The sequence below is a fragment of the Vipera berus genome, assembly GCF_964194415.1.
Source record: "Vipera berus genome assembly, chromosome: 2".
NCBI classification, from domain to species: Eukaryota; Metazoa; Chordata; class Lepidosauria; order Squamata; family Viperidae; genus Vipera; species Vipera berus.
Window position 1 is genome coordinate 250517891 of NC_138203.1, and position 72089 is coordinate 250589979.

The following is a 72089-nucleotide window of genomic DNA, read 5'->3' on the forward strand; positions in this document are numbered from 1 at the left end:
TTTTCCATTTTTCTTTTGCCAACCATGCTGTTATTCATCTTTTTTATCCTTTTAGGCAATATAATATCAAGAAAAAAACTTCTAACAGAAAACAATTTAAACGTTTATCTTGCCCGGACAACTAGCATTATCAAAAAAAAGTCTCAGTGGCCATACAATCACAGCTGGATGTGGAAACCAAGCCCCACCCCCACCCCAGCTTTCCTCTTCCCAATAAAGCAAGTGGAAAAGATAGGGATCCAGGGCACTAACTTCTGTGATTAGTGATCAGTGACCATGTGAGAACAGTAACAGGCTATTATGTAATTCAGGGGTTTGGAACCTTGGCCCTTTTATGACTTGGGCTCATGAATTCTGGGAGTTGAAGTCCACAAGTCATAAAAAGGCCAAGGTAACCAAGATGTAAATGGTTCTGAGATTTCAGGAATGATAACCACTATGTGGAAATCTTGTATCTTACAGCAAAGGTGCCCAAAAGGTTGGGGAACCGGTTATGCAGAGAGAGGTTTTTCCGTGGACCGGAGGGGGCTTTCCTTGTTTGTGCAGACCAGTTGCTGGCATGCCAGGCCCAATACTGGTCGATGGACTAAGGGCTAGGGACCCGTCTTGCAGTGAAGTCCTTGGTATAGCAAGATTGACACAAATGATCAAGAAAGCAAGATTCACATAAACTTTCTTTAATAAGTTTCAGTGTCAAGGATTAGGAATTTCAGAATCTTGAAAACTGAGACAGAAACCTGTCATCCTTCTGTTGTTAGCGAGTCCATTTTCACTGAAGGTCTTAAATCTTTTTCCTTAAATGCTTCCATGAAGGAATAAGATTCCATTTAGTAGATAGGCCTTTAATGGGATCCTTCCATCGCCCAATTGTTTGTTTTTAAGGACTCTTTCCTTTTTAGCTTCAGCACAATCTCCAGGCCTAGACACTTTTGGAATTGAAGCTGTGAAGGTGATGATTCAATCAGAAATAGTAAAACTGAATTCACAGAAGTGGGCAGAAGTATTGATTGCCTTCTTCTGAAGTCTAAGAGGTACAAAGATATTGATCTATGGTACAATCTATTCAGAAATGCATCCCATTGAACTGAAAAGGCTTATTCCAGCATGTAACATTTGTTGGCTCTGCTTCAAGTTAGAGGTCCACAGTTGAGTCATTTTAGATGGCAAATAAAACCTTATGCATACACACAGTAAGCAGCATGCATAAACCAATAAGCCTCCACAGGAAAGGATACAGTCAATAAATAAAACATAAAATTGATTTACCGACTTGCTGACTCTCCAAGAGCCTGTTTGGTTTAGTGGTTAAGGCACCAGATGAGAAAGTGGGAGACTGCGAGTTCACGTTCAGTTTTAGCCATGATTGCACTGGGTGAGTTTGGGCCAGTCATTCTCTCTCAGCCCAGGTTTATTGATGTGGGGAAAATAGGAGGAAGATATGTTGGGTATGTTCAGCACCTTGTGTTGTAAAAATAATAAAGGTGGGATACAAACACAAACAAATAGGCATAATACCCATCTGTTATAAGTTATGTGTGCGTAGATCGAAGCCTTTCTCACTGAATTTTGGATGGGGGAGGGGGCAAAACTACAGAGTGAAACAGTGTGTGTGAGGGGGTCTCAAATCTTCACTTGCAGAATCCCCTGGACTAACACACTCTTGTGTAGCTGCTTAGTAATGCCGCTGTGATTGCTTATTTTCCAGAAATAAGCATCGTCCTGGGAAATAAGCAATTGAAGTTGTGCCTTTGTTTGGGATTCTCCTGCTTAACCATGGCATGTGAGGTAGACAAGAATCCCACAGCCCGTGCCTTACAGAAAATAACAGAAAAATGCAACGGATCAAAATGAAGTACTGTATATTCTCTGTTGCCACTTCCTGGCTGTGTATCATGAGATTTGTGCCTAGGGAATTTAGCCCCCTCTCCTTTGGCGAGAGAACCTCAGAGGCATAAATAACATTATTCTAAAAAAGGAAAAAGAGAAAGTAAAACAATCTTATATTGCTTCAAGTAGTCACGTGTAAAAACAAGACCTTGACCAGTGCATAGAAATTAAAGAATAACCTTGGCTCATTGGATATTAACCTACATTTACCCAAGTAACAGTTCCTTTGTATCAAACATTCATTTCTGATTTTGGTTTTACCTATACTTGTTTGTTTTCGGAAAATCCTCAGCTTAAATAAGAGATTGTTAAGAGGACGGTCTCAGTTTTCCACTTCTCTTCACTCTTATTTTCCTTCATTCCCTCAGTCTTTTCAATGGCACAGGAAGGGGGTTTGAGATGAGCACTTGTGAACAACCTGGGCATCTGGAAAAGAGGCTGAGAGGCTGTTTTCTCCCACCAACGTCCTAAGTCAGCTCTATTGCAATGGTAATGGCTGAGAAAAGGAAAGACGGAGGGGCTAAAGCAGACATGTCAAACACAAGGCCCGGGGGTCAGATCCGGCCCGCGAAGTGGTTTCATGCGGCCCGCAAAGCCATCCTGGAAACAGTGAGGGGACAGCCCCCACTGCCTTGGCCCTGGCCCAGAGACCCTCCTCCTGCCAGAGACCCTCAGATCTGTCCCACTCCTGCCCAGGCCCCCACAGGCACCCTTGATGCGAACGATGTAGAGCTGGCCATGCCCACCCAGTAGGCCATGCGCACTCTAGCCACACCCACCCAGTAGGCCACGCCCACCCATGCCACACCCACCCGCCCCCCTGAGGGCAACCGCAATGCTGATGCGGCCCTCAATGAAATTGAGTTTGACACCCCTGGGCTAAAGCATAATCTCCTGACCCTGGGCAATCCCCATCTCTACCCCTTTTTCATGGTTTTCACATCCTCCTAAGGTAAGATTCTCATTAAAAATAAACAAAACAGAGTTTGAGTAAGTTTCATGCACTAGCCTTGGTGGAGCAGTGGGCTAATGCCTCCTTAAGTAACACCAGCTGCCTGCAATTAGTGCAGGTTCGCATCCCACCAGGCTCAAGGTTGACTCAGCCTTCCATCCTTCCGAGATAGGTAAAATGAGGACCCAGATTGTTGGGGGCAATTAAGCTGACTTTGTAATAATGCCGCTTGGGTGTGTGTGTGTTGAAAGCCCTAACAAGCAGGCATATACATAGAATGAAGGCTACTGCTAAGCTTGTAAGCTGCCCTGAGTCTTTAGAGAAGGGCGGGATATAAATGGAATTAAAATAAAAATAAAAATAAATCTGTGTTGTTTTTTAATTCTAAAATCCAAAAGCTGAGAAGCAGAGCTGAATGTTCTTTTTCAGCCATGTGCTCTCTCTTCTTCTTTCCTGCCAAATGCAGTCCCAGGCCACAAAACAAAAAGAGACAAATCCATTTTTGCCTTAACAACTAGGCTGAAGTTGCTCATCTATTCCTCCAATAATCCTGTATTTCTCAAAAAATGTACAGAGTCCCCAGTGACTGATTCTAAAGCCTCTCTGAAGATAGCAAAACACTAGAAATGAATCTAGCAGTCACTTACCAGAGAAGCTCAAAAAAGAAAACAGGCTGAAGATTGGATCAAGAAATTGTAGCAGAATTTTAATTTTTAGAATACTTTCTGGTTTGAAAAGCACTAGTAGTCAGGAAAAAAAAATCCCCAAATCCTCCTTCCCTAATCTTTGAATTGCTTCACGTTTGTTGTAAACATTACACACACACACACACACACACACACACACAGTCCTTTTGTTATGATGGTAATGGAGCCTCCGCATCACAGTTGTGATTTGCAATGCTTGTAAATTAGGTCACGGTATGATCAACCTGATTTTACAACCTTTTTTGCCGACAGTCATTAAGCAAATAGTCATAAAGCAGCCACTGCAGCCATTAAGCAAATCTGTGGTTTGCCATGGACAGGTATTGCCAAAACCTGGAAATAAATGACAGTTTTCAACAAAAATCCAATCATGTTACTGCAGGATGCTGCACACAGCCATAAAAGTGGCTGAGTTGCCAAGTGCTCAAACCACAGTTGTGTGACAGTTGGAAATGCTGTTGGAACTACAAATCCAGTCATAAATACTGCCAGGGAGGTCACTATAACTTCAAAAGGTCATAAACTGAAGACAACCTGTATTTAATTTTTAAGCTTAATTCAAAAAAATTTATGTTTCAAAAACAAAGATTAAAAACTAATAAAAATGAATATAGAATAAGAAAAAGAAATCAAAGAAAAAGCTAACAGTGCAAGAAAGAAAAAAGAACAAAAAGATACAAAGAGGCTTTCGATCTTATAAGTACAAGTATAAATTTGCCTCTTATAAAATTAGATCAAGGCTCTTTTCTTTTTCTCATCGATCCTATCTAATCATCAAAATCATAAATCATAACTTTATTTTTTCCGTTTTATACAAAAAATCAATAAGGAGTTACCAGGCAGTTATAAATGTAGATATTGACTTTGTCTAATCAAACAAGTCAATTTGGCCATCTCAGCAAGTTCAATCATTTTCATCAATCATTTCTCTGTTACAGATATTGTCAAATCTTTCCATCCTTGTGCATACTGTCATCTTGCTGTGGTTATCATACATAAAACCATGACACTTTTCCAACTGCTTGTCTCATTAGTCCCAAGATGAAGATTCTTTAAAATCCTTTGAATCAGTGTATGTATTTGAATCCAAAATTATTCTAGCTTTTTTGCACATCTGCCAAGCACGATAAAATGATCCTTCTTCTTGCTCACATTTCCAATAAGTTTGAAGCGCCTTTATATATTTCAGACAATTTCTCTGGTATCATATACCAGTAATGATGCTCATTTTCCTATACCTGAACAGTAAGAGTCTATCTGTAAACAGAAAGAACTGCCAAAAACAATCAACCAAACACTCCAGCAGATGATGTCCAAACTGTAGCTCTCTAAAGACAATTCGTAAATATTAAACTGCTTGAGCTTTGCCTGACCTCATAAATTTTGATACTAAAGATTGTGGCAGATAACAGCATCTTTCATTGTTACAGAACACAGGAATACTAATAAAGGTAAAGGTAAAGGTTCCCCCGCACATGTGTGCTAGTCGTTTCCGACTCATCTCCGTTTCAAAGCTAAAGAGCCAGCGCTTGTCCGAGGACGTCTCCATGGTCATGTGGCCGGCATGACTAGACGCCAAAGGCGCACGGAACGCTGTTACCTTCCCACCGTAGTGGTCCCTATTTTTCTACTTGCATTTTTACGTGCTTCCGAACTGCTAGGTTGGCAGAAGCTGGGACGAGTAACAGGCGCTCACTCTAATACTATGGTGGGAAAAGACTATGGTGGTTCGGCGAAGGGGGGCCTTCCATCAACCACAGCGCAGGCCAGGCCTACGACCGTTCAAGAAGGTGAGGAACGGGGTCCAGTCGCCGACAAAGCCCAGTGGCGAGCTGACGGACAACCAATTCCCAAGATGGTGGGGAACGGCAGAAGGTGCACAAGCAGAGGGCCGTATCGACACCGGGAGGGTCATCTCCGCTCTCTACAAGCGGTGAGACGCTCCGACCCTCTGTACTTCCCCCGAGGACCCGGGAGCGAAGATGTGCAGCCTCCTGAGCTCAGGCTGGTCTACCTAAATGCCAGGTCCGTTGCTAACAAGGCTCCCCTTGTTCGAGACCTAGTGGAGAGGGAGCGCGCGGACCTGGCTTGCATCACGGAAACCTGGCTGGGCCCAGAGGGTGGTGTCCCTCTGGTTGACTTCTGCCCGCCTGGTTTCCAGGTGCTGCACCAGCCTCGGGCCCATGGTAGGGGCGGAGGAGTGGCAGTAATCATCAGGGAGACCCTTAGCCCGCGGGAGACCACCGTCCCTCAGATAGTCGGGTGTGAGTCTCTCTTTCTGAGATACGGTCCGGGGGCGCAGTTGAGCCTGCTGCTGGCGTACCTTCCACCTAATCGTGCAGCGGCAGCCCTGCCTAAGCTACTCGATGTCCTCTCGGGGTTGGTGGTTGAATTCCCCAAACTCATGGTTTTGGGCGACTTCAACTTACCGTCCCTAGGAGGATCGTCCGAACTAGCTCGGGAGTTCATGGCTTCCATGACGGCCATGGACCTGTCGCAAATAATTTCAGGACCAACTCATGAGGGAGGCCACACCCCCAACTTGGTTTTCTTATCTGGACGGTGGCGTGATGATCTCGGTGGGGGCTCCCCAACCATTATGCCCCTGTCATGGACCGACCATCACCTCCTACGGCTAGACTTCCGCTTTGCCACCCCCCGCCGTGGGTGCGCGGAACCAACCAGATGGTACCGCCCCAGACGCCTAATGGACCCGGATAGGTTCCAGGCAGCGCTTGAGAACCCACCTGCACTCTCTGCTCACAGCTCGGCGGACGCCTTAGTGGAAGCCTGGGAAAGGGCAGCCACGGAGGCACTTGACCGAGTTGTACCCCTGCGGCCCCTGACCCGGCGCAGATCCCAGCGAGCCCCATGGTTCACCGCGGAGCTCCGGGAGATGAAGCGTCGGAGACGGGGCCTAGAGAGCCGTTGGAGATCCAGTCGATCCGAATCCGACCGGTTGCGACTAAGAATCCTCACCAGGTCTTATCTCGCAGCGATAAGGGTGGCGAGATCCAATTATTTTTCCACCCTCATCGCGTCCGCAGATAATCGCCCGGCTGCCCTGTTCAGAGTGACTCGCTCCCTTCTGAACCAAGAGGTGAGGGAGGAACCCTTACAGGGTCGAGCCGAGGAATTCGGTCAATATCTGTTGGACAAAATCGCTCGGATTCGAACCGGCCTGGACTCCAACTGGGCAGAGTCTGAGGAACAGGACATGGACAGTCTTGTTGACGTCATCTGGGAGGAATTTGATCCTGTGACTCCAAAGGAAGTGGACAGGATTATGAGGAGGTTGAGCTCCTCCACATGCTTACTGGACCCGTGCCCTTCCTGGCTGGCTTATGCAGCTCGAGAGGGGACACGAGGCTGGTTTCAGGCGGTCATCTCTGCTTCTCTGAGTGAGGGTCACTTCCCCGCCTCCTTGAAGGAGGCGGTGGTGACACCTCTCCTCAAGAAGCCCACCTTAGACCCAGCTTCATTGAATAACTTTCGTCCAGTCTCCAACCTTCGCTTCCTTGCGAAGGTTGTTGAGAGTGTGGTGGCGCATCAGCTTCCTCAGGTCCTGGAGGAAGCGGATTATCTAGACCCGTGCCAATCGGGCTTCAGGCCGGGCTACAGCACGGAGACGGCATTGGTCGCTCTGATGAATGATCTCTGGAGGGTCCGGGACAGGGGCCATTCCTCTGTCCTAGTCTTATTAGACCTTTCGGCGGCTTTCGATACCATCGACCATGGTATCTTGCTGCGGCGCCTCAGGGGATTGGGAGTGGGAGGCACGGTTCTGCGGTGGTTCTCCTCCTTTCTCCTGGGACGCTCGCAGTCAGTGTTGGCAGGAGGACAGAGGTCGACTCCGAGGCCTCTCGTTTGTGGAGTCCCTCAGGGGTCGGTTCTCTCGCCTCTCCTGTTCAACATCTAGGTGAGATCATTTGTGGTTTTGGAGTAGGGTACCATCAGTATGCTGATGACACCCAGCTTTTCATCTCAACTCCAAACAGCATCAGTGATGCCCTCGACGTGATGTCCCGTTGCCTGGAAGCGGTCCGGTAATGGATGGGGAGGAACAGGCTTCAACTCAACCCGGACAAGACTGAATGGCTGTACATACCGGCATGCCAGGATACTCAGAACATTCCATCCCTTAACATCGGGGATGAGTTATTACCCCCTGTTGATAGGGCCCGCAACCTGGGTGTCCTCCTAGACTCACAGCTATCCTTGGAAGATCACATAGGAGCTGTGACCAAGGGGGCCTTCACTCGGGTTCGACTGGTGCGCCAACTACGACCTTATCTGGACCTGGATGCCTTACGTACAGTCACCCATGCACTTGTGACCTCCCGCCTTGACTACTGTAACGCTCTCTACATGGGGCTGCCCTTGAGAGCCACTCGGAAGTTTCAACTGGTGCAGAGTGCAGCTGCACGAACACTTTTGGGGGCCTCCCGATACTCCCATATCACACCTCTCCTCCGTGAGCTGCACTGGCTTCCGGTTGCCTTCCGAGTGAAATTCAAGGTGCTAACAATGACATACAAAGCCCTACATAGCATGGGTCCGGATTACCTACGAGAGCACCTTCTGCCAACGTCAACACCCCTCCGTCCTGTACGCTCCCACAGAGAGGGCCTCCTCAGGGTGCCACCGCTCAAAGAATGCCGGCTGGTGGCCCCCAGGGGGAGGGCATTCTCAGTGGGTGCGCCAACCCTCTGGAACTGCTTGCCTACCGAAATCCGGATGGCCCCCGACCTTCGCACCTTCCGGCGCGACTTAAAAACTTACCTGTTCCAGCAGTCCGGCCTGGCCTGATAGCTCTTGGGGTTTCATTTGTTTTTTACTATTGTTTTTTACTATTGTTTAACTGTATACCTACCTTACTCTGTACACCGCCCCGAGTCCCTCGGGAGAAGGGCGGTATATAAAAACAAACAAATAAATAAATAAAATAAATAAATTGGTGAATTCAGTAAGATGTGCTGCATAATTGGGAGCATTCAATGATAAGCTTTTGGGCTGAATGACCATGGTTTATTTTTCTGGTGTCTATATGTTTTGCTGGCAGTTGTGGATGACATTTTCAAAGACAGACTCAATCAAGCAGTGTTATTTCTGCCATAATACTGCCTACACCAGGATACTTGGGAGTACCTTAAAATTCCAGTATGAATAGTTAAAGCATTGTGTACGTTTGCTGAATACTTGTATCATATTGATGATTCAATAAAAACTAAAGAGAGGATGAAGAGAGGCTGAACCAAAAGGCTAAGTATACATAGGTTTGAATTTATCCTTGTATCATCCATCCAGTATTTGAGTTTCTTTAAATACAATAAAACTTTTCACAGAAAACCCTACATAAGTGCATAAGTAATTGCATGTTTTGATACATTCTCACTGAACTTAAACGAATACTAAGCTACCTTTTTTAATTAGAGGTAAATTTTTATTTAATCCCATTTATATCCCGCCCTTCTCCGAAGACTCAGGGCGGCTTACAATCTAAGCACAAATTAAATGTAAATCCAATTTTGCCTTCCCAATCTAGTGACCTCCAGTTGTATTCCAACGGCAACTCCAAAAATTCTCCAAAAACACCGGCATCCATTTGGAAAATTTATTTATTTATTTATTTGTTTTTATAAACCGCCCTTCTCCCGAGGGACTCGGGGCGGTGTACAGAATAAGGTAGGCATACAGAATGAACAATAGTGAAAACAAACAATAGTAAAATACAAGCTGGGACCCCAGATTAGAGCTATCAGGCCAGGCCAGACTGCTGGAACAGATAAGTTTTTAATTCGCGCCGGAAGGTGCGGAGGTCGGGGGCCATCCGGATTTCGGTTGGTAAGCTGTTCCAGAGGGCTGGCGCACCCACTGAGAATGCCCTCCCCCTGGGGGCCACCAGCCGACATTCCTTGAGCGGTGGCACCCTGAGGAGGCCCTCTCTGTGGGAGCGCACAGGACGGTGGGGTGCTGACATTGGCAGAAGGTGCTCCCGTAGGTAGTCCGGACCCATGCCATGTAGGGCTTTGTAAGTCATTGTTAGCACCTTGAACTTCACACGGAAGGCAACTGGAAGCCAGTGCAGTGCACGGAGGAGAGGTGTGGTATGGGAGTATCGGGAGGCTCCCAAGAGTGTCCGTGCCGCTGCACTTTGCACCAGTTGAAGCTTCCGAGTGGATCTCAAGGGCAGCCCCAAGTAGAGAGCGTTACAGTAGTCTAGGCGAGAGGTCACAAGAGCATGGGTGACTGTACGTAAGGCATCCAGGTCCAGATAAGGCCGTAATTGGCGAACTAGTCGAACCCGGGAGAAGGCCCCCTTGGTCACAGCTCCTATGTGATCTTCCAGGGAGAGCTGCGAGTCAAGGAGGACACCCAGGTTGCGGGCCCTATCAACAGGGGGTAGTAACTTGTCCCCGATGTTAAGGGATGGGATGTTCTGAGTATCCTGGCTTGCCGGTACGTACAGCCATTCAGTCTTGTCCGGGTTCAGTTGAAGCCTGTTCCTCCCCATCCATTCCCGGACCGCTTTCAGGCAGCGAGACATCACGTCGAGGGCATCACTGATGTTGTTTGGAGTTGAGATGAAAAGCTGGGTGTCATCAGCATACTGATGGTACCCTACTCCAAAGCTGCGAATGATCTCGCCCAGCGGTTTCATGTAGATGTTGAACAGGAGAGGCGAGAGGACCGACCCCTGAGGGACTCCGCAAGCGAGAGGCCTCGGGGTCGACCTCTGTCCCCCTGCCAACACCGACTGCGAGCGACCCTGGAGAAAGGAGGAGAACCAACGCAGAACCGTGCCTCCCACTCCCAGTCCCCTGAGGCGTCGCAGCAAGATACCATGGTCGATGGTATCGAAAGCCGCCGAGAGGTCTAATAAGACTAGGACAGAGGAATGGCCCCTGTCCCGGGCTCTCCAGAGATCATTTATCAGAGCGACCAATTGCCACCTCCCGGGGCCTTAAGTCGAATTCCGGGCCACCAGGCATAGAAAACGCTTGAAAGCTGCTGCCATCTAGCGACCGTTCAGATTTATGCTCCCTTGATTGTCAGCCCTGCATTATTTTATTTTTTTATTTTAATTCCATTTATATCCCGCCCTTCTCCGAAGACTCAGGGCGGCTTACAAGCTTAGCCGTAGCCTTCATTCTATGTATATGCTTGCTTATTAGGGCTTTCACACACACCCCCAAGCGGCATTTTTTTTACAAAGTCAGCTTATTGCCCCCAACAATCTGGGTCCTCACGGAAATAAAACACGCAAACAGAATTGCACCCGTCTCAAATTCACGCGCCACCCTTGCCTACCCGCCGTCATTCCCCCTCCTCCCCCGCCCCCGATTCTTGCTTGGCTGCCATTTCAGAGCGCCCGCTTTGCAGGACGCCAGCTTCTCTCCCAAGCGCCCCCTCCACACACACACACAGCGTCGACTCTCCGTCGAAGAGGGACTCTCCTCACGCACGGGTTGTTCCACACACCAGTCTTTGCGTAAGCCAGAGAGGGCCCCCTGCTGCCCGCCGGCCGGCGATGCAGCAAGGCGGGCTTTCGCCGAGCGAGGCGGCGCTGACTCAGCCAGGGCCGAAGGAAGCGCAGGGCAATGGCGCTCAGCCCCCCCGAGCGGCAGCCGGGCCAGCCTGAGCCCCCGTGCCCGGCGCCCCAGCAGCAGCAGCAGCAGGAAGACGAGGCGGACACCGAGGCCGCCCTCGACCCTCAGCAGCTGCGCGGCTTGGAAGCCGAGGCCGGCGGGATCCCGCTTCATTCGCCCTGGACCTTCTGGCTCGACAAGTGAGTGCGGGCGGGAAGACCGGATGGGGAAGCGGGCGAAAAAAAGAGGGAGAGCGCTGCTTGCGCCCGGCTCGGCTCTCGGCGGTGGGGCGCGCGGGCGGGGTTCCCGGGCTCCCCGCGCTTCCTTCCTCCTTCCCTCCCCCCCCCCCGTCGTCCCGCCGGAGACGCCGAGCGGGTGGGGGAAGAGTTGGCCTTTGTTGGCTTTCTCCTCGGCCCTTCCCCCCCCTCCCCTGCGCCGGCAGTTCTCGCCTTTTCAAGGGCGAGGGGCGCGAATTGTCCAAGCCCGGCAAAAAGCGGAGGCTCTTGCTCCCGCCCCCTTGGCTGAGCATCTCGGGCGCCACACGCGTGGCTCCATCTCTCCACCTCAGCCGGGCTCGCCTGGGCGCCAAGTCTGTCTACCTGCAGATGCCCTCGGGCTACATACAGTCTGGGGTCTTCAAACTTGGCCCTTTTATGACTTGTGGACTTCAACTCCCAGAATTCCTCAGCCAGCTTTGCTGGCTGAGGAATTCTGGGAGTTGAAGTCCACAAGTCATAAAAGGGCCAAGTTTGAAGACCCCTGACTATGTTTTTTCTTGCTGCATTTCTGGCAACGCCGGAGCCGCTGTCGTGATGTGGGGAATAAGTGGGGGCTCTTGTCGTAAGCAAAATGCTGGGGGGGGGGCGTGTGGGGGGGAGGGGAGAAGAGGGGTGTGTGGAGTGACACTCCGCTGGCCACTTTTTTTTTCCCTCCCCCCCCCACAGACTTTAAAGTGGGCAGAAATTCAACAAGTGCACCTCCCTCGGACGCCCGCCAAGAGTTTTGGAAGCAAGGCAGAAATGGCAGCAAGGGCTGGCTGAGTTAGTGCCTCGCTCTAAACATAACTGTGCGGCTTGTTTTGTGTGGTTTAGAGAAAGCGTGAAGCTACCCATGAATTCCAATTTTATGGCTTAGCTTTAGATATGAATTGGGTTACCGTTACTCGCCCCCCCCCCAAGAAACTGTGATTCAAAGAAGTCCTGGCTAAGAGAACTCGATTCCACGGTGGTTAACAAAATCAGAGAAAAGGGTTCATTTGACTTGCGGTTCTTAGGCAATTTCACTGAAGTTTTGAGTGCCTGCTTCTGAATTCTGAATATTAAGCCTCACCTTAATACAATCTTGGAAATTTAATTCATTTTTTCTAGAGTGTTTTTTTTTAAATTAGTTGCACTTTTCAGACAGATCCATGACCTACCAACCTTCTCCTAAATAGCTGATGTTCTGGACTGCAAATTCTATCATCCTTACCCAGGGTATTTGTGATGGAAGAGTTTAGGGTTTTTTATTACTATAATTGTAGATAGATGTTGTTTTAATTTTTGGTTCTGGGCCACCCAGAGTTTTGCTTAAGATGGGTGGCTATTTGCATATTTAAATACATAAAATAAATAAAAGTTTACTGATGGCAGTTGTAACCCAGTGTATTTTGAAGGGTTTCATAGTAGTGAAAGCTGCCTTAAGATAGGGATTCCTTGGCTGGGGAAAAAGTGTTTAAAGTGCTTTTACTGTGAAAGTTTTGTCTGTATCTCACTTACCCAAATAATTAAGGTAATTTAAGATGAATGTTAAACGGTTTGATTTGGTTTAGTTAACATATGAGAGACCTTCAGGACATTTGTAATAGTTGCTTTTTCTAAAATATAAAAGTTGAATCATAATTATATTTAAGAAGAAGCCTATACCCTAAGGACCTTATGCTGCTTAGGCTCTGCTACTCCTGATTCATTATAGTATTTTTTAAAATAAAATAAAATAAAAGGCTTTCAGATAAAATTTGTTGCTTGAACAGGCAGAAGCCTTTTTGAAGGAATTTAAATTTTGAATCTTATTCCTTCCTGTTTAAGCATTATATTGCTATGCTTTATCCTATAAACCTGATCACTTTAGTTCAAGCTGAACTTTTTATAAATTGTTTACTGTCCCATACTTTGTAACTTGATCTCTTTCTGATTCAATATTTTAAAATTGGGCTGCCTGAGAATCTGTACTCCCTACATCTATGTTATTAAACACAGAAAAACCACACACCTTGTATCCCCTCCATTTTGCTGCAAACATAATCATTTCTAAAAATAACAAAGTATTTTTGTGGCACATTTATAAACCATGTTGACCTTTTCCCAGATCAAAACTCTCTCCCATCAAAAATAATGACAGTTATTCCAAAATCAGGCAGATATGCTTGTTTGTATTGAATCAAATGATTGTGGTTTCTTTCCTTTTTAATTCTTTGATATTCTAACACTTGTTTCACTCCCTGTCCAGTCAGATCATGTAAAAAGTAGTTGAGTTTCTTTACAGAACTGGACTTGTAACCTGAGAAAGAAAGGAGTTTATTAAGGAATAAACAACTTCCTCTGAGGCACTCTGGCCTAAATGTTCTTAGGACCAATTGTATTTTATTAGCATTCTTTTGCAAGCTGGAGAGCTTGTGAAAATAAAAGTGCCAAGGACAAAACCAGATGATTTGTTTCCTATTTGAAATGCAAAAAGGAGTTTAATCTGACTTCAGCATGGGGTCATATAAATCTGGAGTGCTGATTTATGACACTTATTTTCCCATAGATATTGATTTTTGCTCAGTGAAAGTCTGCGTATTTTGAAGTATCACAAACAGTTAAAAGTACTAGGAATGTAAGTGTACAGCGAAATGTGATATGAGGGGGATAGCATTCTGTAGTTTGTTTTCCTTCCTTTTTTTAGTTAGATTCTGGCTTCTTCATTATGTAGTTAAGCACAAACTATTATAATCTCATCCTGGAGAACTTTTCTTCATGTCACCAAGAGGCAACACTGATTTGATAAAAAATAAAGGAGTACAATAAATACCCTGCTTAGAATGCCGTTTTGGAATCAAAACCAGTGAGATGGGGGATAACAGATGCTAACATCAAAAACAATACAGGTAGTCCTCGTTTAATAACCACAACTGGGACCAGCAACTCTGTCCCTAAGCAGAATGCTCTTTAAATGAAACACGTGACCACACCCAACTTATGAGGCCAATTTTGCAATTGTCATTAAGTGAATCACTTATGGTTGTTAAGCATAATGTTACTACAGGTTGTCCTTGACATACTGTAGATAGGCCTGTACTTATGACCACACTGGAGCCCAAAGTTTCCACTGCTAAGGAAAGCAATTGTTAAGACAGTCATGCTCGGTTTTTACAGCCTTTTTGCCATGGTGGTTAAGTGTACCATTAAGTGGCTTCCCCATTGACTGCTTGTCAGAAGCTCCTAGGAAGATTGCAAGTGACAATCTCAGGGCCCGGGACTCTGCAGCCATTGTAAATGTGCACTGTTTGCCGTGTGCCTGAATCATGATTGATTGATTGACCATAGGGATGCTGAAGCTGTTGTAACCTTAGCAACTGGCCATAAACCTTCTTTTTCAGCACTGTTCTAAGTTTGAACAGTTGTTAAACAGGGAAATGGTTAAACAAGAACTACCTGTAAAATGTCAAAGAAGTAAAAAAAAAGTGTGAATAGTTAAAACATTTTAACATTCTTGTTAAAACGAAGAGTAGGGTTCTTCTACATGAGAGGCGGAATGAAAGCAAATAAGCCACTGCAGAAAACACTACTGTACATCAATTTTCAAGGTTTTTAATTAAGTAGAAGAACATGCAAATAGACATCAGTTTCCAAAATTAAAGTATAACCCCCATTTTGGACTATAATTCTGTAATAGATAGTTGAGTAAATACTTTCTAAAATTAGGGTATATGTACATTTCCTGAGAATAACCGTATTTGGTAGAAGACTCTTAACAATACTGCTTGTAGTAAATAACCGCTTATATATTGTTTTACATTAATTAGATTCTTAGCAAATATATACAAAATTGATGGAATATACTCTTACAAATAATATCAGAGAAGATAGTCGTCGTAATATTGAAATTAAGAGGATACTCTAAAATAATCTCCATATTCAGATAGTCCTTAGTGGCAATTAGAACTGGAATTTCCCTCACTAAAGTGATGCAGTTGCAAAATGACCGCGTTGCTTAGTGATGCTAATCCTGACAGTCCTTGTTGCTGTTGTGATCCCAGGACCGTGCATGTTGTTAGGTGGGAAGAAACTGTGGGTCAGTATGTAGGCGTCATGGAGTGGGAGTGCTATAAATAGGCACTGCTGAGCATGGGCGTGCCATGGGAGATGGAGGGTGCTGCAGGGAGGCGCTAGAGCAGACATGTCAAACTCGCGACATCACGTGATGTTGCATAACTTATCGGAGCGTTTCCCCCATTGGGGTGGGCACGGTTTTGTCATGAGGCGTCCGGCCCATGGGCCGGCAGTTTGACACCCCTGCGCTAGAGAATGTGGGTGGGTGGGGGTTGTATAGAGTGGGAGTAGGCATGATGCTGTGGGTGTGTACATAATAATCAAGTGAAGTACTAATACCACTTTACAATGCTTTGGTAAGGCCACACCTGGAATACTGCATCCAGTTTTGGTCACCACGATGTAAAAAAGATGTCGAGACTCTAGAAAGGGTACAGAGAATAGCAACAAAGATGATTAGGGGGCTGGAGGCTAAAACATATAGGGAACAGTTGCTGGAATTGGGTATGTGTAGTTTAATGAAGAGAAGGGTGAGGGGTGACATGATAGCAGTGTTCCAATATCTCAGGGGCTACCACAAAGAAGAGGGAGTCAAGCTATTCTCCAAAGCACCTGAAAGCAGGACAAGAAGCAACGGATGGAAACTAGTCAAGGAGAGAAGCAACCTAGAACTAAGGAGAAACTTCCTGACAGTTAGAACAATTAACCAGTGGAACAACCTGCCTCCAGAGGTGGTGAATGCTCCAACACTGGAGGCTTTTAAGAAGAGACTGGACAGCCATTTGCCTGAAATGGTATAGGGTTTCCTGCCTGAGCAGGGGGTTGGACTAGATGACCTCCAAGGTCCCTTCCAACTTTATAATATTATTATTATTATTATTATTATTATTATTATTATTATTATTATTATTATTATTATTATTATTATTATTATTATTATTATTATTATTATTATTATAATGGAGTATTGGCAGGGGCGAATTCTACAGAAAGTCGCAGAGTTCCTTGGGAGAAACAGTGACGGAAGTGACCTTCCCTGCTGACTTCCCCATATTTTTTTTTTGCATGTGAGAAGCCAGCAAGGAAGATTGTGACATCATAATTTCTGGGGTGTTATAATCGCTGCAGTGTCATAATTGTGACTGGGCTCCTGAGCTGCCAGATCATGATCGTGAAGTTGTGATGGCCACAGCTTCGTGAAACAAAAGGTGCTGTCGTAATTTGAATGGTCACTGAATAAGTGTCTCTACCTGTGTATAATTTTTTGATTACTGTCCTACAATCTTAAAAGCTGCAAGCAGTAGATTAAAATATTGTGCTGATTACTTTGGATTCATTACTAATTAATGCTGTCTACTGAAGCTGGTGCATTCAGAGTGTGCCAAGGTCTTCCAAGCAGATGTTAGGCATATTGCAACATTTTCCCTGGCCCATTTCTTGAACCTGACATATCAGCATTCTTGGATCTCCCGTCCTTAACAGTTTGCTTCTGTACCAACCTGTACAGTTCTATAAATCAGACATGAGCTTATAAGGTTCTGCTGCTATGTATGCTTACTACTTCTTGTGCTTTGCCCACAACTATGGTTTGCCCAAGTGTTACAGCAATTAGCATCCCAAAAAGGAGATATCTTGGATCTGGAATACTGTATTGGATTACAGACCTTGTACATACGTACTATACATACAGTAACCTTGGTTTTACAAGGTTATTCTGCCATTCTTGTCTGTATATAAGTTTCTGTTCATATTTTGCAGTATACAGTATTGTTCTCCTAACATGCCTATTTAAACTGAGTGGGAAACACAATCCATAGTTGGCAGTACTGTTACTAGGACGCCCCCCCCCCAATAATGCCAAAAATGATGTGCAAACATTTGAATTTCCTAGCATCCTGGTTGAGTTAAATGTCACAGAAAGCAGTATATGGAAAAGAGATGAAAGATTCAAGCGTTGTGGAATTTTCCTTGGTCACAATCAAGGAAAAACTATAAATTGGAGCTACTTTAATAATACACATTGTGCTCTTTTCCTGTGGAACCTTTCGTCTTTTTTGTGTTATGGGGAAGATACTAGTAGTAGCATCTATAATCTTCCTGCATTCTCTACATTCAAATAGATATTTATTTTAAAATGTTTTTTTAAAATCGAACAAAATTACTAATTTTACTAATAGATAATTGTCCTTGTTATCCTCTGCACCCCATTTTATAAACTTTTTGCCATAGTTGTTAAGCATATCCCTGCAGTTGTTAAGTAGATCATGCGGTTGTTAAGCAAGTATTTCTTCCCCATTGACTTTGCCTGTCAGAAGTTGACTGGGAAGGTTACAAATAGTGACCACATAACCTGGGACAGTGCAGCTGTCATAAATACATGCCAATTGCAAAGCACCGAAATTTTGCTGATGTGACTATGGGAATGCGGCAAAGGTGGTAACTGTGAAAAACAGTCGATTTTTTTCCCCAGTGCCATTGTAGATTTGAATGGTCACTGAATGAATGGCTGTAAGTAGAGGATATCCTATATTTACTTTGTCAAAGTGGAAATCAGGACACCAAAAACAACTTGCGGTAACAAATTTTAATCTTGACAGACAAGAACAAACCAGGAGGTTCTGATGGCAATTCTGCAGAATTCCTTAAAAATAAATAAATATGAAAATGCAGATCTCAGCAAAAGTAGGTCATTTGTTTTTCAAATCAACCTGAGGCCTCAGGAAGATCTGGGAAATTTAGGTCAGTGTAACATTGGTTCTGGACCAGTTAATGAAAAAAGTAATAAAGAGAAAAGGGATTTCAATGAGTAACCTTATGGAAGGAAAGGTTCAAATTAGCAAAGCAAATAGGTACCTTATTCATCTTCCTGAGTTTTTGAAAATGCCAAAAGGCATGTGATGGAAGTAAGCCTGTAAACTAATATTTAATAGTACGATAGTATATTATATCGTACTATAGGGACGCGGTGGCTCAGTGGGTTAGGACGCTGAGCTTGTCGATCAGCAGGTTGGCAGTTTAGCAGGTCGAATCCCGAGTGCCGCGTAACAGAGTGAACACCTGTTACTCGTCCCAGCTTCTGCCAACCTAGCAGTTCGAAAGCACGTAAAAATGCAAGTAGAAAAATAGGGACCACTACGGTGGGAAGGTAACAGCGCTCCGTGCGCCTTTGACGTCTAGTCATGCCGGCCACATGACCACAGATACGTCTTAGGACAAGCGCTGGCTCTTCGGCTTTGAAACGGAGATGAGCACTGGCCCTTAGAGTCAGAAACGACTAGCACGCATGTGCGGGGGAACCTTTACCTTTTACCTTATATACTGCGGCATATCTATATAGTGTATATATCCTCTTGGCTTTGCATAGAACATTAAAGACATATCTCTTCCTCTGGGTATTGGATCAGGACGTTGGGTAAGACCATCTTGTGCCTGTGTTAAACTGTTATTAGGCACAATAATTCTGGCCTTTTAAAATCTGATTTATTTTTGTTTTGTTTTTGTTTATTATTGTCGGCCACCCAATGTCATATATTAAATTCGCAGCCAAATGAAAGAATGAACGAATGAATATTTTAAAAGCCTTTGGCAAAGTTCAAAACTTTGGAACAAATTAGCAGCTATAGAGTAAAATGCCTGCCCATATATATATATAACTAGTTAAAAAGCTTTTGCCTTTTAGAATTGTCTATCAACAGCAAGGGAATTAGCAGTTGGAATATTTTATTTATTATTTTATTTATTATTGGGACTTATATGCCGCCCTATCTCCCGAAGGACTCAGGGCAGCTAACAACAATAACATACAATAAATACAGAAGTTAAGATAAAATTAAAATTAAAGGCCTCTGTACAATAAATTAAAATTAAAATTAAAATAAATTAAAAATTAGAGTTAAAAAATTAAAAACATAATTAAAATCCCTGTCAGTCCAGGTCAGCCAGGTGGAAAAGGAGTGTTTTGAGGCCGTGGCGAAAGGACTGGAGATCTTGGGCCATCCGAAGCTCATGGGGGAGCTGGTTCCACAGGGCTGGCGCTCCCACAGAGAAGGCCCTCCCCCTGGGGGTCGCCAGCCGACATTGTCTAGCCGACAGTACCCTGAGGAGGTCTTCTCTGTGTGAGCATACTGGGCGATGGGAATTCGTTCCTGGCAGCAGATGGTCCTGCAAGTATCCCGGGCCTAAGCCATGTAGGGTTTTAAAGGTAAGTACTAGCACCTTAAATCTCACCCAGAGGGCAACCGGTAACCAATGCAGCTCACGCAGGAGGGGTGTAATATGGGAGTATCGGGGTGCTGAATATACTGCTGAATAGCACTGAATAGTAAAACAGCAATGAAGACCTTGGAAAAAATATTGAGATGTGGGAATACAGGTAGTCCTCAGCTTAAAACAGTTCGTTTAGTGACCTTTCAAAGTTACAACAGCAATGAAAAATGTGACTTAATGACCATTTTCATAGTTACGGCCTTTGTGGCATCCCCATAATCATGGGATCAAAATCCAGATGTTTGCCAACTGGTTCACATTTATGACAGTTTCTGTGTCCTGCGGTCATGCAACCTTCTGACAAGCAAAGTCAGTGGGGAAGCCAGATTCACTTAATAACCAGGTTACTAACTTATCAACTGTAGTGACTAACAACTGTGGCAAGAAAAGTAGTAAAATGGGGCAAAACTCACTTAATAAATGTCTCACTTAACAACAGAAATTTGGGGCTCAATTTGTGATTGTAAGTTGAAGACTACCTTTACATCTATATCTACAAAGATCATAATTATGCAAGCCATTGTATTCTTTGTGACTATAGAAGCAAAGGTTTTTTTTTGAAGAAACAATTGAATTTTGGTGTTGGAAATTCTGAGACTGCCATAGGTACCCAAGAAAATAAATAAATAGATGATAGAACAAATCAATCCAGACTTCTCATTTGAGACAACGTCCAGTCTTAAATTATGATGTTTTAGACACATTTGTCAAAGACCTAGTTCTTTGGAAAACCATTGTTATTATTATTATTATTATTATTATTATTATTATTATTATTATTATTATTATTATTATTATTATTATTATTATTATTATTATTATTATTATTATTATTATTTAGCAATGGATACCATTGGAAGATCTGAAGGACCAGAGTGGAGACAGATTATCCTGAAGAAAATTTAGGCGGTTGCTAAGATTTGATTCTGATTTAATGGCACATAAATTGGTTAAAAACAGAAAGAAAAGGAATAAATGGGCAGTTTAAAGGAAATCAGAAGTGGAGAAGGATCCTTTTGTTGCCAGTGTAACTTGTTTATCAATTATCTTGATTGAAAGGTAAAGTAAGCACTGAGGTGGCCATGTTTGTGGATAGTACAAAAAATGTTCAAAATAGTAAAACACAAAAGAGATTGAAAAGTTCCAGAAGAATCTCTCTAAATTGAAAAAAATAGCCAATCAAATAGCAAAAAGCTATTTCTGTTTAAGTAAGTATACTAAAGTGATATACGTTGGGAGAAAACAATCGTAAATTCATTAAACCTGTATTGATGGATCTGAAGCTTTGAAAATAATAATTAAAAGAAACCATTTGGTGCTATTATTCGCTATTATGTCTGTATTAATATTGTGCATGTTTTAAGTATTTGAGATCTTGTGCTAGTGTAGCATTTGTTATTCATTATTGTAAGCTGTTTTGGGGCTATGGTGTAAGTTTGGGAAAAAAATTGTTGCTGCTTTAAGGAATGCAACTCACACTGACAGCATGACAGTGAGTTTGATATTGCCTATTCTCTGTATGGCAAAGTAAACACAAATCTTTCAACATTAAGGTTTGCTTTTTTGAAAAATGTAACTGTAATGATTAAACCTGGTAACAGCAAACAATGAAGGGGTGCATGGAATCGTGCTTGTTCAATATGCTTAGCCATTATTTCTTTATCTGTTTTGTAAGGTTTATACAACTGTTATCAGTCAATAGTTCTAAACATACATGCAGCTTGTTTTTCTGCTTTAGACTGGATTTCCTTTAGTTTAACAATATGTATACTTTCAAAGTTGCAAGGATGACATGTTGTCATTCCTCATTAATATAGAATATTTAGAATAAGGTGCGTGGTAACATTGATTTGTAGTTCCTTTATTCCCAGAACAAAATGCATGAATAAAACAAGATTACCATTGATAGAACAAGTAGTAAAGGCATGAGTGCAGATAATTCTCAAATCCAATCCAACATTCTGTCATTTTATTGCCCTGGCTGTTACAGTCTTCGTGCTTGGCATGATTCTCCATTTTTCTATAATATTTGTCACTTACATTTTCACCAAAACAAATTGCTAGTGTATATTGGGTACATACTATGGCATTAGCATTAATGGCTGCTGGTAGATTAATTGTAGAATAGAACATAATGTATAATACTTACATTTATGGTTAAACATTCATGCTGTGTTATACTGTGCCAGGTTCTGATGCTTTTCAGTACTTGAATGTACTGAAGTAGTTCCAGTGAAATTAGGTTATTGAAGTAAGATTTAAGTCGTCATTATTTAACTTGAAACAGTAAATTCATAGTGGATTGCCATCTAGTGGTAAAAATAGGAGTTGAATAAAAGAATTCGTCAAATCCCTGTGAAAATGCAGGATATAAAAAATATACCACTGTGTTAAAATAAAAGCTGAGACTAAATATTAGAATTAAAATTAAATTATGGAGAAGGTATATAATTACTGTAATACTCAAATATTTTCCCCAATTTGTCTTTATTCAGTATCTGAACGGGGTTGTATATAGTTTTTACCTATAAATGCAATTTATTTTGGGAATTTAGTCCGAGTTAGGTGGGTGTATAATTGCAGCCTAAACTGCTTAAGTATGTTTGAATAGTTTGTGATTTAAATAGGCTAAAAGAAAGATTGTGACTTCGCACATTTTTATTACGTAAAGTATGTGAATTTCCCTGTTTTTTCCACTGTGATTTTTTTCATCACTATGGTTGTATATATCTGTAAATTTATTTATAGAAGCTATACATTGTTTTTCATTATGAAAACAATGAAATCATTGTCTCTGAAAAGCTATGACTATCCTATACAACAGAATACAAACATAAAATGATAAAGCAATACCACCATTATCAAGTAATAATTAACAGAAAAGTAAAAAGCTAGATAGAGAAAGAGATAAACTTTTGGGGTCATTAATAAAAATTTCAATTTAAAGTTTGCAATACAGGCCCGTCTAATATTCATAAGGAATTTGTTTCATGTGGTAGATTATAAGTAAGCCAATCTCCACATCATAGCTAATGAAATACCAGCTAGTCGTGGTTTTGCCACAAGACATTTCTAGAATGCAAAGTGCGGATAGGTATATATGGAAGTAGGTATATACTGAACATGATCTGAAGCCTCTTCATCATAGAAATAATTGTGTTTGATAAAGATCCCTTGAGTAATTTAGCAATGGCATTTTGCAGTGGCTCCTTAAGAGATGATTCCCCATGTAAAATGTGTCAAAATAAGTCAGTCCTGAAGTTATTAATGCATTTGTGCAGTGTTTCTCAACCATGGCAACTTTAAGATGTTTGGACTTCAATCCCCAGAATTCCGCAGCCAGCGGTGCTGGCTGGGGAATTCTGGGAGTTGAAGTCCACACATCTTAAAGTTGCTGAGGTTGAGAAACACTGCATTAGTGTAATAACCATTAATTCATGATCAACCCAATCCAGGAAGGACTGTGTGTATCACTTCAACTAAAACCGGTAACATGCTTTTAGCCACTGATAATTTTGCAGGTCCCACCCAACTACAAACTTTACTCTTGCAGGAGAGTATACTATCCACTGTGCATAAAACTAAACTGGATATGGGAAACATTCACAGAACCTAAATCATAGTAGGAACTAGCTTTACCTAATTACCTTTTTATGGTCTCTTATTGCACCCAAACATTGCCCATTAACTTTCATGTTCTGTATGCAGTAGAAAAGATAATGCATGTTATTTTGAATGCCACACTGATGCCACTACTTTGCTACAAATCTCCCAATGGCTGCATCAGTTATAATATTAAATACCATTGAAGATTTTTAAAAGATTACATTTTATAATATTAGCATTTAGGGTAAGCTGCTGTTATGTGTGTAACATCGATTTTATGATCACTGTTGGTTTTTTCCCCTCTGATATGCATTGAGTACATTTTGTTATACAGTTGTTTTGTTTTACTCTTTAAGGTCCCTTCCCGGTACCACAGCAGCTGAATGTGCATCAAATTTGAAGAAGATCTACACGGTAGAAACTGTACAGGTAAAAACTTGTGCTAAGCATGAGAATTATATAATGGAATATAAAATTATGATGGTCTCAGATTTTATGAAGGAAGGTTTCTTAAAACAAAAGAGGCTGTAACCATTTTACTTGGTGTCACTGCATTAACTATTTTAGCTGAAAATGCTACTCAGTGCAGCTGAATTTTTGTGTATGTAAAGCAGGTGCTTTATAAATGAGCTGTGATCCTTTTTTCTTAAACAAAAATAATTTCATATCGTTTGCTAGTATGTGTAAATTAATAAAATCATTATCCATCTAGATCTTCTGGAGTGTTTATAATAATATTCCTCCTGTGACAAGCCTGCCGCTGAGATGTAGTTATCATTTAATGCGTGGAGAAAGACGACCACTGTGGTATGTACATTCAAATGATTGATATGTTTTGGGAATCTGTTGTATGTCTTAATTAGAAAAAAAAGCAATATAAAAGACATTGGGAAAGAACAGAAGAATATTAGAGACCTTTACAATGTCTAATAAATATAGGCGTTACATTAAGATGATTCATGTTTGTCTTTCGAAGCTTCAGGATTGTGCTGGTTAAAAGTTCATGTTATGCAATATGTTTGTCTATTGCATATATTTGAACTAAAACAAACTTTGCAAAATTTTGGTAGAACATACTAATGAATGCTGCTGAAAAGCCAAAATCTACTGAACTGAAGAACTAATTTACTTACTCAGAGAGAGTTTTGAGTTTGCAATGATAGACTAGTGGACCCACTTTTTCACGTAATGGTTTACTGTTCTTCCCTGAAGTCCACACTGTATCAGCAATTGCAATTGTAGTTATGTCATTTTCATCCTATCATAAATCAGAGGTGAGTTGCCTGTAGGCCCCATTTGCTATAGTGGCCCCTCATCTCAAACACCCCACCCCCCCAATCATTTTAAATTTTGGTAGCAAACTGGCAAAGAGTAATAGTGACATTTACTGAGTTTTAGTAAAACAAGTAAACTAGTAAAATGTTATCCTGTTGTAAGCTGTTTTACTTTAAACGCAACCTTCCCCAAATGAAAAAGGGTCAAGAATTTCATCATCTAAATAATACCATCATCATATAATTTCATTTCCCTCTGTGGTTGTCCTTTACTATGTAAAGTGAAGCCTTCATTTTGAAACTTGCTTATATTGTCTAAAATGTTCCCCTGGTTGTAAATAGAAGTGTTGGTAATTATTTCAGAATGTTTAGTTAGTTAGTTAGTTAAAATATGCCAGATTGGGGGATGTTGGATTTTGACACATTCAGTGCTGGTCATCTATTCAAATTCTTCCGCTGATAAATCCTGCCTTGAATAGTTTATAAATATATTATATTTATAGTTTATAAATCTCTTGGGCAGCACACAAAGATAGTAAACATGATAAATACATTAATCAACTGCATTTATTGATGTCCTGTTCCAGTATGTGATAGAGAAAGTTGTATAATCCTAAATGTACAAGGGCTGAAAGGGATCTTAACTATCATCTGGTTGAAATCTGTAAATCATCATATTTCAAATCTTGACATTATGAAGCACAGTTTTAACATTTTTGGCACTTATTGTATCAGTTGGCACCATAGGTTTGCCATCCATACATTCAGCCTTTTTCCTAACATTTTAAATCTAGAGTAGGCTTTCATATTTTATCACATTGAGGATTATTTTATATGGGATAGTATTTAATCACCACTGAGAAGATTCTGCATGCAAGTGGTCAGATTAGCAGGTGATATAAGACAATTTATGTATATGATTATTTTGCTAATTCGTTTTGTTGGTCTTGGGACAAAATAAAGAATTCAACATTAGTTTTAAACCTAAAGCTTATTGATAATCATTAATTCTACTTGGTTTCCTTCTCTTTTTTCTGAAAAGGAAAAAGTTTATTCTTAATCAGTGCCACATAACTTAGGAGAAGCAGAAAATTTAAATGAAATTACATTCTAGGCTTCTGACTTGTGTGTGCTACTAAATTCTCTTTTTTCATGATATTTCTGTGGAATAAACGTACCTCCACATTCACACTATTATAAGACTGTACAGTAAATCTTACGTTTTTTTCACAAATCAGGGAAGAGGAAAGCAATGCCAAAGGAGGTGTATGGAAAATGAAGGTTCCCAAAGACAGTACGGTACGTTGTTTCAGTGTACGTATAATTTTATGTTGAAGTATATTAAGGTAGGGAGGCTCGTATCATATTTCCAATTGTATGAGTTATATAACTTGGAACATTTAGTGTCACATAAGTAAAAAAAAAACAAAAACCTGTTCATAAAGCAGGAATTCCCTTCCTTTTCTCTCTTTTTGCACGTCTTCTCTGTGCCCATATGTTTTGTTGAGGGGAAAGATTTTTCAGCGGGCCAACACTCTTCAAAAGAACACTTATTTGCTTGCCTTATCTTAAGAGTCGTAACTCTTAACTTTGCTTATCACAGTCAGATTCTTCTAGTTTTAGCTTAGTTCAGGGCATGAAACTGCAAGTATAATTAAATTAAAAGTTTTGTTTTTCAATGATAAAACCCATGCCACCACTCTGTTTTTTTTTTGTGTGTCCGGCCATTAATTGCCAAGATATCTAGATTTAGACTTGGGTTTCTAGGAAAGGGAATTCCAAACCCTGTGAGCATTTACCAGAACAGAAGGTGATGTATTAATGATAAATGTAAATGTAGTCATAATTTACCATTCATGGGATTTATAAGTAGACGAATAGAATTCCGTGCAAAATGGGCAGAAAAACTTGTCACAGGAACAATAATCTAACCAAATCAGTTTCTAGAAAGAAGAATCCTCTTTCTCTGTGCCCTCAATTAGGAATGTGCAGTGTTTTCATGAAACACGATTGAAAGGATATTGTTACTTTTACCTGTTTAATTCAGCAGCTTCCAATCCATAAATATTTTTTTCTGCAAAGAATTATGAATGCAAAGTTATAATAATATGCATAGCTAAAATAACATGGTTATTGCAAAAAGTATCTTGCAGCTCAAACATGTAATTATTACTGTGGCAGAATCAGCATCTTAATTTCCTTTTTTTTTTTGCTAGTCTGCAGTTTGGAAAGAGTTACTGTTAGCTACTATTGGAGAACAGTTTACAGACCATTGTGCGGCAAGTAAGAATATGTTTTTATTATTTGATGTTTGCTTTAACTTGTGAGCATCTCTTGGTTAAGGTTACTGACCGTTTTAATTTAGCTGGCCAACATTTGCTAGGACTTTCACATTTGTACTGGGTTGGTTTTTGGCCTGAGTCAGCTGGTGGTAAAAGGTACGTATGCTGATTTTTCTCAAACTTTATCTAAGGGTGAAGCCAAGACAAACTGTGTGTGTGTGTGTGTGTGTGTGTGTACACATACACACACACAGATATAGATATACATATATTACATACACACACACACACACATAGACACACACAGTTTGTAAGGATTAGCTTACAAACCCTGCCTGGTTTTTATGGGTGCAAAATGGAAACACCTACACAAAAGGAAGAGAAAAAATAAAGATTTTAGAAAAGACAATGCTACACTTTATCTGCTAGCGCTGTTGCTATACAGAAAGGAAAGCTTGACTTTCATCCTGGTGTGTACTTTATTGACTAGAAAGAGAGCATTTCCTCTTGACGAGGTCAGAACAAAGAAAGAGAAATTTAGGTCATAGAGTCAAATACATAATCAGTGAAGGAATCTAAATTAAACTATCCCCAACAGATGGGGCTGTCTCATCTCTGCTTGAACATAGCCTGTGAATGGAACTCACCTTGATTCCATTGTCAAACTTCTCTTACCATTGAGACCACCTTCACTTGGGTGACATCCTTACAAGTATTTATCTATCCTTTTACTCTATTTTTATGCCATCGTATATTATTCCCTCAGGGTTCTCTTGACCAAACATACCATGTTATTTCAGTTTAAATGTATAGGGCTTTGTTTTCACCCACAATCATTCTCATTGAAATTGTCTTTCTTGAACCTATCCCAGTTTCTCTGAATCCTTTTTAAAGTGCAATGCCGAAAGCGGACAGAATGTTTGAGACGGGGTCTGTCCAACAAAGAATATCATAGAACAAGTACTTTGCATGATTTAGAAATGATACATTATAAAATTACATTTGCCCTTTTGCAGCCATAGTACACCACCAATTCATATTCTGTTTGCAATCGGCTCATATTTAGAACCCTTTTTGCAACGTACCTTCAAGTCTGTATCTTATTAATATTGTTTCCAACATTTGATTTTTGTTTCCTAAAGTGAAAAGATTTGCATGTATCTTTATTAAAATCCATCCTATTATTTTTTCTAAGCTATCAAGATTATTTCTGATTTTTTTTCTTCTAATATATTCCTTACCCCATCTAAATATATTCATCTGCAAATTTGATAAATGCACTCTTCATAAAAATCAATAAAAATACAGAGTACAGAGCCCATATTTTGGGTACCCACTCAGTCACAGTATCTCCCTTCAATGTAATAAGGAGATTTTTAGTAGCAGTTTGTACATTTTTGAGACAGTTACACATCTATTTTATTGTGCCTTACCAGCCATCCCATACTTAATTAATTTAAAAGGCAAATCGGGGAAAACCTCATCAGATTGCTTTACTAAAATCAATATATGTTCCATCTCCATCATTCCATGTTCTGTGGAATAAGGATAATACTTGTTCTTGACAAATCTGTGTTGATGTCTTGTAATCATCATACTTTTTTGCAAGACATTTACAGATAATGTCTTTATGATTTGTAGTAGAATCTTCCCCGGAACTGATTTATATTCATTGGTTTGTAGTTCACTGAATATTATTCTTTTCCCTTTTTGAAAATGCGGACAAGATCCTGTAGTCACCTAGCACTATGTTAGTTCACATGATTTCTTCAAAAAGGTTTGGCCAGATAGTTCCTTTAATACCACAGGATGTAATTAATTCTGAGTTTTAGCTTTGCTGATACTATTTCTACACTTGAAAGCTATATGTATGTACTTTTCCTTCATGACCTGCCTCTCTTTCCACATAGTATATATTTGTGTAGCCACATTAGCTTCTGTTGCCATCCATTTTCTTCTTGTCATTAGCATTTTGCTTTTAGTATCTTTTTAGGAACTCCCATTTGTCTTCAGCTTTTTTTCCTATTAACTTCTACTGCTATGGATTCTTTCTTGCTTGGAATCCAAAATACACAGCTGACTATTCTGAGCCTTACTTTTTCTTAAAATCAAGACCTGCAGGGCTACAGTTACTTTTCTCCTAATGTTCATGGCTGCTTTCTTTTCCTTGACTAAGGCTTCCCTGTTAGTATTACATCTAATATAACTGTTTCTCTTATACAATACTGCACCCTCTGAAGCTCAGTATAGAAATATTGAGGTAGACTTTTTAGCATTGTATGTCAAAGAATATAAACGTCTTTTCATTGTGATTTGTTACACTTTATTTAATAAGCTCATTTCATGTCTCTGTTTGTAGGGTAAGAGTTCTGTATTAAGTTGAAAATATTTCTGTCGCCTGACTCCCAACAACTCTGGTCAAAAGTATTGAAAACAGTACCAAAGTAAACAAAAATAAAGATGGCAAAGATGGCAAAACCAGATAGGAATGCAAAAGAACAAATCTGCACAGCCCAAAGGAGGTTTCAGTCATCCTTGCCAAAGGCCTGGGCAAAGTTTTTAAAAAGCCAAATATATTGTTTTTTTTCCAACAGATGATGAGGTAATTGGTGTTAGTGTCAGTGTTCGTGACCGGGAAGATGTTGTTCAAGTCTGGAATGTAAATGCATCATTAGCAAATGAAGCTTCAGTTTTGGAAAAGATCCATGGGCTTCTGCCGCTGACATCTTTTAAGGCAGTTTTTTATAAACGTAAGTGGTCTCTGCAGGCAATGTAAGTAGAGCACAGTGTTTGCAAACCCTATCAACAAAATCTTTTTAAGACTCACGAGCTATCTTGCCTTTCAGCCCATAAAGAACATCATGCTTTTGAAGGTAGACGTGGGAGACATTAACAGGAGAGAACTTGGAAGATTTTTCTAAGAACACCATAACAGAAAGATGGACAAAACATTTACAGAAGCACCACAACCCTTAGTGTGTTTTTTAGATCTTTGTATTCCTCTTGAGCCGCTGGTACCGAAAAGCAAGAACTGCTGCTTCAGTAGCTGATACTATTTTGATTTTTCAACTCAATAAATCAGTTTCTTTTAGTATTCCTTTCTTTTTAAGGTAGAAGACTGCAATTAAGCAATTCTCAGTATCTGCTTGAACTGCAAATGTGCACAAGCATGATATGCTGCTTTTTTTTCTAGATTTGTATCTAGATAATGTTTTCTGAATTTGTTTTTAGACATTCCTATCATGTTCACATCTAGCTGTAGATTTCTACCCCAAAAATGTGCACTGTTCTAAACCACAATGACAAATTGAATCATGCCACTTCTGCCCAATCTCATTAAACAAATGGAGCTTTCATTGCACCTCTCCTATCTGGCTTGCTTCTTGGCACCCTCAACTTTTGCACTTGGTAATGCTCATGCTGTAAAGATGTTTTAATAATCACTGAATAGAGCCTATAAACTGAGAATACAATTCTATTTTGACAAAGTCCGGGGGAAAAAAGCCCCTAAGATTGACCTAGTTCACACCCATTAATCACCCCCATTCTTGAAATTCTAAGCTCTACAATGCTTAGATAGAAGCACTGTTTGTGATTATGTATCTACTGTGATTTCTATGATAGTAGCAACAATTGAGTTGCTACAGTTGTGCTGTTAGTGCAAAGACTACAGTCAAGCGTGAAGCAGTCAATTGTTAGTTGATGTCTTTTTTAGGGCTATTTCAAAAATCTTACGTAGAAGAATGAATAAGTTTTCAACGGGAAACCCTACAGCTTTTATTTCTTATGTTGTTTGATTTTTTTTCTTATGTCACTATATTTTATGTATCTTTAAAAAAGATGCTTCCTACTAGTTTTTTTTAAAAAATTCCATTTATATCCCGCCCTTCTCCGAAGACTCTGGGCGGCTTACAAGCTTAAGCAGTTCTCACTTAAAATACAAAACTTCACATGTCTATTCTTCATACTTATAATAATATACTTCCACCTCACCATCATCCTCATGATAACAAAAGATCCTTTTTTATCTTTTAAGGTCAATATCAAATGAATAGTACCTTTGTGGTTAACATAATCAATACAATTTTGTGTAGTTACAAGTTATAATGCCTTAAGTACACTTTTCAGCATAGAGAGAAGTCAATTATATTTTAAAGCATGAATGTGAAGTTTTCAAATTAGTTTGTGTGATTTCCTCCCCATACTAATTTATTGGAGGTTGCAATACATTTTTATTTTTTATTACAAAACCAAAGATTTATTTAGTTCCTCAGCAGAGGATGCCGATGTGCTAGAGGGAATATTCATTCCCATCTAAGCAGAATTACTGGATTAGTATTAGTATTTTGAAAATTGTTCTGACTGCACTGATATCAACTCACATTTAATCGTATAAGAAGGTGGCTGTTGGAATTCAGTACATTTATGAATCGAGTTTCTCTTTTTAATTTTGTACTAGTTCATCTGTATTTATGAATTAAACTTGTGCATTTACCAAACCTTATTAAAAGTTTTATAAATTCATGTGTGTAGTCAATAATTACATTTCATTAAATGTTCACTCTTTAAAAATGTAAGGCTTCTCAGATCTCAACATACATACAAACATACATATTCATGATTCTTTCAAAATTTAGTACTGTATATTATCTATATCTATTAATAAAATTTGGAGCCGAAGAAGGTATAATTAAAATGGCAAAAAAATCAGTGATATTTGTCAACATTGTGAAAAACGTATTGATAGGTGAATTGAAGTATGATTCATTTAGGACATTCACAAGTTGTTTACCACTCTCAACTTTCCCTTCATGTTATTTACTGTATGGTAATACAGGAAAATATAGAATGGTTACTTTCTCAACATGTAGAGTGATTTAGTAGTTATTTTGCTGCCCATCAAGGTAAAGGAAGTTTCAGAAACCTCTTGATCACATTCAGGATGTACAGGGTCCCTGGAAGTACCCACATATTTGATGATGTCTGTCTTGCTTTCCTGTTGAAGCATGGAATTAGGAAAGAATGATTCAAGCATGTGTTTAAAGATCATTCCAAACTTTGGCTAATTCCAAACTTTCTCTGCATGAAGTGTTTCGGCAGTGATTGCACCTTCACACTAGTTATGCAAACAATTTTTATGCAGAATTGGCCCATCTTCCTAACATTGAAACAATCATGGTTGCCCTAATAATGATAAATGATAAATTATTGTATCATGTAGGCTTGAAGAAGGCTTTTTTTAGTGACTTCTAATACCATCAGGCAAAGTATTTTCTTGGGCTACTTAACTGGATAAAAAGTGGAATTCCTTCTAGAGAATGGAATCTGCAATAGCTTTAAGTCACAGGACTATTTTGCCCTTTGGCATCTCGTAGACTTGGCCCCAATATACAGGTAATCCTAGACTTAGAACAGTTCATTTAGTGACCATGCAAAATTACAATGGAATCGGAAAAAAGTGAATTATGACCATTTTTCACACAACCATTACGGCATCCTCATGGTCACAAAATTCAGATGCTTGGCAATTGGCTCATATGTCAAGCAATAACATTCTAGAATCTTTAAGGGAAAATTGCAGTACCTAGTACAATGGAAGGGATACCCATTGTCTAAAGCCATTTGGGTGAAATCTACTGATGTGAAAGCTGACAGACTTATCAAAAGGTTTTATGAGAAACACCCCAACAAACCAAAAGCCAGGTCCTAACTTGTGTTTTGTTTACATTACAGGATCTGTCCTTTTTGTAAGGGGGGGCCGGATGCCAATGCTGCTAACATTGAATGTTATGAAGAACTAGCCATTTCATATGTTAAACTGGTTCCAGGCAGTAATATCTGCCTCTTTGAGTCTTCCCCGCCGCTTTGAAGGAGGCAGTGGTGAGGCCCCTTCTCAAGAAGCCTGCCCTGGACCCAACGATTTTAAATAATTATCGTCCGGTCTCCAACCTTTGCTTTGGCAAAGATTGTTGAGAGTGTGGTAGCACATCAGCTTCCTCTGTTCCTGGAGGAAACTGATTACCTTGACCCGTACCAATCGGGCTTCAGGCCCGGGTACAGCACGGAGACGGCATTGGTCACGCTGGTGAATGATCTCTGGCGGGCTCAGGACGGGTTGTTCCTCTGTCCTAGTCCTATTAGATCTCTCAGCGGCTTTTGATACCATCGACCATGGTATCCTACTGCGGCGTCTCAGGGGGTTGGGAGTGGGAGGCACTGTTTTGCAGTGGTTCTCCTATCTCCTGGGCCGCTCACAGTCGGTGTTGACGGGAGGGCAGAGATCCGCCCCGAGGCCTCTCATTTCTGGAGTTCCTCAGGGGTCGGTTCTCTCTCCCCTCCTGTTCAACATCTATATGAAGCCGCTGGGCGAGATCATTCGTGGTTTCGGGATGGGATATCATCAGTATGCTGATGATACCCAACTTTTTTTTCTCCACCCCGAACCAACCCAGAGATGCCCTCGCCATGATGTCCCGTTGCCTGGAGGCGGTCCAGGTCTGGATAGGGAGAAACAGGCTTTGTCTTAATCCTGCCAAGACTGAGTGGCTGTGCGTACCGGCATCTCGGGTTAACCAGTCTATTTCACCTTTAATGATGGGGGGTGAGGTGTTACCCCCTGTTGATAGGGCTCGCAACTTGGGCGTCCTGGATTCGCGGCTCAGTTTTGAAGATCATATAGGAGCCGTGACCTGGGGAGCCTTTGCCCAGGTTCACCTAGTGCGCCAGTTGTGGCCCTATCTGAACCAAAATGCCCTACGGACAGTCACTCGTGCTTGTGACCTCCCGGTTGGACTACTGCAACGCTCTCTACATGGGGCTGCCCTTGAGGACCACTCGGAGGCTTCAGCTGGTGCAGAATGCAGCTGCGCGAGTTGTGATGGGGGTTTCCTGATACTCCCATGTAACACCTCTGCTCCGCGAGCTGCATTGGCTTCCGGTTGCCCTCCGGGTGAGATTCAAGGTGCTGGTGATGACCTATAAAGCCCTAAATGGCTTGGGTCTGGGATATTTGAGGGAACACCTGCTCAAGCATCAAGCTCCCTTCGTCCTATGCGCTCCCACAGGGAGGGCTTTCTCGGTACCGCCGGCAAAAGATTGCCGGCGGGTGACACCCAGGGGGAGGGCCTTCTCTATGGGTGCGCCTGCCCTTTGGAACCAGCTGACCGTAGAGCTCAGGACTGCCCCTGACCTTCGTTCATTCCGCCGGGACCTGAAGACCTGGCTCTTTGAGCTTTCCGGCCAGGACTGAGAATTTTAATTGTAATTTTATTTTAATTGGGTTTTAATTGGAGTTTAACGGGTTTTATTTTATTCAAGGACTAAATTTAATTATTTTAATTGTTCTTAACTTTTGTAATTTGTATTGTTATTTTAAATACCTTGTGAACCACCCTGAGTCCTACGGGAGAAGGGCGGTATATAAGTCCAATGAACTTAGACCGATTGCGACTAAGAACCTACATTAGGTCTTATCTCGCTGCGATATGGGTGGCGAGGTCTAATCACTTCGCTACCCTTATCGCGTCCGCAGATAATCGCCCGGCCGCCCTGTTTAGGGTGACCCGCTCCCTCCTTAATCAGGAGGTGAGGGAGGAACCCTTGCAGGGTCGTGCCGAGGAGTTTGACCAACATCTGTCGGACAAAATCGCTCAGATTCGGACCGGTCTGGACTCTGACTGGGCAGAGTCTGACGATCAGGACACGGGTGGTCTTGTCGATATTACCTGGGAGGAGTTTGATTCTGTGACTCCGGAGGAAGTGGACAGGATTATGGGGCGGCTGAGCTCCACCACATGTTTATTGGACCCGTGCCCTTCCTGGCTGGTTTATGTGGCCCGGGAGGGTACACGAGGCTGGTTCCAGGCGGTTATATCTGCCTCTTTGAGTGAGGGTAGTTTCCCCGCCGTCTTGAAAGAGGCGGTGGTGAGACCTTTCCTCAAGAAGCCTGCCTTGGACCCAGCTGTGTTGAATAACTTTCGTCCGGTCTCCAACCTTCGCTTTCTTGCAAAGGTTGTTGAGAGTGTGGTGGCGCATCAGCTGCCTCTGGTCCTGGATGAAGCGGATTATCTAGACCCGTACCAATCGGGTTTCAGGCCCGGGTACAGCACGGAGACGGCATTGGTCGCTCTGGTGAATGATCTCTGGAGGGCTCGGGACAGGGGACACTCCTCTGTCCTAGTCCTATTAGACTTCTCAGTGGCGTTCGATACCATTGACCATGGTATCCTGCTGTGGCGTCTCGGGATTGGGAGTGGGAGGCACGGTTTTGAAGTGGTTCTCCTATCTCCTGGGACGTTCGCAGTCGGTGTTGGCAGGGGGGCAGAGGTCAACCTCGAGGTCTCTCGTTTGTGGAGTTCCTTAGGGGTCGGTCCTCTCGCCTCTCCTGTTCAACATCTACATGAAACCGCTGGGTGAGATCATTCGTGGTTTTGGAGTTGGGTATCATCAGTACGCCGATGATACCCAGCTTTTTATTTCGACCCCAAACCACCCCAGTGATGCCCTCGACGTGATGTCCCGTTGCCTGGAGGCGGTTCGGGTCTGGATGGGGAGGAACAGACTTCAACTCAACCCCGACAAGACTGAGTGGCTGTGCATACTGGCATACCGGGATATTCAGAACATCCCATCTCTCTCCATGGGGGGTGAACTATTACCCCCCCGTAGATAGGGCTCGCAACTTGGGAGTCCTTCTAGATTCATGGCTCACTCTGGAAGACCATATAGTAGCTGTGACTAGGGGGGCCTTCGCCCAGATTCGCCTGGTGCGCCAGTTGCGGCCCTATCTAGACCGGGATGCTTTATGTACGGTCACTCACGCGCTCGTGACCTCTTGTCTGGACTACTGCAACGCTCTCTACATGGGGCTCCCCTTGAGGACCACTCGGAGGCTCCAACTGGTACAGAATGCAGCCGCGAGAGTTGTGTTGGGACTTTTAAGGTAAACAATGCCTCAGAGTCACTTGAAAAGCCCATACGACATATTTATGATGGTTGAAGTATCCTGGGTCACGTGATCAGCTTTTGCAACCTTCTGACAGGTAAAGTCAATAGGGAAGCCAGATTCACTTAACCGTGTTACTAACTTAACTTAACAATTCACTTAACAATTGTTGCAAGAAATAAGACTATTGAGTGATTACTTAACATATTTATGATAATTATTATTCATTGTTTTTTTAATTACATGAACCCAGACAGCATGCTGTTTGCTAAATATTAAAATTGTTATTTTAAAAAATCCTAACCACAACCCCGACCCTTACCCTATTCCCAATCCAATAAAAATTATGTTCGGCTCAATTATGGTTCTAACTTGAGGACTACCTGTATTTTCTATAATAGGAAGAATAGGTATTTCTATTGTCATTCCTCCTGGCCTGATTCTTGTCTGGACTCCTATCTGAGCTGCCCTTAAAGCATGTGAGTATGTTGTATGGACCGTTGGATCAGTCCAGAATCCAGTCTAATCCAATGCTCTGTTCCACAGTGGTCAATATTTAAGGAGAACCTTAGAAGCAGAAGCATGTTAGCTTTTTCCCATTTGGGTTGCCCAGCAACTAACAGCTTGAGGCATATTGGAGTTGATTCAGAAAATAAGCTGAAATGAGCTATTGGGAATATATCTTGCCAACTTTCACATCTAAACAAATATGCTTAGGATTCTTCCTCTTTTGTTAATAATTCCACAATACTTGAGTTCTCAAGACTTCATGCCAGTAGCTGTTCTTGCCCGGCTGTCTTACTGTTTGTGCTTTCCTCTTGTTTGTGCTTCTCAATGAGATAGGATGTTTCAGTTATTCAAAGGGTTGTATAGCTCCCCAGAGTACAGTGTTATATTTAACACAATGCCTTTTTAATGTAAATTCCCCTTAACAAGGAAGGCTATCCCCGAGGCCTCCTGATTAAAAGAGCTGCTACAGCAGTAATTACATAGTTGGTCCAAAGAAATAATTTGTAGATATTATGATTCTGGGATAAAGCCAGATCTTTTCTAATTTTAGGTTTTCTCCCAGTCTTCTCCAACTTCCTGGTTTTCTTACTTTCTCATTTTATTCATACTTTTGCTATTTCTATTTTTCTCCTCTTGAAAGGAGGATATATATATAAGGTGATATATATACATTCACATAATACATAATACCTTCACATAATAATAATCCCAGCTTCTGCCAACCTAGCAGTTCGAAAGCACGTAAAAATGCAAGTAGAAAAATAGGGACCACTACGGTGGGAAGGGAACAGCGTTCCGTGCGCCTTTGGCATCTAGTCATGTCGGCCACATGACCACGGAGACGTCCTCAGACAAGCGCTAGCTCTTTGGCTTTGAAACAGAGATGAGCACCAGCCCCTAGAGTTGGAAATGACTACCACACATGTGCAGGGGAACCTTTACCTTTAATACCCCCACGCATATCAATGAGCCTTGTTTGCATGGAATGGTCTGGTCCATATTATTTGTTGAGAATTGTGTGGTCATATTGTGTGTTGTGCAGATGATTTAACCCATATAAATTATCAAGTGATGCAGAAAACACTTGATTTAATCCCAGACAAAGCCAGTTCTTGATTCCCCAGTCAACTAACCCCATGTTCATGCCATGCAAATTACATATGTTACAGAGGTCCTGAGAAAGCAGTAGCTCCCTACAAGTTTCTCTTTCGGTCTCAATAGTTTTCACTTCATCTCCCACCCCCTTTTTTGGCGGGGGAGTGCCCTATGACTTCCATCAAAGTTATGATGGGAAATTCCAAAAGCCCCTCCCACAGGCAATCATAATTTGAATGTTCTTCAACTGGACCACATTTATGGCATTTTGCTATCATGTGATAGTGATTTATGGGTTGGTTGGTTTTTTTGCCAAAAACCAATGTTAATCTCCATTTCCAGGGGGGAGGGGGGAAATGGCCATTGTGGACAATGTGTTCACTTAATGACCACCGCATTCACTTAACAACTGCCGTGTTTGCTTAATGACCATTGCAAAAAATTCCTAAAATTGGGTTGGTTCCAGTATGGTTGTAAGCTGTATATACTTCAAACTCAGTTCAGGAGCAAGAGTTGATAATCCGCATAGCTTCATGTTGCCTGTTAAAAACATCTGGTTTAACAATGCCTTATTGCTAAGCAGTAATGAATCGCCTGACTACAACCAGATGGAGCTATGACATTAAGCCCTGGAACGTCCCAGTTTGAGAAATAAGATTTATCTTTTGAAAAGCTTGAGAGCTGGTATATTAATGCCTATGGTTTCCTTCACTTCTATCCCAAATTCTGCATCTTACCAACTGCTTCAGTGGAAAACCCCTAAGAGATCATACACTTTTACTATTGCCAGCTAATTAATTGTTAACTTCAGACACAGCAGGTACAAAGGAGCAACAGCATCCCAGGGACCATGTCCTTGTCAATGGAAGCCAACTGGAAGATGTACAAGAAAATAACTGGAAATTTTTTTCCTGCCATGAGATCAATTTGAAAAGCAATGAACAGAGGTATATGCAGAAACAGACTTGTTTTACTGCCAGTAATTCTGAATTCCGGGGACCTCCTGCCACAGTAATTAACAGTGGAATTACCTGTGTAAACATTTTCACATCTACCAAAATGTTAAATTTCTTCTGATTATTCTTTACTTGGGGAAAAAAAGTGTAATGAGCAGTGTTCTGTGTTAAACAGTTCATCTTTTACTTGTAATAGTTTCTCTCAGGATCAGAAGGGAGGAATTAGAGAAAAGATGAAATGAAAGTATCCAGAATTTTGATCTAAAATATCACCATCAATCTTAACTGTACTTAAGTCTGACAGATTTCCTAATTTTCTAATTTGACAGTTTAATGAAGAATGAAGTTCTGTCAAAAATCTCATACAGCTTGAAATATGCAACTAGCCAATTTGAATGGAGGATGGGAACTGTCTTTAAGACATGCAAATATCCACAACAACCAAAACAGAGGTGCACTCAATTAATGTTTTGTTAATCTTGAAAATACTTTTGGCTTCTACAAAATATTAACTAATAAGTCTTGTTGCTTCATGGATATATAAATGCTGTTTTCCAGGTAACAGCATGGAAATGACTTGTTCTGCTATACTTTTTAAAAACATCCTATAATCCACATTTTCTGTTAGAGGTTTCCTAATTACATACCAACCACATCTGTTAGCTTTTTCAGCTCTGGCAGGGTCTAACTTTTTGCCTTGTCTAAGTTACTGAAATAAATTAGTACAGCAGTTTTTTTAAAAAAAAATATGGTTAGAGGCCAACCATTACATTACCCAGTGTAACAATCTAGGGAAACATGCAGGACTGGGTTTTTAAAATATCTTTTTCAGTAGTAGCCGTAGATGATCATGTGAATGGAGTAGTTGAGAAGCATTCTGCACCGTGTCTAAAGGCACAGACTTTTCTATAGGAATCCATTTTTAGGAACTTATTTCTCCAGACCATCTGGATCTGGCCCATTTTTAACTTTATCTCTCTCTCTCTCTCCCTCTCTGCTAGCTTCTACTCTCACACCTGATAAGACGAAGGTATGGGCCTCATATGAGCCTCATATGGCTCAGTGGTTAAAAAGAAGCTGAGCTTGTCAGCTGGAAAGCTAACAGTCCAGGTTTGACACCTGAGCGCTGCGCATCAGGGTGAGCCTGCCTACCTAGCAGTTCAAAAGCATGCAAATGCGAGTAGATTAATAGGTACCATTTTGGCCACATGAACATGGAAAATGTCTTTGGACAATGCTGGCTCCCTCGGCCAAGAAACAGAGAAGAATACAGTGCCTTATAGTCAGACATGAGTGGACAGTGAAAACTTTACTTTTTACTCTCATATCAATGTGGCCCAATTCTATTTTGTTTTTAAAGAGTTATCCTGTGGATGGACAGTGCTCTACGTTCCTTTACACCATTTCTTTCCAACACTCTATTAGGTGGGGAAGAATAAAAAGTATCAAGTACCAGTTACAGGAATAATCTAACCCAGATACCGCAGAATTTCTGTTGGCCATGTCAATCAGACTACCCTAAATGGATGGATGCTAGAATACAACTGAAATCCCAGCAAACATGCTGACATAAGTGTCACAAGGTAGAAAGCTAAGCTGCTTTACTTAAATAAAAGCTTTTATTTTAATTCATCTAACCCTTTACATGAAACTTTCCTAGGCAATCTTCCAAAGAAACAATGACTAAAGAACACCAGACAAATAAATCTATGCAGAGAGACACATTCTCCAAACAGGAATCCTAACCAGGGGATGTTAATAAAGAGCCACTGCAGGACCATAATCTTCCATTTTTCTGTAGTATTATAGAATCCTCATCTTAAAACAGAAGGATAGTCAAAATAAAGCCAGAGATTTATGCCCTGTATTTCTACAGAACTGAAAATAGCTTCAACTAAATGCTGAACAGTTATGTATGTATCATTCCAATCTAAAGCTATAACTTATTTGCCTCATACACATTGTCAAAAACAGAAATGGACTAGATTAGTATTTCAAGAATGCCAGGACCATTTTAAATGTACTAATACAGAGAGAGGAAAAATCCACCCCCGAAAAACACCCTTATGAAACTACTATTTGCAGGGGAAATGGTAAAGCAAAGATTGTTGTATGTCAAGAGGAAAGTTTTGGTGGCACAAATGATAGTCCAGAGGGGTAGAATGAATGGGTTCAGCTAGGAGAGGATAAGAAGCCCTAATAATTTTTCCATGCATAAGAGAAACAAGGAGATAGCATGACATTATTATTTTCTCTTTTCTTTAGGTTACAAATGTAAAACTAGCAAATTCTGGAGAATCCCTAAATGATATTCCTGAATGTACCTTTTTGCACTGTAGGGTTTTTTTTTGTTGTTGTTGTTTTGTGTTTGCATGATACAAAGAGATCCCTTTACGCAAGCAACAAAAAGGATGTTGTCACTTAAAACAGGGTAAAGAACCAGAAGAAAGCTAGGCAAAAATCAGGAGAAAGACTTTGGAGATTAAGCAACTTCCAAATCAGGCTCAGAACTGACATAATACTACAAACATGGTATTACCCAGATAAAAAAAAAAGAGAAGTGCCCTAAATAAATGGCAAAAATAAGATCCAAACCAAAAAAAAATTGAGGCTGTAGGGATAAAACAAAACAGAGACATCAAAGTTGGAATTTCAGGCAAAAAACAAAACTTTAATAAAATGTGGCTTGGTTAAATTATATCTGATTTAAATACTGCACTAAAAATCATGCTATATGGCTCAAATAGTATGGTCAACACAGGGAAATATTTGAGATATTGCTGGGAAGTTATACTAAGCAGTGAAATAATTATTATTATTATTATTATTATTATTATTATTATTATTAAATTTGCTTCCTATCTCACCAGGGGGTTATTCTTAAATTTATTTATTTTTATTTATTTATTTATTTATGCTTCAGAATCAAGCTATTTGTTTCCTGGCAAGGTCCTTGATTGGTGACTTTATAGAATATGTCATGGATTGCATGACTAGATCATGATCAAGCAGATTTTATCTGTACTGATTCTCTGGGACTGACTCCCTTCACTAGAGTCAGTGGAGGACTGCATGAATAATACAGTTTTGATCTATGGCATTGAAAGTCACTTCTTCCAAACAGGGAAGAACATCTCATGCGTAACAGTCAACGGCTTCCATGTGCTACATGGACAAGGAGCCAGTATAATTCTGACTGACAAAAATATGTTAATCCTCCATGAATGGTAGTTAAGAGCAGAAAATGCTCTTATGTCTCTCAAGTGAGCAGTGATCTCTATTCTTATAGAATGACACTACAGCCCCTCCTAAGCTGCTCTACCATAGACAAGTCAGCCACACGTATTTCATGGTTTACTGATGCCTAATTTCCTCCATCAACCCCTCTGAACTGTCTGCATTCAGTATCAGTGTCTATATGACATGCTATATTTGATGGAGAGGTTGAGGAGAAATGGTTTCCGCTAGAGCTGTTGTCAATAAAATTCCATAAATCAGTGAATCAAAGAAGGATGAAGGCTAAGACTTCTACAGGAACCATCTATCACACCTCAAGTAGGGTAGAGTCCACTTCAAAACAGCTTTATAGAGGGGAAACAAGACTTTGATGGCAATTTAGGATGGAATTAATTGCTTTACAGCTTTATGATTTTGTTCAATGAATTTATCCTTTTCTTTTTAAACTATGGTTTCATTTCAGCTCTTTTATAACAGAAACTATACTTAGATACCAAGGCACTGAATTCTAACATCACATTTTCATTGATGAATTGGTCATGGGAAAAAGTTCTTGAACTTGTAGACTCAGGTCAAATGTCAATTTTGTGTGCAAGAGCTGTTGAAAGAGCCAAGGAACACTGCAAGAAAGATCAAAGATAAAAATGCCATTATTCTGTGGGCTCTTTACAGACCTAAAGAATAAGCACTCTGAAATATTATATGTAGTTCTAAAATCTCAAAGGGTATAGGAAAGGACAATAAAAAAAGGATAAGGAGCTTGGAGCATAAGAAAAGGTCACATTTGCTACTTTTTATTTCATAGAAGAAACTAGAAAGGGATACATGATAGAGGATTATAAAAGCTCTATAAAATTATCATTTATAAGGTATTTTTCTCCCGTGCTCTAATAATTGAACTCGGGCTGATCCAGTCAGGATGAATAATGAAGGGTTCAAAATGTCCTCCTTTTGGTTTCAAATACACATTAACTCACACAGTTGCTATAGAAATTAGCAGTTTATTCAAGGTCAAGAAGATAACAGCTGAGAAGTAATACAAACTAAAAAAGAATCTCTGAGAGAAGCTTGCCTGAGTAGTTTTGTTTTTAACAAAGCATGCAAAAGAATTGTCATGGGCCAGTCTGCAGCCATTTTGCAGCCTGTTGCCTTTAATTAAAGAATTTAGTGTATTCCCTTGCTTGTCTTTGCTCTGCTCTTCACACTACTCACCCAGTGGATGGATTGGGTGGCCTTACATCACTGCTCCAGCTGTTCAGGTGGTCCCTGTATTTGATCAGGGTCAGGGTGATTCCTGGCTTTGTGTCTCCTGATTCTTTTGGAGGCTCTTCTTCAGAGTCATTGTCTAATTTCTGGTGCATGTCGGTGCATGACATATGACTTGCAGAAGAAGCAGTTATATTGGCTACTAACTTATAGATTCAGACCAGTGTGCCTACTTGGCACTGATAGCAGCAATACTTTTTGCTAAGAATGACAGTACAACTAGGAAGTAGAACCACAGCTTCTGGTAGGCCATGGAGAGAAACAGTATTCAGTAATTGCTGAATTACTATACGTGCATTTTATGTTCTCACAATCCTTTAATGCAAAATTCAGGCTACTCCTCTCTCTTAATGAGGCTTTTGGGGTTGGCCATGGAAGAGAAGAGGTAGCGATACCAATAAGGCACAGCTCCAAAGTCAGGCACATCTTCACAACTGCTCTAATAATGAGAAATGGCATGACACTCAAGTAGTTTCCCATCCTACAAAGCCACCAGAGAAACAAAACAATATATTAAATGGGAGGGAGGGTAGAAACAATGCCTTGCATGGTTCTCTTGGACTTATCATCTCACAAATATACCTCTCAAAGAAAATGTACTAAAAATGTGGATTAGGGAAGTTACATGGTGATCTAGAAGTGATTTTTTTTTCAGAAGCATGGTGGGAGAACTAAAAGACGACAGAAGCTCAGAAGATGAGAGAACCAAAAAAAGAATTGGCTGGAGGAGAGGGTTGATTGGCTGCTGCTGATTCTAAGGGCAACAGCTGGAATGGAGATGGGAAATGTAGGGGAAATGATTCTGTGTGAAATAGTGTAAAGCAGCAACTGGGGGTGTGAGACGATATTCCAGGGAGTGCGAAAACTTGGGTTTAGAAGTTTCAAAATTATAGCATATATCCATAATTCATTGCCGTTATTTCGAACTTTTGTAAGGGGTGCAAGAATATATTATAAGCGTTCTAGGGGTGCAGGGTATAGAAAAGGTTGGGAGACGCTGGTCTAAAGTCAGCTGCTTCCTAGAAATCCTGAATAATGTTCTGAAAGACCTGGGAGTTTATACACAATAAAGGAGCCTCTGAAGATAAGTCTGTTTTTATTCCTTCAGAGTCAAGGGGCCTGGAGCAGCTTAAATTTAAATGCTTCGGCTTGTCTAGGATGTACTTTATGTAATCTGTTTAGAGTACAATTTCAGATCAGTGTGTATCCATACATTTCTAGGAACATTAATACATTCATCCAGCGCATTCAGCTCTATCTACAAGACCCAAAGGAAGCCCAATGCACAACCAGGATTTTGTAAGCCATCATGTTAAAGACTTCAAAACAGCCTTAACAATGTTTATCCAGAATGCAGACACATTCTCCCAAAAATTTTTTACCCCTACCTCACTTTCCATAATCTTAAGTTTTAAAATAGGAACTGCAAAAAAATACACAGTGCTTGGAGCTCTCCATTTTCAAAACAAAAAATATACCTATATCAGTGGAATCAGTAACTGCTGGGACGTCTAATAAAGATTCTGACAAGAAGAGTCCACACCAGTAAGTCATTTGAGGACAGCTGAAAATAGCAGGTTTTGAATAGCTTCTGGCTGAGCTAGAAGAGGCTTAACAGAACAGATACGCTTTAACATATGAGAAGAGAAAGTTACAAAGCATGAGCATCTGTCCTGTGCTTGATGTGTGTGAAGTCTCTGTTCCTGCCACCCAGGATTCAGGTGGACCTTTTGGCAGTTTGCCAAGTAACAAAATCATATATCAATGACTGGGTTTGAGGAATTTGACAGAGTGGTTGGTTACTTTAGTCTCACATATTTCTGCCTAAGAATGGAACACATTCATTTCAATTAATCAATAGAACAATTGATTAATCAAGTGTTTATCAATTGCTTAATAAATAAATAGATTATTAATTTATTAATTAATACACTGAACCATTGATCCATGGAATGGGTTACCTATGGAAGTTGTGGGTGCTCCATCAATGAAGAAGTAATTGGACCGCCACTTATCTGGAATGGTATAGGACCGGGGTAGGCAACCTTGGCTCTTTTATGGCTCGTGGACTTCAATTCCCAGAATTCTAGGAGTTGAAGTCCACGAGTCATAAAAGAGCCAAGGTTGCCTACCCCTGGTATAGGATCTCCTACTTGAGAAGGTGGTTGGATTAGAAGACCTCCATGGTCTCTTCCAGGTGACTCCATGCAGAGTATATGCAGAATACAGAAACCGTGCTGCTTTACAAAGCCATTTTTTTAATAAAATAAAAGCTAAGAAACAAGGATGGATGGGAAGCAGTAATTAGATTTCCTTCAGGAATCCATATCTTGTCATTTAAAAGGAGAATTTTCACATTGGAAATAGGATTACTGACATCAAGCCAGTCTGGAATGTGATTGTCTCCAAACAGGTAAATATTACACAACTCCTTTTACCTTCATTGTATTTAGGAACTTAAAATATTAAAAAAGGAAGATTTCATAGAAACAATGAGGTCTTTGTGCTGAAGCCTTGTGTGTTTAGACTATACTGCAAAACAGAAATCAGAATTCAAATCACCCTTCTCTGCTATTTGATATGATGACATATCTGAAAATATACACTATGGGTCTTTTTCATTGTTCTGTTGATAGTTCCCATTTGGCTACTGGGTGAAACTGGATTTCATTTAAACTTACTCGGAAACCGGGGTTCTTGGCATTCATTGTTGTTCTGTAATTAATTACTGGCTATTTACTGAGAGGTGGAGAGAAGCCACATTAACTCCATAGGGTTCTGGCTGGAGGATCTGTGTCTGTCTGCCAAAGATTCAGAAGCTCCAGTAAAAGCTGTTATTTATTTATTTTTTCCACTTCATTTTGAACTTGAATGTTGGGAGTGAAAATAAGGGACTTCCATGCTGCACCTTGACACTTAGGGTTATGCCTGTATGACATTATCATTTGAAAAATATAATGTGAAGTAGGAGGTATTTGTGGCCATGAATTTGTTATTAAAAAAATTCCAGTTCTAGCAATACAATTGGTTCTCTTTCTTCCTGTCTTTATTCTGTACAATGATTACATCAGCATTCACCTACACACAGCTCCAGCTGTTTATAATGCACCTTCTCCAATGCCAGGCAATCTCACCCAAGCATTTTCCAGTTGAAGCTGATCTCCTTTGGCAATCTAGTATGAATATTATTTTGAGATTTATTTCAGTACAGTTGTTATTAAACAATTTGCATTTGTTTGTTCATTTGATTTGTATAGGCACTCATCTCAAACCAATAACTGTTACATATAGTACACGTTAGTAGGATCAATATGAGCAATAAACTTTTTTATTATTATTGTTGATTAGCTTCTCCTAACCTGGCACCAAAGTTGGATCTGGCTGTCTTACCACATCCACCATACATGTGGTATGTGATTTCCCCCTTTTCCCTAATGTATTGGGCTATAGGTTTAAGATTTACCAGCTTGCTGGTCAAATCAGCTGGGGAATCCCGTGAATTCTAGTCCATATACATCTATTGGGGTGGCTGGTTTACTGCCTCATGACTCTCCAGATTTCTGTAAAATGTGTTGTATGTTCATCAAATAAGAATTCTACTCTTAAGCGAGAATGTGGATGTTCATAGTTACTTACTCTAAACCAGTGATGATGAACCTTTTAGAGACTGAGTGCCCAAACTGCAGCCCCAAACCCACTTATGTATTGTCTCATGCCGGGTGGGTGTGGCCCATTGAGTGGGCATGGCCCATTGGGTGGGCGTGGCTGCGGTGGTAACGGCAGACTGGGTGGAACTAAAAAGTTCAATCAATCAATTTCAACTTTGCGAGATTTTTTTTCCCCGCGAGAAGTTGATTGATTGATTGAAACTTTTTTTTTTTGCACACGGTGGTGGAGACCTAAAGTGAAAAGGTTTTATAAAACCCAAATGCAGGCCTCGGACTGAGGCGATGGCGCACGTGCCCACAGAGAGGGTTCTGCATGCCACCTGTGGCACGCGTGCCATAGGTTCGCCACCACCACGGCTCTAATCTATTTCTTTTAATTATTCACAAACCTAACATTAGGGTTAGGGATTAAGATTGTCCTGCCTTGCAATAAGTTAAAATAGTGATTCTCAAACTATGAGCATTGAATAACAAGTAATACTTCCAACATTATGAGTCACCTACAGATGGCAATACTGACACACTAGAATTCATGTATGTTCTTTTGCATCCTTCACTTAAATTGGTGACAACTTCTTGTCAGAAATTATGTGGCTGTTTTTCATAAAATGGAAGCCTTCAATAAATATTCATAAGCAAAGTGCATGCATGTTTGAGTACAGGAATCCTTACAATTTAAATTCATAGACAAAAGCAGGTTGTTTATAGTGACAATTGTGTTGACATTTGTACTGTGTGCTGCTGGGCCAAAAAATCTAAGTATGTTAAACCAATATAGTTTGTTTGTGTGTCCAAGAATAAAATGGACAACTTGTGACAATAAAAAGGTTTCACCTGAGAAAGCTTGATGAACTGATGAACAATATTGGTGGATCGCTCAGAGAGAAATTGGTGTCAAGCTTGCCATTTCAGAAAAATGAATGGATCATGTTATTGATGTTCTTCAATAATGGAAGGTTTGTGCATGATTTCCTGCATGAAAATGGCAGAAATGAAAGCTTCAAGAATGGTTGTTATGCTACAAAAAGGAGGGTAAGGAATTTGTTGTATCATGATTACCAACCAAACATAAGTGCATCGTTATGCATCACTCCATGGAATATCTTCACAAAGCATATTCAAAAACCGGGCTTTGGCAGGCAAAGTCGTGGTTATAGTTTTTGGGAACATTGATGGTATTATTCTTATAAATTTTCTTGAATATGGCACCACTATCACCTCAGAAGACTACACTGGGATATTCAAAACTTTGACACAATGATTGAGCAGACTTTGAAAGTACAAGAAGGAAATTTTGATGCTACAGAACAATATTAGACTTCACACCTCATCAATCATCTAAGCGCAACTCATTGTCTTACCACATTCACCATACATGTGGTATGCGACTTCCCCCTTTTCCCTAAACTGAAGGAACACTTTCATTGGCATTTGTTCGACTCAAATGAAGAAATTGAAAAGACTGTCAAGATCTGATTGAAGAGACAAAGTGTTAAAGTTCTTTTGTGAGAGCTTTCAGATGTTTATCCAGTATAGGAAACAGAATGTAATGAATTGTGATCATTATGTGGAAAAATAAATATAGTAGTGCTCGATTTAGAAACCATTTATTTAGCAACCTTTCAAAGTTGCAACAGCACTGAAAAAAGGAAATTATGTCCGGTCCTTACACTTACAACCTTTGCGGTATCATGACCAAAATTTGGATGTTTGGAAACGGGCATGTGTCAATGACGGTTGCATCATCTAAGCTCATGTGATTGCCATTTACAACCTTAACAACATGTGATTCACTTAACATTTGCTGCCATTTGTTTAACATTAGTGGTAAAAATAGACTGTAAAATTGGGCATGACTCATTTAATAATTGCCTTGATTAGTAACAGAAGTTCTGGTTCCAACTGGGGTCATAGGTCAATGACATCAGGTAAATTAACATTCTCATTTCAAAGGTTATTTTGGTGTTATTATGATATTTATTAAAATATCTGTATTAAACTAAAGCCATGGAGGTGGAGCTATTAGTTTTTATTCAGCCCTTGCATGGCCCATGTACCATTGGTAGTCTGCAGAGTTCACTGTGCTCTCCGTTAGCTGCCACAAGCAGGACTAACAAGTCATCAGCATCTGCCTACTGCATGTCTACTGCATTCACTATGTTAAATTGCATCCATGGTTGAAAACTGGTTCACTGAAGTAACTTAGTTAAAATGTGAATAGGAAAGTAAATACTACTCTCAAAAAATTGAAACAGAGAACATTACTTGAATGTGTTAGTCCACATGGCATGGGGTACTTAAAATAATTCACTTAATGTAGGGCACGGGTGTCAAACTCACCATGTCACATGACATGCCACAATGTATTATGACTTTTTTTGCATTGCCGGAGCTGAGGTGGGTGCGGCCTCCGTATGATGCAACTGGCCCATGGGCCGGCAGTTTGACACCCCTGATGTAGGGTATAAGCTTGGCACAAAATTTACTCCTAAAAAGCCTTTGAAAATAAAAGGGTTAGGAAGGCATTTACAAATGCAATTATACAGTAATAATCTTATTGGCCTCCAAATTGGGAATTCCTGTCCTCCGAAAGATGAAAATATGTCTGATTATTAGTTATGTCCTCCCATTTCACTGAACATTCAGTGAACCACGATTGCAGAAAGTTTGGGAAATCCTAAACAGATCAGGTTTGTAGGAACTTGGTTATTTTGAAATTCCAATTTTTTTTCTTCAGACACATGACGATGATCTGCATGTGGATGTTCCATAGATCCAGGGGATGCATTTAGTGTGGATTTATTATTTATTTGTTATTAATAAGATTTATATAGCTGCCCACCATCTCACCAAAGGTGAATTTGGGTGGTGTACAACAGCGAGATAATGCAGCCATTTAAAAAGCCATAAATATAAAATGTAAAAAATTCATATTAATAAAGAATATAAAAACCAAAGATACAAACAATAGATTTAAGAGACGGATAAACAGAGGCATCTCAGTTAAGATTCCAAGTACTGCGAGAGACCGGTACAAGTAGGTCTTGAGGGCCTTTTGGAATTTCAGAAAGCATGGAGCTGATCTAATTTTGAGAGGAAGGATGCTCCATAAGGTGGACTCCACTGTAGAAAAGGCATGCCTTCTGGGACCCACAAAATGTTAGTCTTTAGCTGGTGGAACTCGCAACATGCCCTCCCTACCATATCTATTTGGATAAGCTGATATAACTACCTATCTCCACCATCTTTGGCCTCTCAGCTGCCCTACACTTTGCCACCACCACCTGCCCCTACTGCTCCATTACCCACAGCTGCTTTCCCCTCCTGCTTATCTTCCTCCTCCTGCTGACAAAGTACACTGGTCCAGGCAACTGCTGGCCCTTTTTGTGAGGTATCCACTCCCTGTCCCTGCTGCCCCATGGACCTTCGCCATCTTCTTTCTCCAGCTGCTGACAAGGTATTACAGAGTGCCAGAGGTTGCATCATTTGGTCATATCTTATGGAAGAAGGCAGTAAAGATCAGATGGGGGAAGCAGGGGCAGCAGGGGTACAAGGCAGAGAGCATGATGGCCACTAGGCCACAGATGGAGGGGATAGTTGAAGCATACACACTGTGGCCGTAAAGGTAAGTAGGCTGTCAAGCGCCAGAATTTTGATCATGTAATTGTAGGGGTGCTGTAATGGCTGTAACTTTTGAGGACCAGCCCTAAATACTATTTGCTCAGCGCTCTTGTAATTTTCAACAGTCAATGAACAAATGGATATTAAGTGAGGACAGAACAGTTTAAACACACAAGAGCAGTCAAGGTGACATAAGGAGAAAAAAAAAAACTTTGAAACCACAGCAAGAAAACATTACTGGAGGAGTGAAGCTCTTACCCATTCTTGCCCTCCAAAAATGGTGGCTTGCCCATTCTGTTGAAGAAACATAGAAACAGCTCAGTTAAGCCCAAAATATAAACAATAAAGAATCCTTAGTGTAATGTATACAATAAAGTATCCACAGTAAATACCCATAATAAAACAATTAATACTCTGTGGTCATATCTCTTACCACAGAGTTACCCTGAGGTAAGATGGGTGGCCAATAAATTTGGTAAATAAATTTGATAATTAAATAAATAAATTATATTAACAATTAAAACCCATGTCATTATACTGCTACATACAAATGATAGTTTGCCCTCTAAAGCCTCTGGAAACTACAGTGTTCAATGCTTTTTCGAAGGCCACCATGGTTAGGCTAAACTGATGTCTAAAGGGAGACTATTCTATTATAGGTAGTCCTTGATTTACAACCATTCATTTAGTGATCGTTCTAAAGTACAACAGCATTGAAAAAAGTGACTTATGACCAGTTTTCACACTTAGAACCATTGCTGCATCCCCATGGTTATGAGGTCAAAATTGGGATGTTTGGCAACCGGTTCACATTTATGACAGTTGGCATGTCCCAGGGTCACGCAATCAACTTTTGTGACCTTCTGAAAAGCAGTCAGTGGGGAAGCCAGATTCACTTAACAGCTGTGTTACCTGCTTAACAATTGCAGCGATTCATTTAACAACGGTAGCAACAAAGGTTGTAAAATGGGGCAAAACACACTTAAGAACTGCCTTGCTTAGCACAGAAAATTTTGGGCTCAGTTGTGGTTTTATGTTGAGGACACCTGTATAGCTGAGCCATAACTGGAAAAAAACAAACCCATAACTTTCAGGTTTCCACTCTCACGATGAAAATATTATAAACAGAACTTTGAAAAGTTCTGAAAATCTTGAAAATCTTTGCCTGAAAGGAAAGGAAGTCATCCCTGCCCCATTTTTTTTTTCAGATGACATACATCAACAATTCATTACTGCAAATCAGGTGTAAATTTCCCCTTCAAATATTGTAATTATTTTAGCCAAATGAATTTGGCTAATTTTTTTCATTTCTTTCAAAATGAAAAAACAAAACAACAGCAACGAAGACCTAGGGGTTCCTATTAGACTACAAATACTGGGACATAGTCAAGGTCACAAACATCTTTAACAAAAAATGGATCCCAGTTCATCTTAAAAACTCTCTTCTTATAATGCTTTTATTACGATTCTGTCTAACTTCTTTATGTAAATAAAGTCACCAAGAAGATAGATACCTTTGAAACCTTTAAAAGATATAAAACAGTGGTAGGAAGCAACCATAAGATGGCACCATTAGCTAATGTATGGGGAAATTACCTATCAAAATGAATGAAAGCATTAATATAAATAATTGCAGTTGCTCAGAAAAACCATAGCATACTTGTAGTTGTCTTCCTTCTTTCCTCCTTCCTCTTGTTCTTCTAGTTCTTAGATTCTGTAATTAAAACTCTGAAGACAGATACATAGCATTAATTGACAGGATTAAAAAGTATGGATCTTCTATGAAGCCTTACCTTGATTTCTACTAACAATTTCAACCTAATTCCAACATATAATATATGTATGAAGAACCAGATACTGAGCAATGCTAGATCAGAAGAAAGTAGGATAACATGTTCATTGAAGAAAACAAAGCCCACAATTGTTATGATGTCACATAACTCTACTTATTTAGACAAAGGTTTGTTTATTCATTTATTGTATACAAAAATGAGTAAAATAAATTCTCAACAATGAAATTGTTAAGTTTGTTCAGTCATAATTCCTTCTGATATCCATCCTAATGGCTTTACCCAAAGTAAGCAGAATGGAATAGACTGAGAATAAGTTAAGGTCCTTTTCCTTTGTATTCAGTTTTTATTTTATTTTATTTATTTATTTAATTAGTTTTCTATACTGCCCTATTCCCGAAGGACTCAGGGCAGTTTACAGGGTAATATTTAAAAGACAATATAAAATTAAGATAAAAAATAGAATTAAAAAGAATTAAATTAATTAATAGCCCAACAATAAAACAATGTTAAAAATTTGAAACTAAAAACCCCCTCAGTCCAGGCCAGATAGATCGAAAAGCCAGGTTTTCAGGTCCCGGCGAAACGAGCGCAGGTCGGGGGCAGTCCGGAGTTCCACAGGTAAATCATTCCAAAGGGCAGGCGTGCCCACAGAGAATGTCCTCCCTCTGGGGATCACCCGCCGGCATTCCCTGACCAGCGGCACCCTAAGGAGGCCCTCCCTATGGGAGCGCACAGGATGATGGGAAGTTGATGCTGGCAGCAGGTGCTCCCTAAGATAATCCGGGCCCATGCCATTTAGGGCTTTATAGGCCATCACCAGCACCTTGAATCTCACCCGGAGGGCAAATGGAAGCCAATGCAGCTCGCGGAGAAGAGGTGTTACACGGGAGTATCGGGCGACTCCCATCACAACTCGCGCGGCCACATTCTGCACCAGCTGAAGCCTCCGAGTGGTCCTCAAGGGCAGCCCCAGGTAGAGAGTGTTGCAGTAGTCTAACCGGGAGGTCACAAGATGAGTGACTGTGCGTAGGGCATCTCGGTCCAGATAGGGCCGCAACTGGTGCACCAGGCGAACCTGGGCAAAAGCCCCCCTGGTCACGGCTCCTATATGATCTTCCGAACTGAGCCGTGAATCCAGGAGAACGCCCAAGTTGCGAGCCCCATCAACGGGGGGTAACACCTCAGCCCCCATAGTTAATGATGGACAAAACTGGTTCTCCTGAGATGCTGGTATGCACAGCCACTCAGTCTTGGCGGGATTGAGTCGAAGCCTGTTTCTCCCCATCCAAACCCGGACCGCCTCCAGGCAACGGGACATCACGTCGAGGGCATCACTGGGTTGGTTCAGGGTGGAAAGAAAAAGCTGGGTATCACTAGCATACTGATGATACCCCACCCCGAAACCACGAATGAGCTCACCCAGCGGCTTCATATAGATGTTGAACAAGAGGGGAGAGAGAACCGACTCCTGAGGTACTCCACAAACGAGAGGCCTCGGGGCTGATCTCTGCCCTCCTGTCAACACTGACTGCGAGCGGCCCAGGAGGTAGGAGGAGAACCAGTGTAAAACAGTGCCTCCCACTCCCAACCCTATGAGACGCCACAGTAGGATACCATGGTCGATGGTATCAAAAGCCGCTGAGAGATCTAATAGGACTAGGACAGAGGAACATCCCCTGTCCCGAGCCCGCCAGAAATCATTCACCAGCACGACCAATGCCGTCTCTGTGCTGTACACGGGCCTGAAGCCTGATTGGTACGGGTCTAGATAAGCTGATGCGCCACCACGCTCTCAACAATCTTCGCTAAAAAGCGAAGGTTGGAGACCAGATGATAGTTATTCAAAATAGCTGGGTCCAGAGTAGGCTTCTTGAGATGGGGCCTCACCACTGCTGAAGTAGCCAAAGGACCGCTCGGGACGACAGGCTAGTTAACAACAAGTTTATTTAGAGCAAGACAACATTGAATGACTTGTTCGGCTTTTATAGCCGGCAGCTGGTCGCGAGGACCAATCAGAAGTGTTTGTTTTGGCGCCGTGTCAGACGGGGACCAATCAGCGTCGTCTTCTTCTGACAGCTCCGGCTTTCGCGTGGTGTGGTGTTTTGACAGCCGCGAGCTGTCAGTGGTTGCGCCTGCGCTGTGCGGTGGACGCTTTGACAGCTCAGGCTTCTTCACGGTCCGGAGTTTGACAGCCGCGAGCTGTCAGTGGAGGCGCCTGCGCAGTGCGGGGAACTTTGACAGCTGTCAAAGTTCCCGCGTGTATTCCTGTCAAGCGGCTTTACTTATATACTTTGACGATGCCCTAATATTTGTACTTGTTAACATATATACACTTCCATTGAAAGAATGTTTACATATACAATACACCCCTTACCCCTCCCCTGGTGCGTTTCTTTCCTCTTGGATGTTTGAACCTGCCCACTGATAGTCTTTTAGATAGGTGGGTGGTTTCCGATTCCTGGTTGATCGGCGAAGGGGCGGTGGGTGGTCTGGGTCTAGTTCTTCATTTTGATGTTCAACTTCCTGGTTTGGGATAGGCAGCATTTCCGGTGGGGGTTGTACGTCGGCACTGGTTGGTTGCTCAGCATTGTGTGGTGGTTGTCTGGGTCTGAGCTGGTCAATATGGCAGCGTATGTTGCCCTGTGCCTGCGTAGCTATAAGGTATGAGATGGGCCCTGTTTGTTTTATTACAGTCCCTTGGACCCACTTGTTTTTATCTGTGTATGATCTTGCCCATATTAGTTGACCAGGGTTAAGTGTGCGGCCGGGGTGGGGGTGTTGTGGTTCTTCTGGGTATGTGTCGGGGTGCAGTCTGTCGAGACGTGTTATTAGCCTCCTTCCCCATCTTAATTCCGCTGGTGATTTGCCGGTTGTGGAGCATGGCGTTGTGTGTTGTGCTAAGAGGAACTGGCTGAGTTGCCTCTGCCAGTTCCCTTTAACGAATTTTTTTAACGCTTCTTTCGTGGATCGTACCATAATTTCTGCCATTCCGTTCGACGATGGGTGGAACGGCGCCGACGTGACCAGCCTAATACAATTCCTCGTAGCGAAGATCTGAAATTCACGAGAGGTGAATTGAGGTCCATTGTCGGAAACTATGGTGTCAGGTAGGCCGTGTGTTGCGAATATTTTCCGTAAGGCTTGAATAGTGGCTGCGGACGTTGTTTTCCTAAGGGGCGTGACTTCCAGCCACTTGGAATAGCTGTCCACTGCTATTAAGAAACTTTGGCCCTGGATAGGCCCTGCAAAATCTATATGTATACGTGACCAAGGGTTCCTTGTAGTCTCCCATTTATGGATCGGGGCCTGGGGGGGTTCATTCCTGGTCTCCTGACAGGTATAACACCCACCCACATACTTTTCAATTTGTTTATCTATGCTAGGCCACCACACGTAACTTCTAGCCATTGCTTTCATTTTTACAATTCCAGGGTGCCCTTCATGTAAAATGTGTAATGTTTGGTCTATGTTTTCCTCTGGTATGATGACCCTATTTCCCCATAGCAGGCATCCTCTATGTGTTGAAATCTCGTTTTTCCTATTATAATAAGGTTGGAATTTGGGTTGTGGGTTTTGAGCTGGCCACCCTGTTGTGGCCCATTTGAGGACTCTGGCAAGTATTTTATCTTTTGCTGAATTATTAGCTATAATGTTTGCAGTCAGGGGGCATTCAGGAAGTTGAGAGATTGCTAAAATTTGGCTGGCTGGGGCTGGATCTGAGTCCCTGGTTTGTATGGGCAGTCTGCTGAGGCAGTCAGCATGTCCCAATTCCTTACCTGGTTTATGTATTAGTTGATAAGAATAGGCTGCTAAGAACGTTGACCATCTTAAGATTCTCGGAGAGAGAATTTGTGGTGTAATTTTATTCCAAGTAAATATGCCTAGCAGGGGTTTGTGATCTGTAAATATCGTAAATGGTCTTCCATACAGATAATCATGAAATTTTTTGACCCCTGCTACTATCGCTAGGGCTTCCCTGTCAATTTGTGCATAGTTTCTTTCAGCTTTGGTCAGAGTGCGAGAATAGAAGGCTATGGGTCTTTGTGTGCCATCCTTGAATAGGTGACTTAAGACTGCCCCAATTCCGTAGGGAGAGGCATCGCAAGCGATGCATATTGGGGTGTCTTCTCTGAAAAGGGTGATGGTTGAGCTTTGACAGATAATCTTTTTTAACGATTGGAAACTATTTTCATGTTCCTTGGTCCAGGACCAAGTTGTACCCTTGTCAAGGAGCCTATGGAGAGGCTCTGCAATAGTGGCTTTGTGGGGAATGAAAGCATGGTAAAAGTTTAACAGTCCCAAAAAGGATTGAAGCTCTTGCTTATTCCTAGGGCTGGGTGCGGTTTGAATAGCCCTTAGTTTCTCAGAGGTGGGGTGGATGCCCTGGCTATCGATTTTATACCCTAGGAATTCTGTAGAAGTGACTCCAATGGAGCACTTTTCCCGCTTAAGTTTGAGACCGGCTTCTCTGAGCCGGCTCAGCACAGCTGACAACCTGTCAGCTAAACTAGCTTCATTTTCTCCGGCGATGAGAACATCGTCGAAATAGGGGCAGACCCCGGGTATTCCCTTCAGGGTCTTTTCCATGATACCCTGGAAGATACCCGGGGCTGCAGATATGCCGAATTGAAGCCTCTTAACTTTAAAAGCACCGCGGTGGGTGACAATAGTTTGCGCTTCCGCGGTGTCGTCTGTGACAGGCAGTTGTAAATACGCCTGCGTGAGGTCAAGCTTGGCGAAAATGGTGCCAGAGCGGATGGAAGCAAATACGTCCCTTACCGCTGGCACCGGGTAAGCATGGGGGCTGAGGGCTAGGTTGACTGTCGCCTTATAGTCAGCGCATACTCTCACTTCGCCATTAGGTTTGATTGGGGTGACAATAGGGGTCTCCCAGGTTCCCCCATCTGTTGGCTCAAGCACCCCTAGACTCACGAGTCGGTCAAGCTCGTTTTCAATTTTTTCTTTGAGGGCAAAGGGTACCCTCCTAGCTCTTATTTTAATTGGTTGGATTGCTGGATTTAATTGCAGGGAAATGGGGGAACCTGTATATTTCCCTAAAGTGCCATCGAAAACGTCGGCGTACTTTTCGCAAACGGCTTCCAGGCTGGGTGTTTGAATGGTATTAACCCCTGATAAGGCGATGCCTAGTGGAGTGAACCAGTTAAGCCCTATCAAGTTGGTACGGTTCCCTGGCGTAACTAAAACCTCCAGGGGACCTTTGAACCCCTTATACTGTACAAGGACCTTGGCTTTCCCTTCCAACGGAATAGGGGTTTTCTGGAAGTCTGCAAGGTGAACCTGAGTTTGTTTCAGGGGAATTTGTCTTCGGCCTTTCTGACAGATCTCCTGATAGGTTGTTAGCGAAATTAAGGAGACCGCTGACCCTGAATCCACCTCCATGTGGCAAGGCACCCCCTGAATTCTGACCCAGACCTTAACCTTGGAACTTATGCAGTTTACCCTATCGATTGTCTCAACCCGGTTGCCTGGTGGGGTTTCCCTGTTGGCCTGGGCAGCCGGCCTACCTGGGGGGTTTGCCTCCACCTCATTGACGTTGTCCCGGCCCTTGCTGCGGCACACCGGCTTGATGTGGCCAGTCTTCCCGCAGTTGTGGCATTTTGCGTTCCTAAAGCGGCAGCTTCCTCGGGCATGGTTGCCCCCGCAGCTGGCACAGGCGGCTCGTTGCACGTAACGCGGGGGTGGCGGTGGAGGGTCCCTGAATCCTCGGCGGTCCGACGTTTTGCCCCTCCTCGGCTGTCGGTGCTCCATCCTGCGCTGTAGGGCTTCTCCATCGGTGAAATCTACCGACTCTCCGCTGTCGCTGAAGGTTGCGCTTTCCTGGTAGACGGTCGCCGGGGTCTCTGGGGTCGTGTTCGTCGGCTTCTTTTTGTGGCTGTGTTCGTATGCCATGATCTCCCTGGTCAGCTCAGCCAGATTCATGTCGGGTTTGGACGTCAGTTTTTTTTGTAGCTTCTCGTCCCTCAGACCGATCACCACCTGGTCTCTGATGCGGTCTTCCAGGTCGGGGAAGCAGCAGTTCCGCGCGGCGTGTCTGACCCCGGCGATGAACTCGTTGGCGGGCTCGTCCTGCCGTTGTTTCTTTTGTGCGAATTGCACCCGCCAGTACAGTTCCGAGCGAGCCGGCATGTAGTACTTGTTCAGCTGGTCCACCAGGTCCGCGTAGGAGACTTCCGTGATGGGCACTGGGCTGAACAGCCCGACGGCTGCGTCGTACACCGGGGGCCCGCTGATGTACAGCAGGGCGGCGGCCTTTGCTCGGTCGTCAGTGATTTTACTGACGAGGAGAAATCCTTCAACTTGGCCGAGGTGTGATTGCCATCTCTCGGGATGGCGGGTATCAAACTCCCTCACACGGCTGAAGTTTGCCATGTCGTCCGGTCCTGGGTTGCTCCGATGGAAGTTAAAACTTCCGTGTCAGCTCTTGCCGGGAACTCTCTTCCTCGGCCGTGACTTCAGCTCCGGAGCGATCCCACCTTCGTCGCCAGTGAAGTAGCCAAAGGACCGCTCGGGACGACAGGCTAGTTAACAACAAGTTTATTTAGAGCAAGACAACATTGAATGACTTGTTCGGCTTTTATAGCCGGCAGCTGGTCGCGAGGACCAATCAGAAGTGTTTGTTTTGGCGCCGTGTCAGACGGGGACCAATCAGCGTCGTCTTCTTCTGACAGCTCCGGCTTTCGCGTGGTGTGGTGTTTTGACAGCCGCGAGCTGTCAGTGGTTGCGCCTGCGCTGTGCGGTGGACGCTTTGACAGCTCAGGCTTCTTCACGGTCCGGAGTTTGACAGCCGCGAGCTGTCAGTGGAGGCGCCTGCGCAGTGCGGGGAACTTTGACAGCTGTCAAAGTTCCCGCGTGTATTCCTGTCAAGCGGCTTTACTTATATACTTTGACGATGCCCTAATATTTGTACTTGTTAACATATATACACTTCCATTGAAAGAATGTTTACATATACAATACACCCCTTACCCCTCCCCTGGTGCGTTTCTTTCCTCTTGGATGTTTGAACCCACGCTCTCAACAATCTTCGCTAAAAAGCGAAGGTTGGAGACCAGATGATAGTTATTCAAAATAGCTGGGTCCAGAGTAGGCTTCTTGAGATGGGGCCTCACCACTGCCTCTTTCAAGGCGGTAGGGAAGGTACCCTCTCTCAAAAAAGCAGTTATTACTGCCTGGAACCAGCCTCGTGTCTCCTCCTGAGCTGAATACACCAGCCAGGAGGGGCACGGGTCCAATAAACACGTGGTGGAGCTCAGTCTCCTCATGGTCCTGTCCACCTCATCCGGGGTCACAGGATCGAATTCACTCCAAATGACATTCTTAAGACCACTCGTTTCCTCCCCGTCAGTCTCTGCCCAGTCAGAGTCCAGACCGGCCCAAATCTGAGCGATTTTGTCTGCAAGATGATGACTAAACTCCTTGGCCCGCCCCTGCAAGGGTTCCTCCCTCACCTCCCGATTAAGGAGGGAGCGAGTCACCCTAAACAGGGCGGCTGGGCAATTATCTGTGGACGCGATGAGGGCAGCGAAGTAATTAGACTTCGCCATCCTCATCGCCGTGAGGTAAGACCTCGTAGCGGCTCTCAACCGCAATCGGTCAGATTCGGATCGGCTGGATCTCCAACAGCTCTCCAGACCCCATCTCCAACGCTTCATCTCCCGGAGCTCCACAGAAAACCATGGAGGATAGTTGTGTCTTTCCTATAGCTTCTGGTCTCAGAGAGAGAAAGGCACAAATTTAAGAATTATTTTTCATTTTGTTTGTTCATTATTTAATAAATGGATCAAGGATATTTAAACAATATTTACTAGAATTTTTGCAGCCCTCCTAATAGTTATATCATCTATATAGAATAAATATACTTTAGCAGACATTCTGGATTGAAGATTTAATCATTGCATATACATGAATTTGTTGATGACTGTAGACATATTAATGTAGTTTTCATGGTAAATGACCAGTTTTCCATGGTTGCTTTTGGGGGATTTTTAAAAGTTTCCCACTAATTTATAATCCTGAATTTTCCTGAAGTTTTCTCATCTAAGACTAACTTGGCCTTTGATTAGCTTCCAAGTCTGGATCAGTCTGATCAGTTGTTACCACCCGCAGAAACATATACCTTAATTTAATTATGAAAGTTTCCTTCCAGTAAGTGAGCACTTGTGGAAGTCCACAAAACATTAATAAAGCCAGCTGTTAGTTCTCATGTAGTTTAGTTCACACATAGCAATTTTAAATGGATTTTAAATGTGGACTCAGATGATAGAAAATCTGTTGTGACCATGAAAGGGATTACAGTATAGCATTGGCACTGTAAGTATAATTCTGATTTCTTACCATTTCAAGCTATTTTGGAAAAAATGGTAAGTGAACACCTGTCCAGCCTAGACGAGTTCAAATCACCAGGACCAGATGGATTACACCCCAAGGTTCTCAAGGAACTGGCAGACGTGATCTCAGAACCACTGAACTATATTTTTCAAAGATCCTGGAGCACTGGGGAACTACCAGAGGACTGGAAGAGAGCTGATGTAGTTCCCATCTTCAAAAAAGGGAAAAAAAATAGATCCAGGAAACTACAGACCTATCAGTCTGACCTCAATACCTGGGAAGATTCTGGAAAAGATAATCAAACAACAAATCAGCGAACACCTTGATGCAAACAAAGTCATCACTAAAAGTCAACATGGGTTTGTCAAAAACAGATCATGCTAGACAAATCTTATTACATTCTTTGACCAAGTGACAAAATTAGTGGACCAGAGGAATGCTGTAGATATAATTTACTTGGACTTCAGTAAGGCATTTGATAAAGTAGATCACAACCTACTACTTGATAAGATAGAAAAATGTGGGTTAGATAGCATCACCACCAGATGGATTCATAGCTGGCTGACAGGCCGTACTCAGCATGTGGTCCTCAACGGAACTGCATCTACATGGAAGGAAGTGTGTAGTGGGGTGCCCCAGGGCTCTGTTCTGGGCCCAGTGCTCTTCAATATCTTCATTAACGATTTGGATGAGGGGATAGATGGGGAACTCATCAAATTTGCAGACGACACCAAGCTGGCAGGAATAGCCAATACTCCAGAAGATAGGCTTAAAATACAGGAGGATCTGGACAGACTCGAACACTGGGCGCTATCTAACAAAATGAAATTCAATGGTGAAAAAAGTAAGGTTCTACATTTAGGCAGGAAAAATCAAATGCACAGGTATAGTATAGGTGGTACCTTGCTCAATAGTAGTAACTGTGAGAGGGACCTCGGAGTCCTAGTAGACAATCACTTCAATATGAGCCAGCAGTGTGCTGCAGCTGCCAAAAAAGCCAACACAGTGCTAGGCTGCATTAACAGAGGGATAGAATCAAGATCAAGTGAAGTACTAATACCACTTTACAATGCTTTGGTAAGGCCACACCTGGAATACTGCATCGTTTTGGTCACCACAATGTAAAAAAGATGTCGAGACTCTAGAAAGGGTACAGAGAAGAACAACAAAGGTGATTGGGGGACTGGAGGCTAAAACATATCGGGAACGGTTGCTGGAATTGGGTATGTGTAGTTTAATGAAGAGAAGGGTGAGGGGTGACATGATAGCAGTGTTCCAATATCTCAGGGGCTGCCACAAAGAAGAGGGAGTCAAGCTATTCTCCAAAGCACCTGAAAGCAGGACAAGAAGCAATGGATGGAAACTAGTCAAGGAGAGAAGCAACCTAGAACTAAGGAGAAACTCCCTGACAGAACAATTAACCAGTGGAACAACCTGGCTCCAGAGGTGGTGAATGCTCCAACACTGGAGGTTTTTAAGAAGAGACTGGACAGCCATTTGCCTGAAATGGTATAGGGTTTCCTGCCTGAGCAGGGGGTTGGACTAGATGACCTCCAAGGTCCCGTCCAACTTATTATTATTATTATTAAATAAAATTCAATGGTGAAAAAAGTAAGGTTCTACATTTAGGCAGGAAAAGTCAAATACACAGGTATAGTATAGGTGGTCGAGGGCAATAGAAGAAGGGGACGACAGAGAATGAGGTGGCTGGATGGAGTCACTGAAGCAGTAGGCGTGAGCTTAAATGGACTCCAGAAGATGGTAGAGGACAGGAAGGCCTGGAGGAATGTTGTCCATAGGGTCGCGATGGGTCGGACACGACTTCGCAGCTAACAACAACAGTATAGGTGGTACCTTGCTCAATAGTAGTAACTGTGAAAGGGATCTCGGAATCCTAGTAGACAATCACTTAAATATGAGCCAGCAGTGTTCTGCAGCTGCCAAAAAAGCCAACACAGTGCTAGGCTGCATTAACAGAAGGATAGAATCAAGATCAAGTGAAGTACTAATACCACTTTACAATGCTTTGGTAAGGCCTCACCTGGAATACTGCATCCAGTTTTGGTCACCACGATGTAAAAAAGAAGTTGAGACTCTAGAAAGGGTACAGAGAAGAACAACAAAGGTGATTGGGGGACTGGAGGGTAAAACATATAAGGAACGGTTGCTGGAATTGGGTATGTGTAGTTTAATGAAGAGAAGGGTGAGGGGTGACATGATAGCACTGTTCCAATATCTCAGGGGCTGCCACAAAAAAGAGGGAGTCAAGCTATTCTCCAAAGCACCTGAAAGCAGGACAGGAAGCAACGGATGGAAACTAGTCAAGGAGAGAAGCAACCTAGAACTAAGGAGAAACTTCTTGACAGTTAGAACAATTAACCAGTGGAACAACCTGCCTCCAGAAGTGGTGAATGCTCCAACACTGGAAGTTTTTAAGAAGAGACTGGACAGCCATTTGCCTGAAATGGTATAGGGTTTCTTGCCTGAGCAGGGGGTTGGACTAGATGACCTCCAAGGTCCCTTCCAACTTCTTCTTCTTCTTCTTCTTCTTCTTCTTCTTCTTCTTCTTCTTCTTCTTCTTCTTCTTCTTCTTCTTCTTCTTATTATTATTATTATTATTATTATTATTATTATTATTATTTATTGTTGTTGTTGTTGTTGTTGTTGTTATTATTATTATTATTATTATTATTATTATTATTATTATTATTATTATTATTATTATTATTATTTGGTCTGTTCTATCCGGTGTCCCATCAGGTTCAGTTGTAAGAAACAACAAAAGGAGGCCTGCTTTTGAATGTAAACATGTCAACGAAAGTTAAAATTTTCTTTTTCCTCTAAGAAGGGTAGAGATAGTAATATCTTCTAAGGAGTCACTGAATAAAGTGAAAGTAAACAGAAGCCGTTTACGAAACAGTTGAGCAAGCCTGCAAAACACATGTGCCACTTTATTGACTCAATACCACCCAGCAAAGCTCTTCCTTAAAATTTTTTTATTTATATTTTGCATTTCTAGACTGCCCATCTTCCTCAAAGAGGGACTTTGGGCAGTGTACAGTGTAGTATCAGCATATAAAACAATGTATATAACAGTGTTTCTCAACCTCAGGCACTTTAAGATATGTGGACTTCAGCTCCCAGAATTCCTCAGCAAGCTATGCTGGCGGAAGAATTCTGGGAGTTGAAGTCCATGCATCTTAAAGTACACAGGTTGAGAAACACTGATATATAAAATTAAAGTTAAAATATTAAAGTTAATTTAGGATTAAATTTTTTAAAATTATAAAATATTCAAACAAAACATTCTTGAGAAGACAATTTAACCTTGATAAAATTGGTTAATAAAGGTGGAGGGAGGGCTGTCATGGCACCAGCCAACCATACAACTACATAGTCCTTTGTGCCCCCAAGGCAAAGAGTATGGGGACCCAAGTCACCTCTGGGGGAAGGATATTCCATAGTGTGGGGGCAATAGAAGAGAAGGCTCTCTTCTTAGACCTCACCAGTTGGAATTCTTTGACTATCGGGGTCTGCAACATACCTTCCCTGCCTAATCAAATGGGACAGGCTGATGTGTTAGTGTGCAGCTGGTTCCATAGATAGCTTGGCCCCATGCCAGGTAGGACTTTATAGGTCATGACCAACAGATTTAATTGGACCCGGAAGCAAACTGGAGCCCAGTGCAATTCACGGAGCAAGGGTGCTATAAGTGCGCTTCTTTGGAACCCAATATAGCTTGCATTGCCACACTCTGCACCTTTTGAAGCTTCCAGATACTTTTCAAGGGTAGCCCCATGTAGAGCGTGTTTCAATAGTTGGGAATTTCTCTGCCAAGTCAATAGGCTTCTCAACTCCCTCAGTAAGTTTGGGGAAAAATATTATTCAGTCTGATTTCTAATCTGGAACTTTTAGCAACAGGTTATAGACAACTCCCAGATTCTCTTTATAATCCAAAGGTATCTGCAGAACAGGCAGGGATAAGTACTGTAAGTTGGCCCATCTGGATAGGTGTAGGGTATATTTAAAAGGTTAAGCAGTTTTATTTATTTATTTATTTATTTATTTATTTATTTATTTATTTATTTATTTATTTATTTATTTATTTATTTATTTATTGTTAGATTTATATACCGCCCTTTCCCGAAGGACTCAGGGCGGTTTACAGGGTATTTAAAACAAGAAATACAAAAGTTAAAAACAATTTAAAAAATTACATCAATCCCTGAAAAAAAAGTAAAAACCCCAATTAAAATTAAAATTAAAATTAAAATTAAAATTCTCAGCCTGGGCCAGAGAGCTCGAAGAGCCAGGTCTTCAGGTCCCGGCGGAATGAACAGAGGTCAGGGGCAGTCCTGAGCTCCACGGGCAGCTGTTCCAGAGGGCAGGCGCACCCACTGAGAAGGCCCTATCCCTGGGTGTTACCCACCGGCAATCTCTTACCGGTGGCACCCTGAGAAGACCCTCCCTGTGGGAGCGCACTGGACGAAGGGAACTTGATGCTGGCAGCAGGTGTTCCCTCAGATATCCTGGACCCAAGCCATTTAGGGCTTTATAGGTCATCACCAGCACCTTGAATCTCACCCGGAGGGCAACCGGGAGCCAATGCAGCTCGCGGAGTAGAGGTGTTACATGGGAGTATCGGGAAACCCCCATCACAACTCGCGCGGCCGCATTCTGCACCAGCTGAAGCCTCCGAGTGGTCCTCAAGGGCAGCCCCATGTAGAGAGCGCTGCAGTAGTCTAAACAGGAGGTCACGAGCGCATGAGTGACTGTGCGTAGGGCATCTTGGTCCAGGTAGGGTCGCAACTGGCGCACCAGGCGAACCTGGGCAAAAGCCCCCCTGGTCACGGCTCCTATATGGTCTTCAAAATTGAGCCGGGAGTCAAGGAGGACACCCAAGTTGCGAGCCCTATCAACGGGGAGGTAACACCTCACCCCCCATCGTTAAAGGTAGAATGGTCTGGTTAACCCGAGATGCCAATATGCACAGCCACTCAGTCTTGGCAGGATTGAGATGAAGCCTGTTTCTCCCCATCCAGACCTGGATTGCCTCCAGGCAACGGGACATCACGGCGAGGGCATCACTGGGTTGGTTCGGGGTGGAAAGAAAAAGTTGGGTATCATCAGCGTACTGATGATACCCCACCCAGAAACCACGAATGATCTCACCCAGCGGCTTCATGTAGATGTTGAACAGGAGGGGCGAGAGAACCGACCCCTGAGGAACTCCACAAACGAGAGGCCTCGGGGTGGACCTCTGCCCTCCCGTCAACACCGACGGTGAGCGGCTCAGGAGGTAGGAGGAGAACCACCGTAAAACGGTGCCTCCCGTTTAAAAGGTAAAGGTTCCCCTGCACATACGTGCTAGTTGTTTCCAACTCTAGGGGCCGGTGCTCATCTCCGTTTCAAAGCCGAAGAGCCAGCGCTTGTCCAAGGACGACTCCGTGGTCATGTGGCAGGCATGACTAGATGCCAAAGGCGCATGGAACGCTGTTACCTTCCCACCGTAGTGGTCCCTATTTTTCTACTTGCATTTTTACGTGCTTTCGAACTACTAGGTTGGCAGAAGCTGGGACGAGTAACAGGCGCTCACTCTGTTACGTGGCACTTGGGATTCGACCCGCCAAACTGCCGACCTTCTGATTGACAAGCTCAGCATCCTAAGCCACTGAGCCACCGCGTCCCTTTTCTTGTCCTTTACAAACCTTCAAATATGGGCTGAATATTCTTCCAATATTATTATATTCTGGGTAGTCTTTAAAAATCCTCAAGTAATAATTAAAAGGGACCATAATTTATATCAGGGGTCTTCAAACTTGGCCCTTTTATGACTTGTGGACTTCAACTCCCAGAACTCCTCAGCCAGCGTGCCTGGCTGAGGAAAGTCCACAAGTCATAAAAGGGCCAAGTTTGAAGACCCCTGATTTATATCTAACATTAAAGAGTGGGTCTTCTAGACTCTTCAGCAGCCTTTGACATCACCAACTGTATCTTTTTTCCTAGGGTTATGGAGTAAGAAATATTACTGTAGTTTCCATTCTTTCTTGATGGTCTGTATTAGTTTTGCTATATGGCTCCAGTTGTATCTTCCAAAGCAATTAAAAATTTGCAATGAGAATGAGGGGATTACTGAGAAAACTGGTAATCTCACTCTCATTTCAGACTGGAGTGTTTTGTATGTCAACACTGGGGGGAAAAACTGTTTTAAAAATATTACAATTAGCAAGCCAAACTCTTTCTCACATGATGCAATCCTGTGCATTTTTATTCCCAATAAACTCCCACTGAATTCAGGGAGACTTACTTTCATGTCCAAGATGCTAAAAAACTGCTGAAATTAATGAGAATTATTTGTAGAATGCTATATTCCTGCTCTCCACTTAGTTTAGTAGAACTTGGTGGGAATAACTTTTCTCTAGTTGGTACCAGTAAATGAACTTCTGTTTAAAATACTGGCAACTGAGTACATCTGGTGCTAAAATAGAAATTAAATAAATAGTCTTCTGCTGCATGGTTGAAATTACATCTCTTATTTTTGCATAGTTGGTTTTGTATAGCAGAATCATACTGTCCTTTAAGGGCTAAGTTACATGTGATCTTTAATGCATTTTTGCATTTAATGGGCATATTTAAAAATGTATATAGCAGTCCTATTTTAAATGCAAATAGGGGGCTGATAAGTATTGAGATTGTTCCTCAGGGAAGAAAGCTGATAAATAACATCCTCCCAGGTGGATGCTATTTGCATTTTTAAAAACTATAAGCTAAATACAAAAACACTTTTAATGTCACAGCTAGCTTGGCAATGTGACATTGGACGTGTCTGAACACACTTCCAGTCTCTTTTTTCTCCTGCTAGAAGAACATAAAGAACAGGTTTGGACTGTTTCTGCACAGAACAAAGCAAAGCCCTCCCTCTATAATATGGCAGTTATCCACTCACTCCACTGTATTCCATCCTGTGTAATGGAGGTTAGGTGAAGAAAAAATACTGCTCAGCATGGGTGCTCACACTTCCCTTCTGTTAACTTTTGTGTGTTATATAGTTTTGCTTCTTTAGAAAGTGCCATCTATCCTCCCTCCAAGTCAGAATATTCAAGAACATTGGTGCTACTGCTCTTATTTCCTTCAGTCCCCTGTTCAAAAACTACCATGTATGTTTTGGCTTAGTCCCCATACTCTACTGCAGAGGTGGAGAACGATGGCCCGTTTATGACTTGTGGACTTCAATTCCCAGAATTCCTGAGTCAGCATGGCTGGTTCAGGAATTTTGGGAGTTGAAGTCCTTGTGTCATAAAAGGCCCATCGTTTCCCCACCCCTGCTCTACTGGAACAAAGTATGATAAACTTTCTTTCCTATTTTCCTTCCTTCCTTCCAGCCATTTCTCTTCTGTATTCCAATATACGTGATGTGTTGGAGGTTATAAACTGTAAACTTTGAGGCGTAGCAGTGTCCTCTGATATATGGTGCAGCACCATGAACAAAGATCAGTACTTACATCGTTATTAATAAAAGACAGATTCACCCATTCACGAACCTAGTGAAAGTCATAGATTGTTCCGTCTGTTCTCATTAGAAAAAAAAACAACACAAAAAACTCTTGTGGGTCCAATGTTTGGATCCTTGAATACATCTGAGGCTTGGGGAATACAGTATTAACGTGCAATTCGAAGCCTGGCCACTGGAAAACAATTGCAATTGTAGATGATGGTTTTATTTCTGGATTAACCTAAAATAGAGATTGCCAAGGGACTTGCTTGGTAGCAGTGGGCATGAAAAGCACTTGTCCTTTTTATTCATGTGTGTAAAGAGGGAGCCAGAAATCCTGGTGGTTGCCTGGGAGAGAAGCTTTCCAATTTACATTTGCTCTCCAAATGATAATTGCTATTGCATGGCTGGAAAGATAGGTGGCAATTACATTGTTTCACTTTTTATCTTCCTTTGTCTTTGCATACTCCTTTTTTGTATAATTGCTCAGATTATTTAACCCACCAATACAAGGCAGGATAATACAGAGACAACAGTTCTAAGATAATGGCACGATGAATAGCCAAACAAGAGTAACTCATAGGAGAAAAAGAAAGAAACAGAGACAAGAGACCGTTCGATAGGTAGACAGAGAGAGACTTTGCATTGCGGATACTTTCTATATGTCTATTCACTACTTGGAAATATATAAAGGCCTTGCAATATATTAGTACACAATAATTCAGTGAGAATGGATTTCACAGATCAATATAGTATATTAGATTTAACAGTTAACACTTTAGGATTGGTCTCTCTTTTGGGCCTGATGTGATTCAATGACACCAGCAACTACAGAAATTGACAAGGGTGTTAACAGAATTATAGGTAGCCCTCCACTTACCACCACAAGGGAACCCATACCTTCCATTGTTAAGCAAGATAGTTGTTAAGTGAATTTTGCTCCATTTTATGACCTTGCTGATCACAGTTCTTAAGTGAATCACTGCAGCTGTCAAGTTGGTAACGTGATTGTTAAATGAATCTGTCTTCCCCGTTGATTTTGCTCGTCAGGTCACAGAACATGATGACATAACCCTGGAACACTGCAAACGTCATAAATACACACCAGTTGCCAAGCATCTGAGTTTTGGTCACATCACCACGGGGATGGCCCAACTTTCCTAAGTGTGAAAACTGCTCATAAGTCACTTTTTCTAGTGCTGTTGTAATTTTGAACTAAACGAATGGTTATAAGTTGAGGACTACCTGTATTCCCTAAATTAAATAGATTACTTCTCTGGAGCTCAATTTTGCCAGCTGCATCTTTATAGGAAAATATTTGTAAAGAAAGATCTGTTGTTAAATGTACTAAAATGAACTTAGGTTGTTGATGCTTGGTAACTTCCACATACGGTAACTGTCTGATTGCTCATGCTTAATCCCTATTAATATCAGGCTGAAGCATCTGAACATTAAAATAAGCCAAGTGTGAAACAGAATATGTTTCAAAGGCTCTTGGATAGTCAGGTTGGAATATTGTTTGGAGAAGTCACAGAAGAAGCAGTTACAGTTTATTCTGATTCTACACGGGGTCATATTTTTCCACAATGATTGTTTTGTTGCTTGATGTAAGTTATGCCTTTTGAATTGCATTCTCTTTATGCCTGGGCCTAAAAACCGCTTGGGTCTCTTCTCAAAATGCTAATTCAATATACAACTGAAGAGCGACAATTTTAAATTGTCAGAAAACAATTCATAATTCTTGTCCAGATACTGATAATGTTATCTATCTGTCTGTCTGTCTGTCTGCATCTTGCGGTTCAGGCGACTGAGTAGCTGACAGCAATGTATCCAAGAATTATAGAAAAATAACAAAACTGGAAATGTTTTTGGGTTATACATTATATCTGTATTTTGTATTCAGACAATTATGCAGATTTTTCAGTGCATTCAAACTCTTTATTATCTTTCTTGTCTGTTTCATTTTTTAATTTTTTAAAATATATTTAAAATATTATTTTTCCTTATTGTTCTACTTTTGATCTTTGTATATCACCTTTCAGATCCTATTTAGGAATCTAGCATCCATGGATCATATTTCCATAAAGGTTAATCCTAAATAAAACAGGTATCCTGCTATAAAGCTAAAGTCCAATCTTACAGAGGTTATTCAGCTCAAACCTCTTGCTTTCCAAACATTTCTGCATGGGCTACCCTAATCAGAAGAATTCAGAATTGCCCAAATGTATCTTTAATGTTAGCGATAACCACATTTTCAAGACTCTTGCTACTTTAGGCCCTCTCTTTTCTTTACTCTGTATTTTAAAATAATATTAATGTTTTTATCAAATGCCCTAATGATTATTGGAATACACTTGTATCCCTTTTTTCATTCATGCTGAACTGGCTGTTGACAGGCAGTTCTGCTGAAAATATTTGTGGCACTAGTTCTGCACAGCCTACCAGAATTGAATTCAATGGTTAAAGACTCTGATAACTACTCCAGCATAATGTAGTTGTCAGTCTACATCAAGACAACCATGCTGACATTTTCTATCATCTGAGACTGAAGATATTGATCTCAAATAATTGTAAAAGACAAAATAAAAAGCAAAAGGGTAATTGACTGTCATGTCTCACATTGATCCAATACCACAATTCACAGTCGGTACATTATTTTTAAGCTATTTTGATCTCCCCTATTTTCATTAATTGACACACATCTGAATAATACAGATCTAGTAGTTGAAGGAACAGAGGGATAAAATCCCAGGATAATCCTATTTTCTTTAATAGTTTATTTAGATAAGCCTTCTTGAAATATATTGCTCTGAATCAGAAGCTATCCTGAGCTTGTAAAACAAAACAAGCAAGCAAATTTTCTTGTGGGGACAATAACTGGAGGGAAAAGTGGGAAGCTCATTTACCTTCTGTGATGTACATAATCTTAGCATGCAGTCCTATACCTCTGGCATTGACTCAGATGTAATACAAAACATACTGTAGATCATCATGCTAAGCTTAGAAAAGAACTCAGAACCTGAAAAAGGAATCGAGTGTTTGAGAAGTTTTCCTGTTCCCTGGTTCCAAAATTCAATGCCAGAGAAATAGTCAGCAAGTTTAAAGTGGATTGGTAAGAAAAAGCAGAGCAGAAGACCTTACAAGCCTCCTACCATATTCTCAAACAGTAGAACATAGAATAGCAGAACTGGAAGGGAAGTTGGAAGTCTTCTAATCCAATCCCCTGCTCAAACAGGAGACCTTGTACCATTTCAGACAAATAGCTGTCCAGTTTCTTCTTAAAAGCTTCCATTGATGGAGCACCCACAAGTTCTGAAGGCAAGCCATTCCACTGGTTAAACACTAATGAGACTTGAATCTATAGACAGTAAATGTATTTGCACTAGTGAGGTTAATAAATCCTCACTAGCAAGGATTTTTCCTGGAGAAAAAACTATTGTTAGGAATAAAAAAAAACCAGGTCACACATAATTGACCAATTATTCAATCAATCAATCAACCATTCAATCAATCAATTTCTCCTCTTTTGCCATCCCAGTTTGCAACCATCAGATTGGGAATTGCCAGAGAAATCTAGTATCAGAGCATTTAATTTAACTTTAGAAGTTTGTGCCCTCCAACGTATTAGTCTAAAGGAGGAGAATACGAGTTGGAAAAAATTAGAAGATGAGATTTCCAAATCTGATGAAATAATTCTTCTTTCCTTCAAAATATTGCACAATGTGTGCCTTTTTTAAAGGGTGGGAAGAACACTTTTAATATTGTCTTTTTAAAAAAAAAACCCACCTTCTTCCTTCCTGTCTTACCTTTAGCAAAACCACAAACATTCTGACAGATACTGGTTGATTGGGTATAGATATTCTAACAATGTATGCACACTTTAAAATAACAATTGGTATTTCCTCTTTATCTCTGTACATTTCTTCCAACATTAAAGTAATAGTTTGAAGTACAAACTGAATCAAAATGTTATCAAACTAGGTCATTTATAGAGTAGCCTCACAGTTAGATAGGTGGCAAATAAATTTAACAAATAAATAAAATTCAATAAATATTAATTAAATTAACATACATTTATAGCATGTGTTTCACTAAACCATGTCAGGAAGGGATCCAGAATTTAAAGAAAGGATCAAGAAAATTAAGAAGCATCCCATATTATTACAATCAAGGCCAGCAAAAGAGCATATAAAATTCTTACATGTAATGTAACAAGGAGGATGGAAATATTACTATATTCCCCACTGTGCACTTCAGATTAATATAGCCAAGCATTATTCAGTTCCAATATTACAATCGTGAA

General features: G+C 41.5%; 1 protein-coding gene across 1 annotated transcript; it reads left to right on the plus strand.

Annotated features, from left to right (window-relative positions):
- Positions 1–11096: 11096 nt before the first annotated feature.
- Positions 11097–31379, plus strand: EIF4E3 (eukaryotic translation initiation factor 4E family member 3). The gene is made up of 7 exons (XM_081321273.1): positions 11097–11335; positions 23656–23728; positions 24012–24106; positions 25812–25872; positions 26790–26856; positions 29450–29605; positions 29702–31379. The coding sequence occupies exons 1-7, from the start codon at positions 11148–11150 to the stop codon at positions 29746–29748; spliced, it is 687 nt and encodes a 228-aa protein (XP_081177399.1). The 5' UTR covers positions 11097–11147; the 3' UTR covers positions 29749–31379.
- Positions 31380–72089: the final 40710 nt, after the last annotated feature.

Bases quoted from the DNA above. Each gene is read 5' to 3' on its own strand.
- EIF4E3 (XM_081321273.1), top strand. From the start codon at position 11,148: ATGGCGCTCAGCCCCCCCGAGCGGCAGCCGGGCCAGCCTGAGCCCCCG. The intron at 24,107-25,811 runs GTATGTACATTC...TTCACAAATCAG, and splicing joins GGAGAAAGACGACCACTGTG to GGAAGAGGAAAGCAATGCCA. The intron at 25,873-26,789 runs GTACGTTGTTTC...TTTTTTTGCTAG, and splicing joins AGGTTCCCAAAGACAGTACG to TCTGCAGTTTGGAAAGAGTT.